This window comes from Pristiophorus japonicus, chromosome 1 (genome assembly GCF_044704955.1).
Source record: "Pristiophorus japonicus isolate sPriJap1 chromosome 1, sPriJap1.hap1, whole genome shotgun sequence".
Taxonomy (NCBI): domain Eukaryota; kingdom Metazoa; phylum Chordata; class Chondrichthyes; family Pristiophoridae; genus Pristiophorus; species Pristiophorus japonicus.
The window spans coordinates 449,895,089-449,964,168 of NC_091977.1; the positions used below are offsets into that span (position 1 = coordinate 449,895,089).

Sequence of the window (69,080 nt, forward strand, 5' to 3'; positions counted from 1 at the left end):
TGAACTTGAAAAGTTAGAAGCGGAAGTTAAAGATCTTACAGGTGAAATTAAAGAATGGAAAAAATCATTAGGTCAAAAGACAGTAATAGGAAAAGGAAAATGTATCAGTCAATTCCCAGGGCACTCATGTTTGGATAAATTAAAAGCACAAACCCGAAGACACGACCAAGGAATAGATACGGATTCTGAGTCCTCTGACGATATAGGGTCGGAAGATGAAGAATTCGGGGTGCATTTTGCCCTGTTTTAAAAAAGACGAGTTGTAGTCAAATCAGAAGAGTGGATGAGGGCAGAAACAAAAAAACAACTGTATGAAAAATATTTAGTTCATGATCCGGCAGACCCAGAGAAAATTGATAAATGGTCCAAGGAGTTGCCCAATCCAAAGAAAGGGGGAGTAAAAACATGGGACCAATTGGACCTCTTAAGAAATATATATCAACTTCATCCCTGGGACGGAGTGCAAATTTTGACCATAATGGTGCCAAAAACACAAGGAAGGAAATTGTACGACAAGATAAAAGGAGCTTTGGGGCGGGATGAGCAAGAATTAGACGCAGGGTGGGATGCGATTAAACATTGGCTGCAAGTCTTCAGTCCAGCTAAGACAGACTGGGAAAAAATTTCAGTCTGCCAACAGAAAGGGACAGAGGAGGTCCTGGAGTATGACGAGCGGTTTAGATACACATGGCTAGAAAATTCGGGTATGAATAATATGGATGAGGAAATGGATGAACAAGAGTTTGGACCCCTGAAAGCAGCTTTCGTGGCAGGTCTAAAGCCAGAACTGTCCAAAATGCTTAAGCTAGTGTTACCGGACTGGGAAGTTAGAGGAACTACCTTTGCAGCGTTGGTGGAGCGATGTGACTAATTAAGCAGGGATATGGGAGCTAAAGTCCGAGCTGTACAGGCTATGGGATGGAAATCCCAGGATTCCGATAAACAGTTATTAGGAAAATTACCCGAAAAATGTCATTATTGTGGGAAAGAAGGTCACTGGGCCAAGACGTGCAGAGCGAAACAGCAAGGTCATGGCCAGGGAAGAGGACGCAGCCAGGGATACAATTCAGCCAACAAACCAGACTCGTCACAAGATAACAATCTCATGGAAGCATTTAAGCAACTGACAATACAACAACAGAAAGAGTTACTTGGGATAGCAAAAAACAATTAGAGCCCGCCCTGGCCCCCCTCCTCACACTAATACAACAGAGGGGAGATGGGCTATATATAACTGTGAGGGTGGGCGATAAGGATGTGGACTGTCTTTTAGACACAGGGGCGGAATTAACATGCCTACCCCTACAATATGGAGACTCTTTGCCGTTGGATGGTAGGGCATGTACAGCCTATGGAGTTGGGGGCCATAAAATGAAAATTAAAAGGACAACACCGGTACTTATAGGGCTGGGTCCACATGAACTAACCACGCCGGTCTGGATAGGCCCAGTAGATCAACCCCTTTGGGAATGGACGTTCTAATCCAAGTAGATTCATCGTTGTATTTCGAGGATGGTCGGGTGACATGGTCAATTAGAACTTTGAAGAAAGAAGAATTGAAGGAACACCCGATATGGGCTAAAGATAAGAACGATTGTGGCCTACTCCAGATGGAGCCTGCGCCATTTACTGGGACCAAGCCTCCATGCACTAAACAGTATTCCATCAGTCCAACTGCCATCACGGGAATCTTACCGGTTATTCAGCAATTGGAGAAACAAGGGGTGCTTATTAAAACGCATAGCTCCTCCAATAGCTCCATGTGGCCGGTACAGAAATCTAATGAGACTTGGCATTTGACCATCGATTATAGGAAAGCTAACCAGTGTTTTGATCAAAAAGCTCCTTTGGTCGCAGATCCCTCCACCATTTTTAATGCCCTCAAACTGGAACATAAATATTTCTCGGTTATAGATATGGCCAACGGATTTTGGTCAGTGCCTCTGGCACCGGAGGTTCGACAGTGGTTTGCTTTCACGGTCCAAGGACAACAGTATACTTGGACCCGGTTACCGCAGGGTTTCCACAACAGCTCTATGGTATTCCATATGGCTTTACAAAGTCATTTGTGAGAATTACCTCCCGTCATCCACAGTCATCCAATATGTAGACGATATCCTGTTAGCTTCAAACACAGAGGAACAGCATGAACAAGATTTACGAGCTCTGCTGGATCACCTTTGGCTGAAAGGACATAAAGCCAGCATCGACAAAGCACAAATATCCCAAGAAGAGGTTGTATACCTGGGACAAAAGATTTCACAAGGAAAGAGAGAACTTATCCAGGATAGAACTGCAGCCATTCGGGCTGCTAAAAAACCCACCACTATTCAGGAACTAAGGTCTTTTTTGGGATTGTGTAACTTTAACAGAAATTGGATTGACTCCTTCACACAGCTTGCTCAGCCACTGAATGATATCTTAAAGGGGAAACGTGCCTCTAAAGAAGCCATCACCCTCGCTAAGGAACAGCAAGAGGCCTTCCTGAGTTTGAAAAAGGCTTTGTGTTCGGCACCGGCTCTGGGAATCCCCGACAGTGGTAAGCCATTTACCCTGTTTGTCCATGAGAAAGAAGGATATATAACAACTGTACTGACACAAGAACATGGGGATCGGCAAAGACCTATTGGCTATTATTCAGCAAAACTGGATGCGGTAGCCCTCGGATGGGGAAGTTGCCTAAGGGCCATGGAAGCTACATGTCGAGCGGTAATGATCACTGCGGGTCTCGTCCTTGACCAAAAGCTGATTGTCAAGTGTCCCCACACCGTGCACACCTTGCTGTCTATGAATGGAATGTCTCAGGTGACGGCAGCTAGATGGACCCGCTGGACAGCAGTTTTGGAAGCTCCTAATCTCCATATCATCCGGGCCAGCCCGATTAATCCCACAACTATGCTCCCGATGTCAGAATCGAGGGAGCAAGAAGGGGGAGAATGTGAAGAGCGTGACTGCGTGGAGATTTTAAAAGAAACGGAAGCAGCCTTAGCAGCAGAGGAGCCTCTGCACAACCCAGACCTCATCCTGTTTACAGATGGTTCCTCCTTTGTTGACAAGGGTACCAGAAAAGCAGGATGGGCAGTTACAACCTTATATGAGGTCATGGCAAAAGGATGTTTACCCTCAGGAATGTCAGCACAACAGGCCGAGTTACGGGCCCTGTCAGAAGCATGTCAAATAGCAGAAATACAGACAGCTAATGTCTACACAGATTTGCGTTATGCTTTTGGAGACGCTCACGACTTTGGTCTGTTATGGCGGAAAAGAGGATTCCTCACTGCTGCTGGTACACCTATCCGAAATGGAAAAGAAGTCAGAGACTTACTAGAGGACATACAATTACCTCAGGAAGTGTCCATCCTGAAATGTAAGGCCCATACCAAGGAAAATACCATGGAAGCACAGGGAAATGCCCTAGCCGACCAGGCAGCTAAAGATGCCGCCTCACAGGGTGCTCCCCCAGAAGAACCAACACAGGTGTGCAGATTGAAAGCACTCAGGACTCTGACACGAGACCTTCAAACAAAGCAAGGCGAGTGCTCCAGAGAGAAAAAACGGATATGGATTGAGGCAGGAAGCAAGCTATGCGAAGATGGTGTCTGGATACAAAGAGTTACCGACAAGCCAGTCGCGCCACAAGCGCTTATGCCTTTTTTAGCCCAACAGATCCACTCGTGGGGACACTTGGCCTCACAACAGATGACGGCACGATTCCAGAAAAGCTGGTGGGGTCAGGGATTTAAAAAACACACTCAGCTGGTAACAGACCGTTGTGTGGTCTTCCAGAAAAATAATTCTGGACCCATCAGGGTAATGCCCCAACTGAGGCCCCTTGCCCCTGTCGGACCATTCCAGCATCTGCAGGTTGATTATATATCTCTCCCTCCATGCCAAGGATACACTAACATTCTTGTCATGATCGACAGATTCTCTAGATGGGTAGAAGCTGTCCCAACTAAAAGAGCCACAGCCAATCACACTGCAAAGGTCTTGTGTAAGGATTACATTCCTCGATGGGGAGTCCAGAGTAGCATTGACTCAGATCAGGAAACACACTTCACAGGTGCTGTCTGCCAAGAAGTCTGTAGGTTACTGAACATTACGTGGGATTTATATCCACAATCATCAGGACAAGTAGAGCGAATGAATCGAACTCTGAAACGGCTTGCCAAATATCACAAGAAGGAACACCATGGCCCCAGGCACTACCAATAGTGCTATATAACATTAGGGTAACCCCAAACAGAACTACAGGTCTAAGCCCATTTGAAATTATAACAGGAAGACCCATGTCGCTGCTAGGAACTATCAATTTACGGAAAGCTGAAGTTCACTTAATGAGTGACACTTTATCATACCGTCAGGACCTAATCAATGCTATTAGTTCTGTTTCCCGACAGGTATCGGCAGCTTGGGGTAACCCACCCGAAGGAGTACACAATATCATCCCGGGAGTCTTGGTATTTGTGAAAAAGTTCCATAAAGAACCTTTGGGTGCCAAGTGGGAGGGACCTTACCAAGTGTTATTGACCACCCAGGCAGCTGTTAAAGTCCAAGGAAAGAAAGCCTGGATCCACGCCTCACACGTTAAACGAGCACCCGTAACTGAAGCTCAAATCTGATAAGGCCAATTACTTTTTGCCAAAATGTATAAATTTACTGTACTCTTGACTGCAGGTATTCTAGGCATTTGCCTACTTCTTACTAGCCGACCCTCTGCACCAAAGGGAAATAGTAGAGTACCCAGGGAATTACATGTAAATACTTTTTTATATATGTCATACATTTATGCCAAACAAGGTAACATTTCTAGTTGTTGGGTGTGTGCGCATATTCCTATTCACTCAAAGGGAGGGATTCCCTTGAGGCCAATTCCCTTGAATATCTCGGAAATGGCTGAGTGGATAATTAATCAAAATATACAGGCAATGCGTTTCAGGATATGGAAGACTGGGCACGTAAATGGAAGTCAGCAGGTTACAATCTGACTACCTTTGAAGGGGGATACCAACCGTGCTATAATAATTACAAACCGCCCCCATTTTTTGTTATCACTAATACAACGGGGGTAGGAAGACCGGGGGAATCAGTCTGTCTGATTAGAAACATCAAAGGAGGCCAAAATATGGGGTATAGTAACTGCTCCCGGAATTATAATATAATCAAGCCATGGAACCGTCCAAACTGGGCCGATGTGGGAGTTCTTAACGTAACAGGGATCCTGAATAAAACAGGTGGAAAAGCCTGGACAGGCCCCGGAGTGTTGCTGACAAAGAAACAGCTAACATTCATTGCCTATAATGCACCTATTGGGTGTGTGACCACAAGGCCTTCCCTTGGCTGCCCCAGAATTGGACGGGATCCTGCTATTTAGCCTATATTGTGCCATATATGTATCATATAAAGTCACTATCGGAACATTTACACTGTCCTAAGAGCTATCACAGAAACAGAGAGGTTCTTTGCCATTCTGATCCCTGGGTATGGGACCACCAAACTGGCAAGGGAATCCATTAACATGGCATCCGTTGTGGAATGGGTAGCCAATGATACCTCAGAGGCCCTAGTTAAAATCAATGCCCTACAGAATAGACTGGCCCTTGACTACATCCTGGCTGAAAAGGGAGGTACTTGCACCCTGCTCGGAACTGAGTGTTGCACATATACCCCAGATAGCTCCAAAGAAATTATCCACTTAGTGGAGCATATCCAAAAGGAGGTAAAAAAAACTTAAGCAATCCCCATCATTCACTTTGTGGAGCAGAGCCACTGAATGGCTAGGTTCAATAGGAACTTCATTGGTGGAAGGTTTAATTCTATTTGTTATAATTGTTTTACTTTTATATTGTTTGTTTATGTTGATTAAATGTTGTTGCGACCAGATGGCTGTATCTGCTGTCCCGCAGGTGAGACACCTTGCAGGTCCCAGCAGACCGTCTGTACGTGGCAGAGGGGTATGTTATGCTTGAGGGAAGGTTGTTTACTGGTTGAATTAAGATATTGATTTGGATTAAATTGGAATGAGGTTAATTAACCTAATTAACCAGACTTCCATTGTGGCCACGATGGAATTTGGGTTGATGTAAATTTGTGTGGAAGCTACTAGTCCGGACATGTGGCGAAACACCAACAAATTTTAGAAGGAAACTCTATTAACACGTATGAAATTATTTTGTAGAATGTTTAACCAGTGATACCTGATGTTTTATGATTCAGTTTGTGAAAGAATCAAAGGGGGGATTGATAGAGAATTCAAACAGACTGCAAAGTTGAGAAAACACAGACCCCTGCCTACGTGAGATTTAGCACATTGCATTGAGCTATAACTCACGCTTAACATTTCAGGACTTTTGGCAGCGAGCCAATTATGGGCTAACAACATATCAATTGAGCCAATAAGGTCAAAGGGGGCAAGGTCACGATTGTAAATTGATCCAGGATAAGTAAAGCCATTTTTTGCCATGTGTTTCAGAAGGACAAAGGACCTGGCATAAAGCCAGCAGTTTGTTGCAGCTGCCAGAATAAAGTTATGTTAAACTATCACCGGAGTTCGTATCTCATTGAAAATTAAGAGATCTAACATAACCTTTGAAAGAAGCTTAAAATGGCAGGAAAGAAGGCAGGACAGGTTCACAGTTCTCTCTCCTCAAGATGCATCCCATCCTCTCCTGGTGCCTTGCAAACAGGTGCAGGTGGAATTAGGGAGAGATCAGTAAAACATTTTAGAGGTAGCTCTAGCATTCCTGGAAGACATAGGCTAGGACGTAGGTAAGTTCTTGCGAGTTTCAAAAAAAATGGCAAGTGCTTCCATGTGGGATGTAAATAATATTACAGTTACACCAGCACAGCAGCTCCTTTTATATTATATGAAGGGTAGAATTTCCACTCGGTTGCACTGGTAATTTCAGCGCAATTCGCCCAAAATCAGATTAGTGCAAATGATCGTGGAACCTTTAGGGAAAGAAATCTGCCATCCTTACCCAGTCTGGCCTATGTGACTCCAGATCCACAGCAATGTGGTTGACTCTTAACTGCCCTCAAATGGCCTAGCATGCCACTCAGTTGTGCTAACCCACTGACAAATTCAGTACTGTGGGAGTACCTTCACTACACAGACTGCAGCAGTTCAAGAAGGTGGCTCACCTTCGATTGCAATTAGAGATGGGCAATAAATGCCGGCCTTGTCAGCGATGCCCACATCCCATGAACGAATAAAAATCAAATCATGCTAGAAAGCAGCCCCGCTCACGAAACTGGCCATGTCCCCAGGATGAATTAATCATATTGAGAGTTTCCGCTAATTGCGCTCGTTTGCAGGCCTTCAAGGAAGCTCTTATAAATTAAACTGGTTCTTTTGGGCACAATGACACGAACAACCTTTATTCCTTCAAATGAGAGCTGGACCAGTTTCTGGTTCAAATGGGCCTCACCTCTTACAAAAGTTAGATACTTCAGAGAATTCATGGCCAGACTGATCTCCTAGACTAGTTTTGATCGCCTAGATGGGTCAGAGAGGAATTTCCCAGATTTTTTTCCCCCAAATTGGCCTGGATTTTTAATGTTTTTTTTTCCACTTCTCCCAGGAAATCACATGGTTTTGGGCAGGGTAAGAGTGTAAGGCATCACAAATATGAGACACAGGCTCGATGGACCAGAGTGTCTTTAGCTGTCTATCATTGTTCGTGTGTTGCGTAAGCAGGTTTTTAAAACTTTTGAATGTATTTTATTAAGAAATTGACTACTGTACCCCAATATAACTAGCAAATGATTCTATGTTTTTTTAAGTCATTTTCAATCATTTAAAATTGGGTTACTCAGTGGTGGACTAGACACTCTGATTAAAACGCTTATGCGATAAACCCATTTTCAGCTATATTAATCAAATTGCAACAAGTTACCACTCAAATATATCATGGTATATTATTTAAAGCTTTTTTAAAAAATTATGTTCTAAAACACTGCCTGATTGCACTGGTTCATGGTAGAATTTGGGTTTGCCGGTATGCAAATGAGCAGACACTTGCGAGAATAAAAAATACTTCTCAAAACGGGAGCAATCGCCGATTGCGCTCAAAGCAGAAACTCTACTCCCATATTACACTTCACATTTAATTTATACACTCATTTCCATTCATTAAATATCAAAACAAGTAAGGAATGTGTGTTTATATACCATAACCATATAGCTACCAACAAAGTGCCCACACAGACCACTGGTAGTAATGGTACAAATCCTGGCTGCATCACTTAAATACATCAACTTCTGATCAGCTTTTGCAGAAGCAGATAATTCTTTTATTGTAAAATATTGGTGAAAGTTATAGTTTTCATCAACACTGCTCATACTACAAGCGCAATATACATCAGCAGTAATGCCAACCTCACCATCTCATAAATCAAGAAATTTGGTATAAAAATCATGCGTTACTATTTTTTTCTCAAACATAAACCAATAGATTGACAGTTGGTTTATAAACCTCATTAGTCGCTTTATTTAATCTCTAACAGGTCACAGCTCTTTACAAAAACTACATTACTGCATCTGAAAATACTTTGCCAAAAACTTTTTTAAAATCCTTCCTGTTATCATTACGTTGCTATGCATCTAAGTTTAGGTTAAGATGACAGTGATTGGGATGACATTTCTACATACCTTTATTACTGCAGTTGTACCCCTTAAAAAAGGCGAGCACATGTAAACTGTTTTTTTTCCTGTTGATAACAGTAAAATAACAGCTATGCTTACGCTCTTACACGAGGTTTGTTCGTCCTTTATTTGATTTAATTAAAAATGTATCTAAAACACAGCGGGGTGGAAATTCGGTTGTCTAGCGCCTCAAGTTAGCGGCAAGGAGGAACGTTATAGTGTGCGTAATAGCTTAGTGACCGGGCGCGCAGCTTTTAGCGACTCGCCAAAAATTCAGTTGAGGGTTAACTGGGGCGTGAAACGCTAGCACCTGGCTGCTGACCATCAGTCGGGTGCAACGAGTGCGCTAGCGCCCGCTCGCTAAATTCCATCCGGCCGCCTCATTTAGCGACCGCCATTAATCACGCCTGAATAAACAGTCGGTACAGCTTTCCACAATCGTTAACTGGTGGCTACTTAAAGGGATGAGGAAGCGCTTCTCTCGGAGGTCAGTCAGTGCAACGTTTATACAGAGCACAATGCGTGAGCCTCCGAGTTTGCAGCGGCAGACAGACATAACAGTAAAGCTGGAAAACAAGTGATTTTGAAAACTTTAATGGGTGCATTACTGTGCCGCGCCTTTAAGACTCGGCTTTTCCCGGGATTTCAAATTGAACTTTAGAGTATGCGCAATGAATTCTAGAATTTAACGCGAGCATTTTCGTTAGTGCCCCACCCCCACGCCAACCAGGTCAAGTGTGCAATGGCTGATTTAACGCCCCCGTCAGCTCTTGGCCCGATTCCAATAAATTTCTCAGCGGGAGGCGCAAACTTTTTCAAGTTGCTATACTTACCACTCCACCTGCATTAACGCCTCAAAATGGGCGGTAACAATTTCCACCCCAGAGACTTTAAACTGAAACACAATATTTACACAAATGAATTTGTTCCCATTAAGTCCAGTCCAGTTCACTTGCGATTTCTTTGATAATTGTAAATGGGTAATCTAGATTAATTATTGATTACCCCAATCGCTGTTGTTTCAAAGAATGAAAATAAAATTATAAATTGGTTGAGGCCAGAGCAATTAAACTTAATTTGAAGTCAGCTGAGTTACAAAATGAATGCTGGTTGCACGCATGCAGTTTTTGTTTGCAGGGTTGCTGTGGTAGCGGCTCTGATGGACACTCGGGCAATGAGCCTGTGTGTAGTATTTTTAACTTGAGACTGGAACTGCCCTTCATTCACCCACATGGTGTGGCATTTCGCACCATTGTTGAAACATCATAGCAGTTAAACTGCGCACATGAGTTCGGTGAAAGCAGCGGCTCCCAGAACCGGTGGACTCACCACTATCCTCCCCCGTGGACAGACCATCTGGTTCTTCCCTGACCTTTGCTCCCAGATAGGAAGTGCATTTGGCTGTCACTAAGCGATTACTGACATCACAAGCGTCCAGCTTTGCGAGGGGAGAAAAAAAAAATCGAGAGATTGACGGTCCCATTGCAAGATCAGGGGTGAGGCTTAATTTTGCTTCGAAATCTCGTCTCTCGCAATAAATTCGCATGAGTTGGCATTTCTGCATCAGATACTGAACTTGACCTGACCATTTCACTATTTTCACTTAATGAGTTCAGATATATTCCCAGTACTTTTGCAAATAAAATAGTGGAAACCTATTTAAACTGGAGTAAATATAATAAACTGTATTGAGAAATACATTTTTTCATTACTCCTGATCATCCCTCTGATAAGGGATTATCTGCACTTCTTGTGCTATTCTCTCTGCAATGGCTCTGCTGCTTGCAGCAATCACTCTGCGTGACATCAGATCAAATGGTCCTCCTAAAAGAAGAAAATAAAATGTTAATGACAAAAGGAGGGATATCAGAGTGTTCTTACAATTAAATGTATTCTAATTTTAAAGGATATTTTGTGTCAACCTTTAAAGACATACAAAAATTATGAATGGAAATAAAAGCTTTAACTTAGTTCTACAGAACCCTGCTGCCCCTATCCTAGCCCACATCAAGTCATGCTCATCCATTGCTCCCGTCCTCGCTGACCTACAATAGTTCCAGGTCTCCCAATGCCTCATTTAAAATTCTCATGTTTAAATCCCTTCATGGATTTGCCCCCGTCTTTCTCTCTAATCTCCTCCAATTCTACACCTCCCCTTCCCTCTCCTGAACTTTCCATTCCTGGTTCTGGAGCCTTGTGCAGCCCCCTTCATTCCTTTGCCCCAGAGTTAGCAGCCATGATATCAGCTGTCTAGGCCCTACCCTCTGCAATTCCCTCAGACAATAGATCTTTTGTCGAATGCATTACACTAGCAACAACTTGCAATTATATAGCACTTTTAACAGAAAAACATCCCGAGGCACTTAATAGAGGCACTGTGAAAAAAGTAGATGCTGAGCCAAACAGTCAGATGTTAGGAGGAATGACCAGAAGTTTGCTCACAGAGATGAGTTTTTAAAAGGCTCTTAAAGGAGAAGGGAGGTAGGAAAGGAGGCAGAGGAGTTTAGGAAGGGAATTGCAGAGGGTGGGACCTAGACAGTTGATATCATGGCTGCCAATTGTGGAGCAAAGGAAACATGAGGATGAGAATTTTAAATCTGAGGCATTGGGAGACCTGGAACTATTGCAGGTCAGCAAGGACAGGAGCAATGAGTGAGCATGACTTGCTGTGGAATAGGATACATGCAGCAGGGTTTTGGATGAGGTAAAGCTTACGGAGGTCGGAGGATAGGAGGCCATCCAGGAAAGCATTGGAATAGACAAGACTGGAGGTGAGAAAGGCATCAATGAAGGTTTTCAGCAGCAAATAGACCAAGATAGGGGCAATGGTGGATGATGTTATGGAAGTTGAAATAGGGTTTCTTTTGTGACCGGGGGGATATGGGTTTCAAACCTCAGCTTGGGGTTGAATAGGAAACAGTGGTTGTGAGTAGTCAGGTTCAGCCTGAGACAGTGGCCAAGGAGGGGGATTGAATTGGCGGCAAGGGTACAGAGTTTGTGGCATGAGCTGCAGATGATGACTACAGTTTTTCCAATATTTAACTGTGGGAAATTGCGGCAAATCCAAGACTGGATGTTTGATGAGCAGGCCGACAACACAGATGCAGCAGAGGTAGTGGTGAGGTAGAGCTGGGTGTCATCAGCATGAGAGCTTGTGATGTCGCCAAGGAGCGACAAGAAGAAGAGGAGCAGGACCCGGATAGTTAATTGGGGGATTGTGGAGGTAATAGTGCAGGGGCAGGAAGAGATGCCATTGTTAGCGATGCTTTTTCTATGATCGTAAACTTAAAAGTGGAATAAAGCAGGAACAGTCCCACTGGGCAATGGAGGAATGTGATTGTGCCAAAAGGCTGCAGGGAGGACGAGGAGGGATAATACACTATGGTTACATCACAGAGATGTCATGTGACTTTGATTAGGTATTGGTATTTTGCGAGGGTCAGAACTTGATGACAGAATTTCAAACTGGGCATCGTAGGAAAGATGGGCATGGATTTTATATGGGACAATACATTCAATGACTTGAGAGGAAAGGGAGATTGGAAACCGCGCGGTAGTTTGCAAAGATAGAGGGGTATATTTTTTTGAGGAGGGACTGATGACTGCAGTTTTGAAAGGGAGGGGAACATGCCACCATTTAATAGCAGTTCAAAGGATTTAGCTTTATGCCTGCCATGTGCAGAATGTACTTTAATGCTAAGGATTGGAAATTAAATGTACATATTGAGAAACCATTTTGTAAATTTTAAGCACTGGTTTGACCAAATCTGGCTGAATAGTATCATCTGAAGATGTGCAAAGAATTTGGTATTTTATCTAAATTTAACAAATGTGTGCATTGCTTTTAAATCTGAAAGTAATCTTTTTTTTAAAATTTGAATCTATTCAAGGAGTTTGCTTTTACCAGAAAAACCATGATCTGAAAATATACTAGAAAATATACAAAACAGCGAATTCATGACTCAAAACTACCTGATATATCCAGCACAACACCACCAGCCTCAGTAACAATGACTGCGGCTGCTGCCATATCCCAGCAGTGAATTCCCATCTCATAGTAGGCGTCTGCACCACCGGTTGCCACCATGCACATGTTTACAGCTGCAGTTCCCAGAGCTCGAATTCTGAAACATATTCACAAAGTATTATTCTCCTCAGTGCAATTTTGATGTTTTCCACATTAAGTGAAGTGATGGAACATCTTCCCTTAATTCTTCAAATACAATTTCTTGACATCTTACAAGTTCAACCAACACTTGCCACCTCCTCCCTTTGATGAACCCACCTTAGTCCTTTTTAATCCAAGGCCATTATTGACCTCAACAACAACTCTGATGTCAAATTGAATTCCTACATCAACTTTTGTTAAACCTGCCTCCGAAAACTTCCAAATCTGTAAAGCCCAAGTCTGTCCAGGATTTGAACACTGTTCCTTTATCAAAGATTCACACCTCAGATACCTTCTGCACACTCCTGAACAGGACACATACAAAAAGTCAGCAGACAGATGATCTTTTGTTTTACCTCTAGTCTCAATCTTCTTCCCCTTTCAACAGCCTCCACCCAGTCATCCCCACTTGCCTCCAAAATTCCAAATATGCCTTCCTCTCCACATGTATCCTCAATGTTGATATCAGATCCCAGACTTTGTTCCTACTCTAGCTCATTCTTGGGACTTTCTTCACCAACTCACGATTCCATTCTCTCTCCCACTCAGTTCTTCATATCAATGACTTTGTTCTCTGCTCCAGCTCAGTTTTCCCCAGAGTCAAAACTATAGACCTTCTAACATCACTCTTACAGCCTGAAGATTTTTAAACGCTAAGTTTGATGTCACCTACTCAATTTTTCCTGAGATACTGATTCTCTCTACCCAATTATTTTTAATCTATGCCTAAAATATTGAATTTGAGACTGCTGAAACACATTCCAAATAGGACTTTTACAGTCAGTAGACAGAGGAGACTTGCACCCCACGAGTCTAGGTCCAAGAAGTGAAACTACTCAGTTCATCCTAGAAGGAATCTTGAGCAAATAAATGTATGCACGTTGACTATTACAGCGACAGCATTATCTGAATGAACAACAGTCCACATACAAAAAAAAGTAAATTTCATATGTCATTTGTGAAAGTTCAGATACTTACCCATGGCTCGGAATAGAAATTAGTTTTTCCATGTTTGAAAGAACCGTCTTTACAATTTCTGGTGTGCGAATAGACCCAAGCTCAGTTACTATAAGAGCTTTGCTTATATCTAGAACATTTAATGGACAAACAATTATTCAACCACATACAATGGCAAGGCAAGGATATCTAACTGCAAATCATGCATCAATCATCATAGGCAATCCCTCGGAATCGAGGAAGACTTGCTTCCACTCTAAAAATGAGTCCTTAGGTGACTGAATAGTCCAATACGAGAACCACAATCCCCGCCACAGGTGGGACAGATAGTCCTTGAGAGAAAGGGTGGGTGGGACTGGTTTGCCGCACGCTCTTTCCGCTGCCTACACTTGATTTCTGCATGCTCTCGGCGATGAGACATCAATACTGGAAAATTGACATACGAAAAGAAGAGTACTTCTTAGATTACAACATATAATACTCTCCAATTCCCTTGTGGATGATTAGATTCTTTACATGTTAGTTTTTTTTGGTGGGGGCTGGGGGTGGGGGGCGGGGGGGAAGAGAGTTTACAAGCAACCAAACCTCCCAAGACTCAAAAATCATGAGTTGACAGGTTTATCAATTTTTGGATGAAGTTCAGTAAATGCTGATGAGAAATTGTAAAATCAGCTCCTCTATTGGCCGAATGGATAAAGACATCATCTAATGAAGCACTAAGCCATACAGGATCCCCATGTCCCTGTTGCATGCTGTGTTGAAGATCTGAAATTGGTCTCAACATCCCTGTGCTAGGGAAAGAAAACTGATTACCAACATCAGGTGACAATCTGACTGGGTTGGGCTGTAATGTTTTCAGTTGTCAAAACAGCTTGCCGACACTCACTGTCTAAGGTTGCACATGAAGACTGGCCACTTGTGCAAGTTACTGGAGAGTTGCCTGTATCCATGGAGTCATACCGCAGCAACAGAAAACTGGAAAAACAAAAGCAATTGCAGGGAGGGGAGAAATTGGGGAAAACTAAAAAAGTGAATATTGCTATTAATTTACTCAAAAGCCACAGCCACTTCATTGCAGTACTGAAGCAGTGCTGCTTTGTTGGAGGGGTTATCTTTCAGATATAATGTAAGGCTCTGGATTAACTGGTCATTTATCATAATACTGTTCGTGGGACCTTGCCATGTGCAAATTGAATGCTGTGCTTGCCTACATAACAGTGACTTCTTTAAAAATAGGTCCTTGAGATGTGGGTGATGCTGACAAAGCCACATCTGTTGCTCATCCCTTGCTGCCCTGAGATGTTGGTGAACTTTCTATTTCAATTGCTACAGTTCTTGTAATGATGGTGTTCCCATAGTGGGGTTGTTAGATAGGGAATTCTAGGATACACTACACTTCAAAAGTAATTAATTGGCTGAGAAATGCTTTGGAACCTCCAGAGAACGTGTAAAGTCCGATATAAATGCAAGGTTTCATTTCTTTCAAACAGAATGGTTTCAGAGGTGGTCCACTTGAAATAAATTTCCATTTGGGATTGAAGGTATGCTCACATAAGTGCTTAGAAATCGAAAACTGTGCTGCAACAACAACTTGTATTTATATAGCACCTTTAATGTAATGAAATGTCCCAAGGCGCTTCACAGGAGCATTACACAAGGTCAACTATTGCCAGAGAAGTTATATTACAGTCATTATGCATTGTGGAGGGAGAACAAGAACATTTATATCTACACAGACGAATTAGTCCAATTCAATAAATGTTCATAAAAGTCTGTAATTAAAAAAAAAAATGAATGTATATCTATGGCAGATTAGACTATGAAAACAATTACATCCATCCCCCACCCTGCCCCAAACATGCCATGTACCATTGTACAGGCAGACAACCATCCTTCCAGTTTTCTGGTCTATGTGGAGATTGAAGATTTTCAAATGAAAAAATGTTTTTTGCATCCCCAAAACGCCACATGAAGAAGCACCTTATCTGACTACAGACTGTTATGTATCAGTTGCCTTTAATGTGATCTAGTAGACAGAGCCCAAAACAAATCTAGGGCACTAATTCAAAATTAGTGCCCTAATTCTAATGAGCATTTTTTTTTTTAAAACAACAAATTAATTGTTGAAAGTACTTTTATTTATCATTTAATTAAAATTATGACGGCTCATACTTTAACTGGATAGTAAAATTTGCTATATGGGCAGAATTTTTGAATTTGCTGAAGATCACTGATCATAACTAACTTATTCACACTCTCTCTTCACCATCTAACTTAACACCACATGTGGATATTTGTATCTCCAGTTTCATTTTTGAAGCCTCCAAAATGAGGGAGCCTCGAACACTTTCTTTGTAAATACTTACCAAAGCCCAAAGATGCCCTGCTAATTTACCATCCTCGCGACCACAAAGCAACTCACCTTCTTGTCCAGATACTTTCAATCGTTGCCCATTGCAAAATGCACCTTGCCCTCTTCGAGCTGTGTACATCTTGTCCTCCACACAGCTATATACAACACCAATTTCACTCTAAATGCAATATAAGAAAATGAGATACTCAGTGCACTAGAAAATACATTAGCTTCATTTGTTACAACTGCCAGTGTTCAACTGAAGAAACAAATATGGAGACACAATTCAACAACAACAACTTGCATTTATATAGTGGTTTTAACATAGTAAAACACCCCAAGGCACTTCACAGGAGTGTAAACATACAAAAATTGACACCGAGCCAAAGAAGGAGACATTAGGGCTGGTGGCCAAACGCTTGGTCAAAGAGGTAGGTTTTAGGCAGCCTCTTAAAATGGTGGAGAGAGGTGGGTAGGCAAAGCGGTATGGGGAGGGAATTCTAGAGCTTAGGGCCTAAATGGCTGAAGGCACGGCCGCCAATGGTGGGGCAAAGGAAGTGGAGGATGCACAAGAGAACAAGAGTTGGAGAAATGCAGAGTTCATGGAGCGTTTTTTTTTAAAAAACATAGGATATACAGCACAGAAACAAGCCATTCGGTCCAACGAGTCCATGCACCACACAAGCCTCCTACCATCTTTCCTCATTTAACTCTATCAGGATAACCCTCTATTCTCTTCTTCCTCATATGATTATCTAGCCTCCCCTTAAATGTATCGATACAGGTACAACGTCCGGAATCCTTGGGACCGAATCCGTTCCGGTTTTTCGTTTTGTCCAGATTTCAGACAAGAAAATCAATAATCTGAAATCCGGAATCTTGACTGAATCCGTGCCAGGTTTTGAGCAGCGAGGTCCGAAATCCGGCGAAACCCGAAATCTGGCATGGATTCGGTCGAGGATTCTGGATTTCAGACTTGATTTTCTTGTCTGAAATCCGGAATTCTTGACCTAATCCGTGCTAGATTGTGAGTTTTGCCTCAAAAATGTCCGGTTTACAGACAATAATTACAGACTCTGGACGACTCTACCAGCTATGTGCAAAATATCTGTTTTTTGGACAATTTCGGCGTTCTGGATTCGGGACGTTGCACCTGTACTATTTGCCTCAACTACACCCTATGGTAGTGAGTTCCACATTCTCACCGCTCTGAGAAAAGAAGTTTCTTCTGAATTCTCTATTTGATTTCTTGTTGACTATCTTATATTGATGGCCTCTAATTATGTTCTTTCCCACAAGTGGAAACACTAGTGGGCTCAATTTTCCCCATTCATTTGCACCGATTTTTTGGCACGAGTTTCTTTTTGCCGTATTTATTTTTTTCAAAGTTTCCCCTTACGATCTGCGCCGGCGTAACTGATTTAGTTACGATTTTTCTAAGCAAGTTTTTTTTCCTCATGTCTGTGCCGGCTTTTTCAATTGTTCGCAGTTTGGCAATTTTCTCTCTCTTAGGTCGGCGTATCTGGCCACTCCCAAAAAATCTTCTGGCGAGTTAAAAAAACCAGCGCACATTCACAAATCTGCGCTGAAAGACGCCATTGTTTTTAAATCGAAAATTTTGGAGAGTCAAGAGCACTGTCAAAATCAATAATAAAGTTCAACTTTTTTTTTTACATGTCAATGTAGAAGTGTAAATTTGTTGGATTTCAGTTCTCTAATTTTATTTTTTTAAACTCACTCACACACCACCGCCGAGCGTCTTGAAGCAGGGCTGGAGGGTCGTAGCTTTGACTGGCAGAATCGGCCCCACACAGGGGCTTGGGGTTCGGCTACAAAACAAGCCGTTTGGGGGGAGGGGGGGGGGGGAGGGAGGGAGGGAGAGCGAGCGAGGTGCCGATCAGAAGGGTTGGAACCCGGGGCGCAAGGTGCCTTCTGCACTGAAGACTGCAATGAGTGGGGGGGGGCAGGGAGAGAGAGAAGGGGAGAAGTCACAAGACTCCAATTCGTAAGGGGGGGGGGAAATAGAGAGAGAGAAAAAGAGAGGATATATCCTTTTTACAATATAGCAACCAGAATTGTACACAGTACTTCAAGTGTGGTCTAACCAAGGTTCGATTCAAGTTTAGCATAGCTTCACTACTTTTCAATTCTAACCCTCTAGAAATAAACTCTTGTGCCTGGTTTGCTTTTTCATGGCCTTGTTAAACTGTGTCGCTACTTTTAGTGATTTGTGTGTTTGTACTCAGAGATCCCTTTGCTCCTCTACCCCTATTGCCAGAGTTACACCCGTTTTTCTAGGCCAGAAATAATTTACCAAAGTTTCCCCGATGTATAATTTGAATTTGGCGCCGCGCAGCATGTTCAGTCACCTCGGGGGTGGGGTGGAGCTTGCTGTCTGCGCCAAAAAACGAAGCCTCCCTCCAATAAATGACCTCCCTATTCTTCCTACCAAAATGTAATACCTCACATTTATCTGTGTTGAATTTCATTTGCCAATTATAGTCCCATTCTGAAAGTTTATTAATATCTTCCTGTCCTCCTCAGTATTAACTATCCTCCTCAATGTCATGTCATCAGCAAATTTAGAAATTGTGCTTTTGATTTCAATGTCTAAATCATTAATATAAATTGTGAACAACAGTGGTCCCAGCACTGATCCTTGTGGAACACCACTACCCACCTACTACCACTGTGAATAGCTACCCTTTACTCCTACTCTCTACTTTCTGTCCTGAAGCCAGCTAGCTATCCATTCTTGTCCCCTGACTCCACGTTCTCTGACCTTATTCATTCGTCTATTATGTGGTACCTTATCAAAGGCCTTTTAAAAATCTGGATAAATTACATCCACTACATTACCCTTGTCTATTCTCTGTTACCGCTTCAAAAAATTTAATGAGGTTGGTCAAGCAAGACTTTTCCTTTTGAAGTCCAGGCTAACTATTCATTATTAGATTTTTTGCTTTTAGATGTTCTTCTATTTAGTAGGGATTGCATTATTTTTCTTACCACTGATATTAAGCTGACTGGTCTATAGTTCCTTGGACATGTTCTATCTCCTTTCTTAAATATAGATGGTATGTTAGCTATCTTTCAAGTCCTCTGGCACTATACCTTTTTCCAATGAATTATTAAAAAAGGTTGCAGGACTGGAGGTATTTAGAGGTTGCGGAGGTAGAATGGAGCGAGGCCATTGAGGAATTTGAAAATGAGGATTAAAATTTTAAATGAGTTGTTGTTGGACCGGGAGCTAATGTAGGTCGGCAGCAGGTAAACCCCAAGAGGAGTAAAATTGAATGTCAGTTCAATATTCTTAAGACTAACATACAACTCCTGCCCAGTAGCACATACTTTACAACATTCTCATTTTTTACAATTCTCACATTGCTTCCTAATGTTAAATTATCTAATGCAAGAAAATATATTCAGAACTAAAAATGTAATTCTGTATGAAATACTTGCATTACCTGTTTATTCACAGAAAAGCCAATAGAAACTGCTACAAAGGGAAACCTATAAAACAAAATTGCCCGAGTTGAATGAACAATATCCACTTCTGTTAATTTCATACCAAGCATCTTGAAGTTTCTTTTAAATATTTAGTTTTAAAACTTTGTTAGTTAGAAATACAGAACAATACTCGGAAGACACTCCGTAAGCTTCAATGTAATAGATCGACACAGCTGATACAGTATACATTTATCCATAAACATGAAGCCTTTTCCAGCCAAAAAGCATACCTGTGGACAAAATTAGTGGTCCCATCAATGGGATCAATTATCCATGTGGGATTGTCTGTTAATACACTTGCTGCTCCATCTGCAACCGACTCTTCACCAATAAAACTGAAATAAATAAGTTACAGTAAGACATTAAAGTTCTTAAGTTAACCATTTTGTAGTTCCTAGAAAAGGAAACCATCACCTCTCGTCATTTAATCTCTCCTGTCTTCCACCCTATCACAGACCTTCCCTTTTGTTCTTCCCTCCCCTGCCTCTGTTCTTGCTTAAAACCTGTTACATCTCTAACCTTTTCCAGTTCTGATAAAAGGTCATCGACCAAAAACATTAAGTTTGTTTTTATATCCACAGATGCTGCCTGACATGCTGAGTATTTCCAGCATTTTCTGTTTTTATTTGAAAACTTGACGAGCACATTTTTGTGTTACATTAATATGGTGCAGCAATGCCCAGAATTACACTTCATACTCAAATGAATACAATAATCCTTTACCTGTGAGAAGGAAATTTTTCCTTTAGGGTGCATAGAATCATTTTTTCTACATTTTGATCAGTCTCGGTCACCAGGTCTACAGGAGAACTTTTAATCTGAACAATCTGTTCTTTTTTCAAAGCTTCACAAATAACCTGCAAAGAAAATTAGTGTTTTTAAATTTACAGAATCCCATGGAGCTGTCGCATACCTTTATCCCCATTATTTCCTAATGGAAACAAGAATTTGCCTTTCAATCTCTTTGAGGATGTAAAATATTGAAATATATTGAGAATAAAAATGTCAACTCCTTCCCTTTCCCCCTCCAATTAATCTTTTAGGTATTTATTGCTTTATATTCATATTTTTGCCTCAGCATTATATTGACTAAAAGTTTGAAAAATTAAAAATTTGGATAAAATAAATAGGAAGAGAGATAAACTAAACCTAGCACAACTTAGCAAAGTCATTCTGAATGAACCAACACTTGTTCAAATGACAGTTTAGATTTTTTTAAATTTCAAATACTCAACTGAATACAATGTTTGTCTTGCTATTCCAAAGAAATAACAGCAAATGGCTAAACAAAATGTAGGTGCACTACTGCCACTATGAGTGATAAATACCGTAATCAACTAATCATCACAGCAATAACTGTGGTATCATATTCCTTGCACATTGTAATCTAGATTACAGAGTCAGGTACTTCTGTAAATTTATATATTTAAAAGTAGATACTTTCATTCAAAGTACATTTCTGAATCCAAGAGAAGACAGGATATGTATGAACCACACTGCATGTAAAGTCTTAAATGCTGTTTAATCAGTGAGTGAGAGGCTGCAACTTAGAAACATAGAAATTTACCGCGCAGAAGGAGGCCATTTCGGCCCATTGTGTCCGCGCCGGCCGACAAAGAGCCAAACGGCCCTTGATCAGCAGCACTAAAGGTTACATATAAACTTATGAACAATGACAAAAAGGCAAAGAGCACCCAGCCCAACCAGTCCGCCTCACACAACTGCAACACCCCTTATACTGATGAAACATTCTACATTCCACCCTAACCGGAGCCATGTGATCTCCTGGGAGAGGCAAAAACCAGATAAAAACCCAGGCCAATTTAGGGAGAAAAAATCTGGGAAAATTCCTCTCCAACCCATCCAGGTGATCGAAATTAGTCCAGATCATCTCCCTGGCCGTATTCTATTCTCTGCAGTACTTAGCATTATATCTGCGCCATCCAACAAAAGGTCATCCAATCTAATCCCAATTACCAGCTCTAGGTCCGTAACCCTGCAGGTTACTGCACTTTAAGTGCCCATCCAATCATCTCTTAAAAGTGGTGAGGGTTTCTGCATCCACCACTCTTCCAGGCAGCAAGTTCCAGATCCCCACAACCCTCTGCGTAAAGAAGCCCCCCCTCAAATCCTTCCACCAACCACCTTGAAACTATGCCCCCTTGTAATAGACCCCAACTTGTGAGCCAGTTATGCAAACCTCCTTCATGTGTAGAAAATTTACAATTTCATATATAATAATGCATGTTCAAATTTTGCATATTACAGTTATAAATTAAAAGGAAACCGGTTTATGAATAGAATTTTTTATGGAGAAAAAATGGCAGAGAGAACGCAAAGGATGTGTTCTGCAGTGCACAGCAGTAACACCCTATAATCAGTGGGACGGATGACTCTTGATTCCTGTGACACTGTTAATTGGTATTGCAGCCCCTGGGAGGACAGTCGCACCAACGTTACCGTCCTCGACCAGGCCAACATCCAACATCGAAGCACTGACCACACTCGATCAGCTCCGTTGGGCGGGCCACACTGTTTGCATGTCTGACACAAGACTCCCAAAGCAAGCGCTCTACTCGGAACTCCTTCACGGCAAACGAGCGCAAGGTGGCCAGAAGAAATGTTTCAAGGACACCCTCAAAGCCTCCTCGATAAAAATGCAACGTCCCCACTGACACCTGGGAGTCCCTGGCCAAAGACTGCCCTAAGTGGAGAAAGTGCATCCGGGAGGGCGCTGAGCACCTCGAGTTCTATCGCTAAGAGCATGCAGAAATCAAGTGCAGGCAGCGGAAGGAGCGTGTGGTAAACCAGTCCCACCCACCCTTTCCTTCAACGACTGTCTGTCCCACCTGTGACTGAGACTGTAATTCCCGTATTGGACTGTTCAGTCACCTAAGAACTCATTTTTAGAGTGGAAGCAATTCTTCCTCGATTCCGAGGGACTGCCTATGATGATGAATGGTATCCACTAATTTTATTTGCCAATGTATTTCGATTAAGTTTACAGACTAGTAATTTTTGGGGCCATCAATCCCTCAGAACCCCCAGTTATAATCATACCAAGAGACATACCAAGGCTATGTGTTAATCAATATACAACGAACGTGCAGCTTGATTTTCAAATTGCCAGTGATTCATGAGAAAGTCATACCCTTTCACAGATGAGATTTTAAATTCTGTATTCCATTTGGTAGGTTTGAGATAAGTAAATTTCACGTGCTGTTTTTGGACCATGTGTGATTTTTCTAGTAATAAGGAAGAGTGAATGCGTTAAGTTTCTAGCACATCAAGCAATGCTACAAGGAAACTTTTCTATTATCTGTGTTCCGCTACCAGAAAGGAAATTTTTTATAACCTTGAGATTGAGAAATCATGTCTCATGGCGCTTGGCTTATAAAACTGAAGATAAAGGCAGCCATTGTGCTGGAAGGAATTATGAGACAGGTAGGCTGACTCTGAACAGGAGTCATTCCTGCCAAAGGGAATGCATAAAGGCGAAATCTCCCTAAGGGAACAATAGTTGAGTTGGAGAAAGCATGGAGGAAGACCAAAATGAAAATGACATTTCCTGGGAAGGAAAGAAAAAAAAAAAAAATCGATCCTCCCTCAGCAAGCATGCAGCCATTTGGGTACAGAGAGGACTGTGCTCACAGAACAAGAAAGTCAATCAATTTTTGATTTTATAAAATGCTTAATCTTCATATTAAAAAATAATGGACATTTTGATGCCATTTATGAGGATTATGTACATGTTTTGAGATAGAAATATGATGAAATAAAGATACTCACAGGTTTAAAATGATTTTAATCGCACTAAATTGTTCAGCTGAACATTTAAAAATAGTCTTTTAGAAGAAAACAAACTGCCCTGGATAGTTTAAAAGTTGTGAGCAAGATCTACTGATCATAGAAAATATGCACAATTCAAATCCTATTATTTACTTACTGCACCAGCTTGTTGGGCAACAGCAACAGCAACTTCCATGCAATCTTGCCATGGATCTGATGCTGCACATTCGTTTGCCATCTTTCAACTGTGAATTCCTGTGTAAAAAAAAAAGTAATAGAAATTTGAAAGAATTGCTATGCACTGTAGATTCAAAACAGCTCAAGAAAAGAGTTATTTATCCTCACTAAGATGAAAGTCATAAATGCAGACTCACATTGGCCTTAAAAGTGGGAGCTGAACCAAGATGTTGCAAAATGTGAACCAGTGCTGCAAGATCCACAGTAAAAAATCTGCACCACAAATGATCAGGCTGTTACATATGCTCCACCTATGGGGAGGTACGATCGGCAGAGGGGGTAGGGAAAGCCAAATCCAATAGCACCCTCCTGACGAAATGCTTAGAACATGGCCTAGTCATAACTAATACCCTGTTCCTTCAGAAGGACAAATATAAAGCTTCATGGCAACACCCTCGCTCCAAGCACTGGCATCTGCTAGACTACTTCATCGTCCGAGCCAGGGCTTGCGCATCACCCGTGCCATGTCAGGAGCGGACGACTGCTGGACGGACTACCGCCTAACTCGCTCTGTCATCACCATCAACATTGCCCCAAAACAGCGACGACAACAGAAATAATGCTGCAGGAAAATCAATGCCAGTGCACTCAAAGATCCTGCTAGGAATGCCCTATTCAGCCAGCGTCTCGCTACCAACCTGACGACTCCCAGTGACCCAGAGTGTCCACAGCGCCTAGTCAACCCTCAAGGCTTCCATAATCAGCACCTATGAAGAGACGCTCGGTCACTTGACCAGGAAACACCAAGATTGGTTCGACAAGAACGACCAGGAGATCCAGGAGCTAATATGCCACAAATGCAAGGCATTCTTGGACTGGAAGCAGCAACACAACTTGAGAGCAAGAAAGCAGCTCTACAGACGTCTGAAGGCCGAGGTCCAACAGAAAACCCGCGACCTAAAGAACAGATGGTGGGTGGAGAAAGCTCAAGAAATCCAGCAGCTAGCCGACAACCACGATGTGTGAGGATTCTTCAGCGCAATTAAGACGACCTACGACCCAAGCACTCAAGGCCCTACCCCGCTACTGACCAAGAATGGAGAGGTGCTCATCAAGGACAGAGAGGCAGTCAGTGTCCGCTGGAAGGAGCACTTCGAGGATCTCCTCAACCGAAATTCTGTCTTCGACGTGAGTGTAGACTCCATCCCACAGCATGCCACCCGCCACCATCTCAGCACAACCCCAGCCTGGCACGAGGTTGTAAAGGCCATCCAACAACTGAAGAACAGGTAGTAATCAGGAGCAGATGGAATCCCCGAAGCACTCAAACATGGCGGAGAAGCACTATTGGCACGGATCCATGACCTCATCTCTCTTGTCTGGAAAGAGCAGATCATGCCAGGAGATCACAGAGACACTGTAATCGTGACCATCTTCAAGAAAGGTGACAAGTCCGACTGCGGTAACTACAGAGGAATCTCCCTGTTGTCGACCACTGGGAAAGTCACCACAAGAATCCTCCTCAATCGCCTTCTCCCTGTGGCTAAAGAACTTCTCCCAGAGTCGCAATGCGGATTCCGCCCACTAAGGGGCACAATTGAACATGATCTTTACCGCACGGCAGATACAAGAGAAATGCAGGGAACAGCACCAACCCCTGTATATGGCCTTCTTCGACTCTGTCAACCTGAGTGATTATGGAGCGTCCTCCTCAGATTCGGCTGTCCTCAAAAGTTTGTCACCATTCTCCGCCTGCTCCATGATGACATGCAAGCCATGATCCTGATCAACGGATCCACCACAGACCCATTCCACGTTCGGACCGGGTCCAAGCAAGGCTGCGCCATCACACCAACGCACTTCTCGATCTTCCTTGCTGCAATGCTCAATCTCACCCTCGACAAGCTTCCCACTGGAGTGGAGCCAAATTAGAGGACAAACGGGAATCTGTTCAACCTCCGCCGCCTCCAGGCCAGATCCAAAGTCATCCATCCTCAGTCATCGAACTACGGTAGGCAGACGACGCCTGCGTCTGCGCACACTCAGAGGCTGAACGCCAAGCCATCATCAACACCTTCACCGAGGCGTACGAGAGCATGGGCCTTACACCAAACACCCGTAAGACAAAGGTGTTCTACCAACCTGTCCCCGCCATACAGCACTGCCCCCCGGTTATCAAAATCCACGACAAAGCCTTGGACAACGTGGACCATTTTCCATACCTCGGGAGCCTACTGTCAACAAGGGCAGATATCGGCGACGAGGTCCAACACTGCCTTCAGTGTGCCAATGCAGCCTTCGGTCGCCGGAGGAAGAGAGTGTTTGAAGACCAGGACCTCAAATCCAGCACCAAGCTCATGGTCTACAGAGCAGTGGTGATACCCGCCCTCCTATATGGCTCAGAGACATGGACTATGTACAGCAGGCACCTCAAAACACTGGACAAATACCACCAACGCTGCCTCCACAAGATCCTGCAAATCCATTGGCAGGATAGGTGCATCAATATCAGTGTCCTCGCTCAGGCCAATATATCCAGCATCAAAGCAATGACTGTGCTCAATCAGCTCCGCTGGACGGGTCACATCGCCCGCATGCCTGACATGAGACTCCCAAAACAAGCGCTCTACTCGGAGCTCCGACATGGCAAGCGAGCTCCAGGTGGGCAGAGGACACGCTTCAAAGGGCACCCTTCAAAGCCTCCTTGAAAAAATTTTACATCCCCACCGACACCTGGGAATCCCTGGCCCAAGACCGCCCATAGTGGAGGAAAATCCTCCGGGAAGGCGCTGAACACCAAGTCTCTTCACCGAGAGCAAGCTGAAGCCAAGCGTCGACAGTGGAAGGAGCGTGTGGCAACAGAGGCATCTCACCCACCTGTTCCTTCAACTATCGTTTGCCCCACATGTGACAGAGACTTTAGGTCCTGCATTAGACTCTTCAGTCACCTGAGAACTCATTTCTAGTGTGGAAGCAAGTCATCCTCGACTCCAAGGGACCGCCTATGATGATGACCTTCCCAGTATTACACAGTACCTACTCCCTTTCCAAGGACTTCTGTAATGAGCTAAGCAGACAATTAAATTAAATGATTGTGGTACACTGTTGTCCTCGTGCATTCCCCTTTTGTATTATTTCTATTGATACAATATTGCACAATATTAAGCATCTTGTGTAACTTTAATATTGATGAATCCAACCACCGTTCCTTCCATTGCAAGCTACTTTAGCAAATCTCTACATTGGCTTTAGTATTGAGTAATAAAGCTTCCTGCACTGCAGGCCTCAACAAAAGTAATCCACTGGCTATGCCTCCATTTCTGTATTTTGAGGGTACACATAATTTAGTCTATAATTATACAAATTAAGTCATTAACTTATTTCACTCTGCATTACCTATTAACCTTATACTTCAGATGGATAAAAGTACACAGACAAGTCAGAAGAGACTTAAATACTAAACTAAAACACAAAAATGGCACACCAATGAACTGCTCTAAATCACTTTATGACCTGCTCACGTTATGATCTCATTCCTAAAGTTTGTTTAGCACTTGTATACAGCTGTTGTGTTGCAGGGAATTTGCTCAGTTGCCCTACCCCATACTTACACGCTTTGTGGAAGAAATGGTATAGTGCAGCACAAATAATATTGCATTAGTATGTATGAATGCAAAGTACAGAGTGTGGTGCACAGCGATATCTGCAAAGACATGATGCAGATACAGTCGATGTTGGTTGCATTACCTGTACAAAAAAAGACATGCTTACAGCTAAAAGTTTGATGTGCAGCTTGCAAGTGTGTCGACTATTCATGTATTTGAGCTGTTGAGATTGTATATAACCCAGAGTTGCCCAGTCAACAGATATGGGAGCAGAGCAAACAATTTTTTTGAAACTGATTCCACTCTCCGCCAATAACAATACATATAACAGGTCACTCAACTCCACACACTGCAGCATCCAAGTTCATAAATGCACTGTACATTCACTGTACACCTATAGGAGCTGTGTAAACTACCTGCTGAGAATTCAGTACTAGACTTTGCACTGGGGTATCTCAAGCAAGTCACAAGTTTACAGTCTGCTGGTTAACCATCAACCACGTTGAAGTGCAACTTGAAGTTTCAGTCAATTCTGCTAAATACAAGGTCAGGGAACCGACCTTTAGTAACTCACTTTTTCTTTCTTTGGAAATAATTAATCTGCATTTTTACATTTCATGCTTAGCTAAATCAATAATCATAATGAAATGTTCAGCTGAAAAAAAGCAGAGGCTTGTCCAGAAAAAAACATAACATGTCTTTCTGTAATAAGTAAATACTTCAGTAGCATCAGATTTGACATGCTTTGTAGCATTTCTTTGCATTTAACAATTTTATTTGCAGAACTCTGGTGAAACAAAACCAGAAAGGGGAAAATTGAGGACCAAAGATTGCCGGGGGGGGGGGGGGGGGGCAGAGGGGGAAAGGTGACTTTCCGAGAGTTGGGACACAAGCATTACAGTTGGGAAATGTTTTCAAATGTAATCCATGTGAATGCATGTCTGTCACTTAGGTGTCAGCCTTGGATCAGTGCTTGCACTCTTAACTCTGAATCAGAAGGCTGTGGGTTCAAGACCTATTGCAGAAACTTGAGCACATACACTAGCTGTTACTTCAGTGCATTATTGAGGGAGTACCATCTTTCAGACAAGATGTTAAACTAAGACTGTCTGGCCTTCCTGGAGGACGTAGATCCCATGACATTATTCTAAGAGGTGTCCTGACTAACATTTACTCCTCAACCAAGATCACTAAAAACAAATCATCTGGTTATTTATACCATAGCTGTTTGTGGAAGCTTGCCATGCACAAACTAACTGTTGTGTTTCCCTAAATTACAACAGTGAGTACATTTCAAAAGTATGTCATTGACTGTAAATCACTTCTGAGGGCATCTTCAGATTGTGAAAGTTGTTATATAAATGCAATGTCTTTTCTTTGGATACAAGATTACGAACTGGAGGTAGCCATCTCAAATTATTTTTACTCGTCTGATTTTAGTGTCCAGAATATTTCAGATTTTTCTCTTGAGAGTCAAGGTCATTCACCTCTCTCAGGAGCAGAGGTAAAATGGTCAGGATGCAAAGTGCATTGGCAGGAATGGGCTGGAAGGGCCTAAAGTTCTCAATCAACCCTTTGACTCCCTCCTCCCCATCCCAGGACAAACAGACGTTTTAAACTAAACAGCAGAGCAGCACTGGGGAGGCTGCGAATGGCCTTCAGTGGAGTCAGTTACAGTTCCGAGAATGCTGCAACCATCAGATCACCCCAACAAGGACCGCAGACACCGGTGACTAAAGGCCCTGCCTTCGTGGACTGAGACCCATTCATCCCCGGGAATCGGACCGGGCCTGTGCGCGCACCGAGAGCCTGTGCTCCGACTCACCTGAAACAAGCCTCTCCTCCCCCACGACAAGCTCTTCCGGAGCTACCCACTGCCCATGCGCAGACCCAAGGGACCGTCTTAAAAACCTGCAGTGGGAGAGGAAAGGAAAACTGGCTCTTGGAACAGAAGCAAAAGCCCAGACAAGCTCTACATCCCGATGACACATTGTGAGAATTAAGCCGCAGGCAAATCTTTATGATTTTTAGAATCATTGAGGCTTACAACACAGGAAGCCTCTCTGTGTGGCTCTTTGCTGGCACAATCCCAAATTTAATCCCACTGTCTTGCTCTCTTCCCACAGACTTGTATTTTCCTCTGTTCAAATATTTAGCAAATTTTCCCTTAAAAGATGCAATGCTTCAACCATCTCTGTGGCAAAGCATTCCATGCTCCAACACTTTCCCCCTAACTCAATGACAATTTAAAATCAACATTAAATTGCATCTGCAACTTGCCTGACCATTCCACTAACCTGTGTTCAGTCCACCTCAGTGGCTAAACATTCGACTTCTGTGTCATCAGCAAACTTTAACATTTTGCTCCCCATGTCTAAGTATAAATCAACTAAATTTAGCAAAATATTTAAACAAAATACAGTAAAATAAATAAAAATTTCAGTACTCTTTTCCCAGTCATTCCTACTAAAACTAAATTCCACACTCACCTGGCCTTTCACCCACCACTGATCTCTTGCAGCTGAATGGCCTCCTTCTGTGCATAGAAATTTATAGCACAGAAGGCGGCCATTCAGCTCATCGTGTCCATGTCGGCTGACAAAGAGCTATCCAGCCTAATCCCACTTTCCAGCTCTTGGTCCGTAGTCTTGTACGTTACGGCACTTCAAGTGCATGTTCAAGTACTTTTTAAGGGTTTCTGCCTCTACCACCCTTTCAGGCAGTGAGTTCCAGACCCCCACCACCCTCTGGGTGAAAACATTACCTCTCAAATCCCCTCTAAACCTCCAACCAATTACTTGAAATCTATGCCCCCGGTTGGTAATGCCTGTGCTAAGGGAAATAGGTCCTTCCTATCCACTCTATCTAGGCCCCTCGTAATTTTATACACCTCAATCAGGTCTCCCCTCAACGTCCTCTGTTCCAAACAAAACAACCCCAGCCTATCCATTCTTTTCTCATAGCTAAAATTTTCCAGTCCAAGCAACATCCTCATAAATCTCCTCTGTACCCTCTCTAGTGCAATCACATCTTTCATTATTCTAACTGTGGCCTAACTAGTGTTTTATACAGTTCAAGCATGACCTCCCTGCTCTTATAATCTATGCCTCGGCTAATAAAGTCAAGTATCTGCAATGTATTTGCTTCATGGGTTCTTTGCTTAAGAATTAAGAGCAACACATTGCGATGAAGAACTAGTTGGTTTATTAGCAAAGGTTTAACAATCACACTACACATTACAGTTCATCCACTAGGCTCACAACCACCTGCTTCGTCGTGGATCCCCTGAACCCAACTGGCTGGGGTTTTATTGAGTCTTGAATGTCACGTGACTGGCTAAGCCACTCCCAACTCAACAGCTCTAATGGATGATGTTTTTTTTTTGAGGTGTTGTTATTTCCCCCTCTCTCCAACTCTCTCTAGCAGTATTAAAGTTGTTGTTTTCTGCTCTCCTCCTCTCCCTCTGGATGGATGGATGTGTAGTAGGCCCCTTCCTCCTCTTCCTGGGGTGTTTCTCAGGGTTCAAGGCCTCAGGCAGGAGCAAAAGCAGAGAGCTCCTTCCCTCACTGCTCTCTGCTCCAAATGAACAGGCCACGCCTCCAACAGCTCTACAACTCTTTTTGGGGGCAAACATAAACATTAAATCAAGTGCCCCCCGATCTGGGGGACACTCCAAACATTCGTCAGGCCCTTTTTTGTGGTTTTTTTGTTGGTTTTTTTTGGGGCACTAAAATCATGATTTTTACAAGTAGCTCCTATAAAAGGGGGGGGGAACACTAAAACCCGGCAATTAAAACAAATTAAACTTTAAAATATATAAAATCAAATTAAGATTTGGTTGACGGGGTTAACGATGCACTCCAGTCCCTCCGGCGCTCACCTCTCCCGGAAGGCCGCGAGCGTACCGGTGGACACCGCGTGCTCCATCTCCAGGGACACCCTGGCCCAGATGTAAGCACGGAAGAGAGGCAGGCAGTCAGGTTGAACGACCCCCTCGACCGCCCGCTGCCTGGACCGGCTGATGGCACCCTTGGCCGTGCCCAGGAGCAGTCCTACAAGGAGGCCTTTGGACCTACCCGCTGCCCTCCGCACAGGGTGCCCAAAGATCAGGAGTGTGGGACTGAAATGCAGCCAGAATTTCAGGAGCAGCCCCTTTAGATAGTTGAACAGGGGCTGCAACCTCAACAGCTCTAATAACCTGTGAGCATACTCACAGGTGCATACATTACAATATCCCGTATGCATCCTTAACCACCTTATCTACCTGGCCTGCTACCTTCAGGGATATGTGGACATGCACTCCAAGGTCCCTCTGTTCCTCTACACTTCTCAGTGACCTACCATTTATTGTGTATTGCCTTGCCTTATTAGCCCTCCCCAAATGCATTACCTCACACTTCTCCAGATTAAATTCCATTTGCCACTGTTCTGCCCACCTGACCAGTTCACTAATATCTTCCTGCAGTCTACAGCTTTCTTCTTCGTTATCAACTACATGGCCAAGGTTTGTATCAGCTGCAAACATTTTAATCATACCCCCTACATGCAGGTCTAAATCATTGATATATACTACAAAAAGCAAGGGGTCTAGTACCAAGCCCTGTGGACCCCCACTGGAAATAGCCTTTCAGTCACAAAAACACCCATCAACCATTACCCTTTGCTTCCTGCCTCTGAGCCAATTTTGGATCCAACTTGCCACTTTGCCTTAGATCCCATGGGCTTTTACTTTCGCCACCAGTCTGCCATGTGGGACCTTATCAAAAGCCTTGCTAAAATCCATATACACTACATCAAACACACTACCCTCATCGACCCTCCTTGTTACCTCCTCAAAAAATACAATCAAGTTAGTCAAACATGACTTTCCCTTAACAAATCCATGCTGACTGTCCTTGATTAATCTGTGTCTTTCTAAATGTAGATTTATTCTGTCCCTTAGAATTTTTTCCAATAATTTTCCCACCACCAAGGTTAGGCTGACTGGCCTGTAAGTACTCGGTTTATCCCTTTCTCCCCTTTTAAAAAACGGTACAATGTTAGCAGTTCTCCAGTCTTCAGGCACCTCACTTGTAGCCAAAGAGGATTTGAAAATAATGGTCAGAGCCTTTGCTATTTCCTCTCTTGCTTTCCTTAACAGCCTGGGATACATTTCATCTGGGCCTGGGGATTTATCCGCTTTCAAAGCTGCTAAACACCTTAATACTTCCTCTCTCACTATGTTTATTTCATCTAATATTTCACACTCCTACTCCCTGATTGCGATGTCTGCATCGCCCCTCTGTTTTGTGAAAACAGACTCAAAGTATTCATTAAGAACCATACCCACGTCTTCCGCCTCCACACACAGATTACCTTTATGGTCCCTAATAAACCTTACTCTTTCTTTAGTTATCCTCTTGCTCTTAATGTATTTATAAAACATCTTTGGCTCTTCTTACTCAGCTGAAACATATACTGTCTTAACCAGCCGATGAGAGAATAGATAAAACACATCACCTATTGAAATAATTAATGAATCTGTTACTGACTCAAGCTATCCCATAGTTAACATACCAAATAGACAAGTTTAAACATCTTCTAGTATGGAACAGCTAAAAATTTAAATGCAATTCAAAATAAGTAAAATTAGTAAATAAAACTTTCAGGTTGATTTCAAGCTGCCGAAATCAGCATAATGGGGCTGTAATGGCCTCAAAATGGGATCAGTAAACACCGCCCATGAGCCCCAACAATAGACACACTGCAACATTCACTGGCCAGCCAAAGCATTTGCCTGTTTCAGGAGGTAGACCCCTTTTAAGATGCAAATTTCTTTGTTTTATTACACTTTTTATGGTTGAGCACCAACAAATCACATCTGAACAGAGTGTGACATCAGGAATGGATGGTGGCTCTCAAAATGTTTAAATAAATAGAAGATAAACAGGTTTCAAGTAAAAGCATATGTGCACAAAAAGTCTAATGTTAAAAAATGTGTAGCACACACAGAAGCTATAAAACATGTATGTTGCAGCCATGTCTGACATGTTTACATGTATTCTATATAGCAAGCATTCAAAAAACAATCACATCCAAAAACCTAGTTGCTTAATTTTGATACTTTAACCATTAGTGAGTGGGTAGATATGTGGCAAATGCAATTAAATGCAGGTAAATGTGAAGTGCTACATTTTGGAAAAAGGAATAGGAAATGGAAATATACGCTAAATCCTCTCCATCACCAAGACTTCCACCTCTGTAACGTCGCCCATCTCTGCTTTACCTTAGCTCAACCCCCGCTGAAACACTCATCCAGGCCTTTGTTACCTCTCGACTCAACTATTTCCATGTTGTCCTGGCCAGCCTCCCACCTTACATCTGCCATAAACTTGAGCTTATCCAAAACTCTGCTGTCTATTTCCTAACTTGCACCAAGTCCCGTTCACCCATCATCCCTGTGGTCGTGACCTACACTGGCTCCTGGTCCGGCAATGTCTCGATTTTAAAATTCTCATCCTTGTTTTCAAATCCTTTATGGCCTCACGCCTCCCTATCTCTATAATTTCTTCCAGCCCTCCAAGATCACTACGCTCCTCCAATTCTGGTCTCCTGCACATCCTCTATTTTCTTCATTCCACCGTTGGTGGCCCTGCATTTAGCTGCCTAGGGCCTAAACCTTGGAATTCACCCTTAAACCTCTGTGCCTCTCTCTACATCTCTCTCCTCCTTTAAGACGTTCTTTCAAACTTACCTCTTTGACAATGTTTTTGGCCATCTGTCCCAATATACAAACACACAAAATTCCTAAAGGGCTTGATGGGGTAAATGAATGGAGGATGTTTCCCCTGCCTGGGGATTCTAGAACCAGAGATCATAGTCTTAAAACAAGAGGTTGGCCATTTATGACTGAGATGAAGAGAAATTTCTTCACTCAGCGGGTTGTGAACCTTTGAAATTCTCTACCCCAGAGGGCTGTGGAAGCTCAGTCTTTGAGTATATTCAACGCAGAGATCAATAGATTTTGGAATATTAAGGGAATCAAGGGATATGAGGATAGTGCAGGCAAGTGGAATTGAGGTAGATCTCATTGAATGGCAGAGCAGGCTCGAGAGGCCTATTTCTTATGTTCTTATGTAATATCTCTTAATGTGGCTCGGTGTCAAATTTTGTTTGATAGTGGCTTATGTGAAGTGCCTTGAGACATTTTACTATGTTAAAGGTGCTATATAAATGCAAGTTTTTGTTGTAAATGGTAAAAATTTACACTGTAGCAAAGGGACAGAGAGATCTAGTGGTGCATGAATCCGTAGATTGAATTCAGAGTCATAAAGATTGGATTAGTAATAGAAGCACAAAAGGCAAATTAGAAGAATTTTTCATGCAAAGAGTTGTTCGGGGTTAAATTCAACTCACAACTCAAAGCAGCTGTGCTTCATCTTAATGTTTCCTTTCCAGTGTAAATTAAATCCTAAGGATTGCAAGATTACATCAATATTAAACATGAAACAGTAACTTGCTTCTTAACATATTCTATTATGAGGCTCACATTGCGTACCATGAATTCCATGTAGAGAGAGATCCTGTGGGAAGGAGTACAGTAGGAGTATGTTTGAGTTTGTGTATATGTATGGCACATGCGGCGGAGCCTGGTCTGCAGTTGTCTTGGACCCCCTTGCCACTGAGGCAAAACCTTGCTCCGTCAAGCCCATGTGGTGGCTGGTGTGCAACGGCCATCCCACGTTAAAATAATTCACGAACAGGCATCTTCCACCATTTAAAATGACTTCATCAGTCACCTGAATACTCATTTTTAGTGTGGAAGCAAGTCATCCTCGACCCCGAGGGACTGCCTATGATGATGATGATTCTATTATACTGAAGTTGGCAGTCAATTCCAAGCAAAAATTAAACAATTAAATCAATTAAAAAAAAGAAAAGGCTTGCATTTCTATAGCGCCTTTCACGACCACTGGATGTCCCAAAGCTCTTTACAGTCAATTAAGTACTTTTTGAAGTGTAGTCACTGTTGTAATGTAGGAAATGTGGCAGCCAATTTGCGTGCAGCAAGCTCCCACAAACAGCATCATCATCATCATCATAGGCAGTCCCTCAAAATCGAGGAAGACTTGCTTCCACTCCAAAAGTGAGTTCTCAGGTGACTGAACAGTCCAATATGGGAATTACAGTCTGTACCAGGTGAAACAGACAGTTGTTGGAGAAAAGGGTGGGTGGGGAATCTGGTTTGTCACACGCTCCTTCCGCTGCCTGCGCTTGTTTTCTGCATGCTCTCAGCGACGAGACTCGAGCTGCTCAGCTCCGTCCCGAATGCTCCTCCTCCACTTAGTGCAGTCTTTGGCCAGGGACTCCCAGGTGTCGGTGGGGTTATTGCACTTTATCAAGGAGGCTTTGAGGGTGTCCTTGAAACGTTTCCTCTGCCCACCTGGGGCTCGCTTGCCATGTAGGAGTCCCGAGTAGAGTGTTTGCTTTGGGAGTCTTGTGTCAGGCATGCGAACAATGTGGCCCACCCAACGGAGCTTGTCGAATGTGGTCAGTGCTTCGATGCTGGGGATGTTGGCCTGATCGAGAACACTAACGTTGGTGCGTCTGTCCTCCCAGAGAATTTGCAAGAACTTGCAGAGACATCGTTGGTGGTATTTCTCCAGCGATTTGAGGTGTCTACTGTATATGGTCCATGTCTCTGAACCATACAGGAGGGCTGGTATCTCTACAGCCCTGTAGACCATAAGTTTCGTGCCAGATTTGAGGACCTGATCTTTGAATACTCTCTTCCTCAGGTGGCCGAAGGCTGCGCTGGCACACTGGAGACGGTGTTGAACCTCGTCGTCGATGTTTGCCCTTGCTGATAATAGACTCCCAAGGTATGGAAAATGGTCCACGTTGTCCAGTGCCGCACCATGAATCTTAATGACTAGGGGGCAGTGTTGTGTGGCGGGGTCAGGTTGATGGAGGACCTTTGTCTTACAGATGTTCAGCATAAGGCCTATGCTTTCGTATGCATCGGTGAAGATGTTGACAATGACTTGGAGTTCAGCCTCTGAATGTGCGCAGACACAAGCGTCATCCATGTACTGTAGCTCGACGACAGAGGATGGGACGGTCTTGGATCTGGCCTGGAGGCGACAAAGGTTGAACAGGTTCCCACTGGTTCTATAATTTATTTCCACTCCAGCGGGGAGCTTGTTGAGTGTGAGGTGGAGCATTGCAGCGAGAAGATCGAGAAGAGGGTTGGCGCAATGATGCAGCCCTGCTTGACCCCAGTCCTGATGTTGATTGGGTCTGTGGTGGATCCGTTGGTCAGGATCATGGCTTGCATGTCGTCGTGGAGTAGGCTGAGGATGGTGACAAACTTTTAGGGGCAGCTGAAATGGAGGAGGACGCTCCATAGTCCCTCGCGTTTGTAAGGTCAATGTGATAATGATCAATAATGCTGGTATAAGTCTTATATAGTGATATGATACTAAACCTTTTAATATTGTACTATTGCCTATTATATGTAGCTGAATATGTTCTTCTGAATCTCATGAGTTGTTTGAATACATCTCCTGAAAAATACTTTGGGAATTTGAGACTAACACTTTGTAATTAGTGACACTTGACGATTTGAAATTCTAACTATAACAAACAGAGCATTTGACATAAAAACTTATAAATGCAAGCTAAGAGTTCCACTTTGGCTGCAAATTGCGCTCCAAATTGTGCTAGTTTGAAGAAGTGTTTTTTTTTGCTCAAACCCTTTTGCATGTCGCCGAACGTAAAATCTGCCATAAACCAGTGCAATCAGGCAGCATTTTAGAACATAATTTTTAATAAAATTGCATTAAAAAATATTCCTTGATATGTTTAACAGTGAACCTGGTGCAGTTTTACTGATACAACAGATAAGCATTTTTAATCAGAGTGTCAAGTTCACCACCTGTGAGTAACCCAATTTTAAATATCTGATGACTAAAAAAAGATATAGAATCATTTACTAGTTATATTAGTGTACAATAGGTAGCTTCTCAGTAAATAAAAAAAATGTAAAAGCTTTTAAAAGGTTCCTATTAGTGTCCCTATGCCTAAAAAAAAGCTTAATTTTAAGAGCCTCCTCAAAGGCCCACAAACGGTTGCAATTAGTGGAAACGTGCAGTGGTGATTAAATCGATCTGGGGGTGTGGGTGGGGCTGGCTTCCAGCTTGGTTTTTTTTAAACCACGCAAAAGATTGCGAAAACTCGATTTGTGCTGGACATAATTTGCGTTTGAAATTCCTCAATCTTTTGCGCTGGTTTGGCTGATTTCGAATATATTGCGCTGATAAAACCAGCGCAACCTTTTTCTGCAGTTGTAAAATATTAACATTAATATCATCTCATAGGCTGCACTCAAAGCTACAACAAAAGGAGCAGTGGAACTTAAATCAGCCTCTGGTTGAGAGAAAGAAAACTGCAACATTGCCAATGCTAGTAATGTATTCTGTACTCCACTTTCTATCGCCACGGTCTTACAAATTGGAAGAGGGAGTTTGTATATGCTGGTAGAAAAGTACCCAGTAACGAGACCAAATGCTGGGACTAGCAATCCAATAAGAAACAATTTTGGGTCAGCACTCTGTAGGAACATGGATCCCATTTTGAAACCAAGATAAAAACCACCTGTGATTATTACTATACTAAACGGCTTTATTATTCTTTCAAAGATTTTGGCTACCTTAGGAATTTTATGTTTGAAGTATATTCCAAGCGACATAGGTACTGCAATAGAAAGGAGTGTGGACCCAATTGTAAAGAATGGAATGTGTAGATCACTTGATATACCCAAAATGACACTGAATACTGACAAAGACACTGGCATCAGAAAAACTGCCAACACTGTAGATGTGAATGTCATGGTAATAGCCAATGTTACATTTCCATCCAATAATAGAGCATAGAGATAGCCGCCACCTCCACCAGGACAAGAGCACGCCATGATAAAGCCCAAAGACAAAGTTTCAGTCAACTGAACCAGCCTTGTTAAAAGAAACCCATAGAGTGGCATTAGTACAAACTGGACTACAGCCCCAATAACAACAGGATGGGGCTGGTTCCAGATATTAACTAAGGTTTCCAAATCAACTTTACACCCAAAAGCACATTTGTTCAATAAAACCAATGGAATAAGCAAGTACATCAGAGGGGTTGCAATGAAACGTTGTGCTGGTTCAGCTAAATTTCCTATGGATATATTTGGAATCACTTGGACTTTGATGCCATTTTTATGCTCAATCAGGATATCACTGCCCTCCAGGGAATCCCAGAGCTGGATTTCCAGACTGCTCGCTCCTAGATTTCCAGGTTTTAAATAAACCTTGTATGTGGCCGGATGTGATCCCCGAGTCACATTAACTTTTGTCCCAATCTCTAGATTCTGCTCTTCTTCTCTGAAAGCACTCTTCACATAAGTAGATGAAGCAATAAATGGACCTTTTGCCTTTTCTAAAAACATTAGTTCCTTGTCAGAATTTAAATGTTGAATTGTCACAGCAGAGTTCTTTGATCGTCCCATTGTTACTAAGAATATCCAAATAAGATAAAACATCTGCCCCATTCCAGTTATAATTTAACTGCAGACGATGTTGCAATCCACTGTTTCGAAAACTTTTTTTCCTGGTTTTCCTAGGTCCTTGTATGATAGACTGGCTGAACTCGCCCACTTATTTCCGTATCTTCACATTGCATTGATTATATTTTCCTTTTCAGAGGAATTACTAGAATTTCTTTTAATTTCGGCACTTACTGGAGTATCTGAAAAGAGAGAAATGAACTTTGCTAGTATTCCTTATCTGTTCCAGTGGCTTTAACAACAAAATGATGAATCACCGTTCCAAAATTGGTCAATGATTAACATAAACGGCTGTATTTTTTACTCAGTGCTTCCCTGTTGGCTCCAAAAAGTTTATTTCATACCTTACTTTGATTTCCAGTACTAAGTTATTAGGAAGTAAAAAGAAACAGTCACATCATTAATCAAATTGCATGTTCTTCACTTGCAATGAAAATTCTAATAGATTTAGGGCTAGAATTTCCAGTGGTTCACCGCCCAGTTTCTCGGCAGTATTGGCCATTTTGGGCGATAACCGGGTTGGTGAGAAATTACCCAGATGAGTTACCTGGCGGTTTTGAAATACCGCCGGCATGCACCGCTCACAGATCGCCATGACGTGATATTTGGCTCAGCGGTATTTAAAAAAAACGCCCACGCGAATCAAAAGAGCTGGGCGGTAGGTGAGTAGCCCTGCAAGAAAAAGGTAAGTAATTGGTTTTTTACAAATTATTTTAAAATTCTGTTGTAGTGATTTTTTATGATTTTTTATGTTATGTTTTTTGAAAAAATATTTTTAGTGTTTTTCTCCTCAGAGGCCCAACCCGCAGCCTCGGGATAGATTTTGAGTAAATTTATTAATTATCGCCCATTTTCTTTAAGAACCACCCAATTGACCCAAAATTCACCTTTTTCGCCGAGAATCGGGGTGCAGCGCCCATTTTTTTCACTGGGCGGATTGTTTTCTTTTTTGGGGGTAAGTTTTCGCTGGCGATAATCTTGGGAATCTTAGCAGTCTTTTGGGCGGCAATCGTACTTGTTAGGAAATTCTAGCCCTTGGTTACATACCAACTCCAACATTATGTACTTCAAAGCCCTCACATTGCCTAGATGGTTAGACAATCATAACAGTGATGTGAGTATGAATTAAACTGCTTGTACAATAATGTGACTCTAATACCAAGCAGGTTATTGGTGAGTACGTGCCACTTGATATCACTGTCGGTGACTCCTTCCATCACTTTGCTGATGATTGAGAGTAAACTGATGGGATGGTAATTGGCTGGATTGGATTTGTCCTGCTTTTTGTGGACAACACATAGCTGGGCAATTTTCCACTTTGTTGGGTAGATGCCAATGTTGTAGCTCTACTGGAACAGCTTGGCTAGAAGCGCAGCTAGTTCTGGAGCACAAGTCTTCAGCACTACAGACCGGATGTTGTCGGAACCCAAACTCTTTGCTGCATCTAGTGTGCTCACCCATTTCTTGATATCACGTGGAGTGAATCGAATTGGCTGAAGACTGGCTTCTGTGATGGTGGGGGCCGAGATGGATCATTCACGTGGCACTTCTGGCTAAAGACGGTTGCGAATGCTTCAGCCTTCATGGGCTCTGCCATCATTGAGGATGAGGATGTGCATGCAACCACCTCCTTTCATTAATTACTTAATTGTCCGCCACCATTCACAAGAATCACTACTGGATGTGCCAGGACTGTAGAGCTTTGATCTGATACGTTGGTTATGGGATTGCTTAGCGCTGTCTATAGCATGCTGCTTCCGCTGGTTAGCATGCATGTAATCCTGTATAGTAGCTTCCCCAGGTTGGCACCTCATTTTCCGGTATGCCTGCTGCTGCTTCTGGCATGTTCTTCTACACTCCTCATTGAACCAGGATTGATCCCCTGGCTTGATGGTAATGATGGACATGCCAGGCCATGAGGTTTCAAATTGTGGTGGAATACAACTCTGCCGCTGCTGATGGCCCAAAGCACCTCATGGATGCCCAGCTTTGAGCTGCTAGAACTGTTCTGACTCTATCCCATTTAGCACAGTGGTAGTGCCACACAACACAATGGATGGTGTCCTCAGTGTGAAAATGGGACTTCATCTCCACAAGGACTCCTCCCAATATTGTCATGGACAGATGCATCTGTGACAGGTAGATTGGTGAGAACGAGGTCAAGTGGGTTTTCCCCTCGTGTTGGTTCTCTCACCACCTGCCGCAAGCCCAGTCTGGCAGTTATGTCATAGAATCCTAGAAATTTACAGCGCGGGAGGAGACCATTTCGGCCCATCATATCTGTGCTGGGCCCTTCAGGACTCAAATCAACTCTGTCAGTAGTGGTGCTACTGAGCCACACTTGCTGAAGGACATTGAAGTCCCCCACCCAGAGTACATTCTCTGCCTTTGCTACTCTCATGGCTTCTTTCGAGTGGTGTTCAACATGGCGGAGTACTGATTCATCAGCTGAGGGAGGGCAGTAGGTGGCAATCATTAGGAGGTTTCCTTGCCCATGTTTGACCTGATGCCATGAAACTTCAATGTTGAGTACTTCCAGGGCTTCTCCCTTCCGATTGTAAACCTTTGTGCCGCCACCTCTGGTGGGTCTGTCCTGCCAGTGGGACAGGACATATCCAAGAATGGCATGGAGAGTCTGGATGTTGGCTGAAAGGTATGATTCTGAGTATGACTATAATACAAAAGCATTATTTTATTCCCGAGTATGACTATGTCAGGTTGTTGCTTGACTAGCCTGTGGAAAAGCTCTCCCAATTTTGGCACAAGACCCTGGATGTTAGTGAGACTCTTCAATCACCTGCAACACCCCATCCCTTCCCTTGCAAGCGAAGGAGATGCAACACCTGCCCTTTTACCTCCTCCCTTCCCACTGTCCAGGGCTCCAAACACTCCTTCCAGGTGAAACAGCGATTTACTTGTACTTCTTGCAATTTAGTGTACTGTATTTGCTGCTCATGATGCATTCTCCTCTAATTGGAGAGACCAAATGCAGATTGGGTGACCACTTTGCGCAACACCTCCGTTCAGTCCATAAGCATGATCCCGAGTTTCCGGTTGCCTGCCATTTTAATTCTCTCTTCCTCTCCCATTCTGATCTCTCTGTCCTCGGCCTCTTACACTGTTCCAACGAAGCTCGAGGAACATCATCTAAACTTTTGATTAGGCACTTTACAGTCTTATGGCCTCAACGTAGAGTTCAACAACGTCAGACCATAACCTATTTTTTCACATGGCAGCTGTTGATTCTACCATTCCCAGATACACCTCTTCTAGACTCATCTTTTGTTTCTTTACTTGTTCCATTACCATCTCCTTTTGCCTTGCACCATCCCTATTTGCCATTTAATCACTCCTGCCTTCCACCCTATCACAGACCTTCCCATTTGTTCTTTACTCCCCTCCCCCACACTTGATTAAATCTGTTCCTTTTTCAAGTTCTGACAAAAGGTCATTGACCTGAAACGTTAACTGTTTCACTCTCCTCGGATGCTGCCTGACCTGCTGAGTATTTCCAGCATTTTCTGTTTTTATTTCAGATTTCCAGCAATTGCAATATTTTGCTTTGTGTTGGTGAGGAGGACTTTGCAGGGTTGACTGGGCTGGGTGTGCCTCTGTCGTGTCTGGATCCGATGCCTAGGTCAATACCGAGTGGTCTTACCAGTTTTTCTCTTGTGCTTTTTTGTAGCAGTTTGATATAACTGAGTCGCTTGCTAGGCCATTTCAGAGGGCAGTTAAGAGTCAACCACATTGCTGTGGGTCTGGAGTCACATGTAGGCCAGACCGGGTAAGAACAGCAGGTTTTCTTCTTTAAAGGGCATTAGTGAAGCAGTTGGGTTTTAACGATGATCCAATATCTTCATGGTCACCATTATTGATACTAGCTTTTTATTCCAGATGTATTTAATTAACTGAATTCAAGTTCATTCAAAGTGGGATTTGAACTCATGTCTGATTATTAGTCCAGGCCTCTATAGTCACTGTTGTACTGTAGGCAAGCACAGCAGCCTATGTGCACACAGCAAGTTCCCACAAACAGCAATGACATAAATGGCCAGATAATGTTTTAGTGGTTTTGGTTAAAAGACAAATGTTGGCCAGATCTACTTTCCTTTCTGCTTTAAATAATATCATGAGATCTTTTACATACACCTGAATAAGCAGATACTACCTCAGTTTAGTATCACATCAGGAAGGCAGCACTTCTGTCAATGCATTGCTTGCTCAGTGCTGCACTGATGTATCGGCCTAGATTATGTTCTCAAATCCTGGAATATGGCTTGAACCCACAACTTTCTGTCTGAGGCAAAAGTGGTACCACTGGGCCAAGCTTGCACTGCATTTATCTATATACTAAAAATCTCACCTCTGCTGCAGTTCCAGTCAAATTTTCCATATATCCACATTTAAATTTTAAACTGTCTATGCAAACTTGTCTCACCACAATTTCCCACCCCCCCGGGCCAAATGGCCTCCCTTCCATGATGTATGATTCTATGAATTACATTTAAATGGGGGCTGAATTATGTCTGTGCATCCTGATCCAATTCAACCACACTCCACCTGAAGCTTCATCTGGTCTTGACTCCAGCAAGTATTGCCACAGAAAGTTGATACTTTTAAAGACCGTATGTATGTATACACTTTCTGATCTGTTGTCATGGTTTTTGGTCAGCTTTTATGTTAACATTGAAACTGCCTAGGTAAATGAGCTCTGCCCAGTAGGTGGCACAGTGGAGTGAGTTTCTAAAGCTCCTCTCCCAACTGTCATCAGTTTATGTATAAAAACTTACATTCAAATTATATTTACTAGAATTCAGTGTTGTTCATGTTTTCTTAGTGTCTTGTTTGCATTAAACTTTTAGTAATTATTATTTCAATGACCTCAACTATATCAGTGAAACCTGTGCAGAGGTACCTATGATATTATTTCCAGCTCTGCGAGTAAAAAGTGTACAGACAAAATGTATCTAAAATTTTTTGTCATATCCCATGATTTTAAGAATGCGCAAAGAGTGTTCAAATGTCTTGTGGGGAAAAATATAGAGTGACACTTTTAAATCATTCACTAGTTTAATTTTTGATAAATTACTAATAATTATTTGAGATCGGTTTGTTATTTCCAAACATAATCAGAGCTAATTAAATTTTCAGTTGACATTAATTACATTCTAGCAACCCTGTATGCCCATACCAGATAAATAGTGATATTTGAAAAGTCCCGTACCATTTAGAAATTTGAAGATTAACTGTAGTTTACTCTGCTTTCAATTCAAAATTCAGATCATGCTGTTCTCAAATATATTAATCCAAGTAGCAGGCCCGATAATGCTACAATAGCAGCATCGCGGAGGAGGTGCGGTGAGTCAGGAAGCCTATAAAAGGCCCAACAGTCACAGTCGGGGAGCTGCAGCGTCGAGGAGGAGGTCAGCTGGTACAGCTGCAGCAGGGAGAGAAGGCAAAAAAGGAAGTAAAAAGAAATCGAAGTGTGACGTCACAGCCAAGGGGGTAAGTGATTGGTGAGTAGTTTTTCTTCGTTTTCTTTTCCTTTATCAGTAGGTAACCTTTATCATTGTTGCCAAATTAAGTTAATTTAAGGGTTAAGTCATGGCAGGAGAGCTCAGACACGTCATGCTCCTCCTGTGCTATGTGGTAACTCGGGGACGCTTCCAGTGTCCCTGAAGACTACATGTGCAGGAATTGTATCCTGCTGCAGCTCCCGACAGACCGCATTGCGGCACTGGAACTGCGCATGGATTCACTCTGGAGCATCCGCGATGCTGAGGATATCGTGAACAGCACGATTAGTGAGTTGGTCACACCACAGGCAAAGGTTACAAAGGCAGAGAGGGAATGGATGACCAGCAGCAAGAGCAGTGGAAGGAAGGTAGTGCAGGGGTCCCCTGTGGTTATCCCCCTGCAAAACAGATACACCGTTTTGGGTACTGTTGAGGGGGATGACTCATCAACGGAGGGCAGCAGCAGCCAGGTTCATGGCAGTATGGTTGGCTCTGCTGCAGAGGAGGGCAGGAAAAAGAGTGAGAGAGCTATAGTGGTAAGGGATTCTATTGTAAGGGGGATAGGCGTTTCTGTGGTCGCAACCGAGACTCCAGGATGGTATGTTGCCTCCCTGGTGCAAGGGTCAAGGATGTCTCTAAGCGTTTCCAGGACAGTTTGGAGGGGGAGAGTGAACGGCCAGTTGTCGTGGTGCATAGAAACATAGAAAATAGGTGTAGGAGTAGGCCATTCAGCCCTTCGAGCCTGCACTACCATTCAATAAGATCATGGCTGATCGTTCACCTCAGTACCGCTTTCCTGTTTTTTTTCCATACCCCTTGATCCCTTCAGCTGTAAGGGCCATATCTAACTCTCTCTTGAATATATCCAATGAACTGGCATCAACAACTCTCTGCAGTAGAGAATTCAACAGGTTAACAACTCTCTGAGTGAAGAAGTTTCTCCTCATCTCAGTCCTAAATGGCTTACCCCTTATCCTTAGACTATGTCCCCTGATTCTGGACTTCCTCAACATCGGGAACATTCTTCCTGCATCTAACCTGTCCAGTCCTGTCAGAATTTTATATGTTTCTACGAGATCCCCTCTCATCCTTCTAAACTCTAGTGAATACAGGCCCAGCCGATCCAATCTCTCCTCATATGTCAGTCCTGCCATCCTGGGAATCAGTCTGGTGAACCTGCGCTGCACTCCCTCAATAGCAAGAACATCCTTCCTCAGATTAGGAGATGAAAACTGAACACAATAATCCAGGTGAGGCCTCACCAAGTACAACTGCAGTAAGACCTCCCTGCTCCTATACTCAAATCCCCTAGCTATGAAGGCCAACATACCATTTGCCCCCTTCACCGCCTGCTGTACCTGCATGCCAACTTTCAATGACTGATGTACCATGACACCCAAGTCTCATTGCACCTCCCCTTTTCCTAATCTTCCGCCATTCAGATAATATTCTGCCTTTGTGTTTTCGCCACCAAAGTGGATAACCTCACATTTATCCACATTATACTGCATCTGCCATGCATTTGTCCACTTGCCTAACCTGTCACCCTGCAGCCTCACAGCTCACACCGTCACCCAGCTTAGTGTCATCTGCAAACTTGGAGATATTACACTCAATTCCTTCATCTAAATCATTAATGTATATTGTAAATAGCTGGGGTCCCAGCACTGAGCCCTGCGGCACCCCACTAGTCACTGCCTGCCATTCTGAAAAGGACCCGTTTATCCCGACTCTCTACTTCCTGTCGGCCAACCAGTTCTCTATCCACGTCAGTACATTACCTCTAATACCATGTGCTTTAATTTTGCACACCAATCTCTTGTGTGGGACCTTGTCAAAAGCCTTTTGAAAGTCCAAATATACCACATCCACTGGTTCTCCCTTATCCACTCTAGTAAGGAAGGACATTAGCTCGGATGATGTGGAATCGGTATGGGTGGAACTATGGAATATCAATGGGTAGAAAACGCTAGTGGGAGTTGTGTACAGACCACCAAACAGTATTAGTGAGGTTGGGGACAGCATCAAACAAGAAATTAGGGATGCGTGCAATAAAGGTACAGCAGTTATCATGGGCGACTTTAATCTACATATAGATGGGGCTAACCAAACTGGTAGCAATGCGATGGAGGAGGATTTCCTGGACTGTATTAGGGATGGTTTTCTGGATCAATATGTCGAGGAACCAACTAGAGGGCTGGCCATCATAGACCGGGTGATGTGTAATGAGAAAGGACTAATGAGCAATCTTGTTGTGCGAAGCCCATTGGGGAAGAGTGACCATAATATGGTAGAACTCTTTTTAAGATGGAGAGTGACACAGTTAATTCAGAGACTAGGGTCTTGAACTTAAAGAAAGGTAACTTCGATGGTATGAGACGTGAATTGGCTAGAATAGACTGGCGAATGATACTTAAAGGGTTGACGGTGGATAGGCAATGGCAAACATTTAAAGATCACATGGATGAACTTCAACAGTTGTACATCCCTGTCTGGAGTAAAAATACAACGGGGAAGGTGGCTGAACCGTGGCTAACAAGGGAAATTAAGGATAGTGTTATCTCCAAGGAAGAGGCATATTAAATTGGCCAGAAAGAGCAACAAACTGGAGGACTGGGAGAATTTTATAATTCAGCAGAGGAAGACAAAGGGTTTAATCCGGAAATACTAGGGGACCGAGGGTCTAGTGAGAAGGAGGAACTGAAGGAAATCCTTATTAGGCGGGAAATTGTGTTAGCGAAATTGATGGGATTGAAGGCCGATAAATCCCCGAGGCCTGATAATCTGCATCCCAGAGTACTTAAGGAAGTGGCCCTAGAAATAGTGGATGCATTGGTGATCATTTTCCAACAGTCTATCGACTCTGGAGCAGTTCTTATGGACTGGAGGGTAGCTAACGTAATGGCACTTTTAAAAAAAAAAAAGAGAGAAAACAGGTAATTATAGACCAGTTAGCTTGACATCAGTAGTGGGAAAATGTTGGAATCAATTATTAAAGATGAAATAGCGGCGCATTTGTAAAACAGTGACATGATCGGTCCAAGTCAGCATGGATTTATGAAAGGGAAATCATGCTTGAGAAATCTTCTAGAATTTTTTGAGGATGTAACTAGTAGAGTGGACGAGAACCAGTGGACGTGGTGTATTTGGACTTACATAAAGCTTTTGACAAGATGCCACACAAGAGATTGTTGTGCAAAATGAAAGCACATGGTATTGGGGGTAATGTATTGATGTGGATAGAGAACTCGTTGGCAGACAGGAAGCAGAGAGTCGGGATAAACGGGTCCTTTTCAGAATGGCATGCAGTAACTAGTGGGGTGCAGCAGGGTTCAGTGTTTGGACCCCAGCTATTTACAATATACATCAATGATTTAGATGAAGGAATTGAGTGTAATATCTCCAAGTTTGCAGATGACACTAAGCTGGATGGCGGTGTGAGCTGTGAGGAGGATGCTAAGAGGCTGCAGGGTGACTTGGACAGGTTAGGTGAGTGGGCAAATGCATGGCAGATGCAGTATAATGTGGATAAATGTGACGTTATCCACTTTGGTGGCAAAAACGTGGAGGCAGAATATTATCTGAATGGCGGCAGATTAGGAAAAGGGGAGGTGCAACGAGGCCTGGGTGTCATGGTACATCAGTCATTGAAAGTTGGCATGCAGGTACAGCAGGCGGTGAAGGCGGCAAATGGCATGTTGGCCTTCATAGCTAGGGGATATGAGTATAGGAGCAGGGGGGTCTTACTGTAGTTGTTCAAGGCCTTGGTGAGGCCTCACCTGGAATAGTGTGTTCAGTTCTGGTCTCCTAATTTGAGGAAGGACATTCTTGCTATTGAGGGAGTGCAGCGAAGGTTCACCAGACTGATTCCCGGGATGGCAGGACTGACATATGAGAGACTTAATCGACTGGGCCTGTATTCACGAGTTTAGAAGAATGAGAGGGGATCTCAGAAACATATAAAATTCTGATGGAACTGGACAGGTTAGATGCAGGAAGAATATTCCCGATATTGGGGAAGTCCAGAACTAGGAGTCACAGTCTAAGGATAAGGGGTAAGCCATTTAGGACCGAGATGAGGAGGAACTTCTTCACTCAAGAGAGTTGTGAACCTGTGGAATTCTCTACCGCAGAGAGTTGTTGATGCCAGTTCATTAGATATATTCAAGAGGGAGTTAGATATGGCCCTAATGGCTAAAGAGGTCAAGGGGTATGGAGAGAAAGCAGGAAAGCGGTACTGAGGTGAATGATCAGCCATGATCTTATTGAATGGTGGTGCAGGCTCGAAGGGCCGAATGGCTTACTCCTGCACCTATTTTCTATGTTTCTATAACAAATTAATATATTTCGCAACAGATTTCTTACATTTTGCTATTTTTTGATTATTTGACAACGGTTGAACTTGCACTTATATAGCACACTGTCACATTCTCAGGATGTCTGAAGCATTTCAGCATCAATGAGTTACTGTTAAAGAGCATTTGTTGCTATGTAGCTAAACATGGCCACCAATTTGTGCAATTATGTCCCACAAATAGTAAATGAGATAAATGACGAATCAATTTTTGGTGGGTGTTGGTTAAGCAAAGCTTGTCAGAACACATGAAGAACCCTTTGCTTTTTGGGTAGACTTTCCCCAAAGCTCTCACCGCCCAGAAAATACCACTAAGCTTCATCAGTTAACACCTGCGAAAGTTTCCATTAATTAAAACCGCCCGGCGAGAAAATTGTTCTTATACCAAGAATCTTGGTGGTTTCTGGGCGGTTACAGCCGAAAGTAGCGAGAATGGGTGGTTCTTAAAAATGTTTTTAAAATTTACTCCGAGGCTGCAGTTGGGCCTAGGGAGGGGGGAAAACTTTAAAAAAAATTTCACTAAAAAAAAGTTAAACATTCCCTAGATAGGTTTACAGTTTTTATAATTAAAAAAAAAGAACCTTTAACTTACCTTTCTTTTCAGAATATTCACCTACCGCCCTGTTTCAGGCTGCTTCTACAGGGCGGTTCCCCTTGGCGATCTGGACAGGCTTCCATTGAGGCCAAACTTACGCCCTGGCGGTTTTCTTGGCGGTGCACGTCGGCGGTCGTTTCGAGATGTGGACAGTTTAATTTAAAAAGAGGGAAACTTTCGCCGGGCGGTTTCTCTCTCAAAAACAGCTGTACCGCTGAGAAAACCACCGAAAATGAAGGTGAAAGTCTCCCCCCATAGTCTGATGTCCACCTGAACTAGAGGCACAGGCAGCTGGAAGTTTGGGTTAATATCTTGCCTGAAAGTTCACATCTTTGACAATGCAGAATTCTCTTCAGTATTGCACTGAAGTGTACTCAAGTCATGGAACATGCTTGAACTCACAAGCTTCTAACTCAAGGTGAGAATGCTACCAATTGAGCCTAGCTGACATTGTTTATAGTAATCTGAATCTACAGTAAGTCAAAGAAAAGTTAATTATTTGTACAATTAAGAAATCTTTGGTGGTCAGAAAATTTGAGATCTACATGGAGTGATTATTAACACAGTCAAGCAATCTAGTTTAAATAGTGTCTGGTGGAATAGAGAGCACCAAATTAACAGATACAGGTAATAGAATTAGTATAGCATTGAAATATAGGGCATTTTTTCCAACATACCCTTTTTATACACTCTCATGTTTATTGGTGGCTGGCTCAGATGTTTAGCTACTCAGCTCATGATGAAAAACTTTTTAAAAAGTGTTCTTGGAATGTGCGAAAGGCAGTACTTATTTATTATAGTACCCCCAATAACAACTTGTATTTATATAGTGCCTTTAATGTAGTAAAACGTCCCAAGGCGCTTCACAGGAACGTTAACAAACAAAATTTGACACTGAGCCACATAAGGAGAAATTAGGGCAGATGAGTAGTAGGTTTTAACGAGCATTTTAAAAAGGAGGAAAGAGAGGTAAAGAGGCAGAGAGAGGTTTAGGGAGGGAATTCCAGAGCCTAGGGCCTCGACAGCTGAAGGCATGGCCACCAATGATTGAGCGATTAAAATCAGGGATGTTCAAAAGGCCAGAATTAGAGGAGCGCAGATATCTTGGGAGGGTTGTGGGACTGGAGGAGATTAGAGATAGGGAGGGGTGAGGCCATGGAGGGATTTGAAAACAAGGATAAGAATTTTTAAATCGAGGCATTGTTTAACGGGGAGCCAATGTAGATCAGCAAGCATTGGGGTAACAGGTGAATGGGACTTGGTGCGAGTTAGGACATGGGCAGCAGAGTTTTGGATGATCAAGTTTACGTAGGGTAGAATGTGGGAGGCCAGCCAGCAGTGTGTTGGAATAGTTAAGTCTAGAGGTAACAATGGCATAGATGAGGGGTTTCAGCAGCGGATGAGCTGAGGCAGGGACAGAGTCAGAGGTGGTTATGGGAGATGGAAATAGGCAATCTTTGTCATGCTGATATGTGGTCAGAAGCTCATTTCAGGTCAACCACAGTGTGGGACTAGAATCACATGCAGGTCAGAGCAGGTAGGGTGCAGGTTTGCCAGAGCAGGTAGGGTGCAGGTTTGCTTCCCTGAAGAAAATTTGTAAAAACCAATTAAGATTCACTAATATCCATTAGCTTTCATGGTCATTTTCCTGGTGCCAGACCACAAATTACCAGATTTATTGATATCAGTTTCAGAACTTGGTAGGATTTAAAGTCAAGACCTCTGGGTTGCTTGTACAATCACTAGTTTACTATACCCCATAGCACAGGAGGCAATCTAAAACTAAAGCTTTAAAAAAATAGACTAAAGTAAAGGCAAAAAGAACAGAGACAGAAGAGATTGCCCAACTCTAAATATGGTCAGTTCAACTTCAGCTAAATAGTCATCTTTAAAGTAGGTAACAATGGCATTGGACAGATTTTTTTTTTTAAGGTTTCCAAATTAAATTTTAATTAAAAGACAAACTTTGGCAATATTACAAGGATACACTATTTACACAGCATTTTCTGACATGGTTATAATACATCAAATGTACACTTCAACAGAACAAATTTTCTTCAGCGTATTTTCCTATTCAAATAAAAGTGATTAGGTTTTGTTCATTTTAGTAACTATCATTCCATGTATGAGTTTGTACTTTCTAACGTTACACAATCATTGTCTAAATATTCAAGGATAATCGTTCCTCCGTTGTTCAGTGGGCAGTCGGTACTTGTTATCCACAATTCCAAAGTATGGCCCATGGGCAATACACTTCCTGATTCACTGTGACACAGTCTCAGTTTCTGGGGAATAAAAGAAAAGGAGCATTCAGAGGTAGTGATGCAAAAAAGTAATTCATCCCACTGAAGCTTGTCCCTACAGTCCGTCTCATAGGGCTCAAGTTTCGGCCTGAGTTGCTGCTATTTTTTTGGAGCAACTAGTTTAGAATGGAACATCTTAGAAATTGCAATTCTCGGCATTTAGTTTGCTCCAGTTCTAGTCAGTTAGAATAGTTTCAGTTTAGAAGATTTTTTTTTCCAAAAGGGAGCGTGTCCAGCCACTTACACCTGTTTTGCAATTTTAGGCAGCGAAAACTTACTCCATTCTAAGTTAGTTTGGAGTAAGTGTAGATTTTTGTATACTCAGAAAAACCTTGCCTACACTTATAAATCAGGCGTAGGGAACGAAAGATGGGGGGGGGGCGGGGGAGTGGTTTACAAACATTAAACACTTCACTTTTACAAATAAAGAGCCATCATCAATAATAAATGATAAATAAATCAATAAATCAATCCAAAAAAAATAAAATATAAAAAAAAAAATCAATAAAAAATTATTTCTACTCACCTACTGCGGCGCCGGGAGCCCTCCAATAGCCTGCCCCCTTTCTCTCTCTCTCCCCCCCCCGCCCTCCACTCCCTCACAGTGTCTCCCTCTCTTGTCTCTGTCTTTCTGACAGCGAGAGAGAGAAAAGAGAGAGAGAGAGAGAGAGGGGGGGGGGGGGGGGGGGGGAAGAGAGAGAGAGAGAGAGAGAGAGAGAGAGAGAGAGAGAGAGAGAGAAAGAGAAGAGAGGGGTGGGCGGGGAAGAGAGGGGTGGGCGGGGAAGAGAGGGGTGGGCGGGGAAGAGAGGGGTGGGCGGGGAAGAGAGGGGTGGGCGGGGAAGAGAGGGGTGGGCGGGGAAGAGAGGGGTGGGCGGGGAAGAGAGGGGTGGGCGGGGAAGAGAGGGGTGGGCGGGGAAGAGAGGGGTGGGCGGGGAAGAGAGGGGTGGGCGGGGAAGAGAGGGGTGGGCGGGGAAGAGAGGGGTGGGCGGGGAAGAGAGGGGTGGGCGGGGAAGAGAGGGGTGGGCGGGGAAGAGAGGGGTGGGCGGGGAAGAGAGGGGTGGGCGGGGAAGAGAGGGGTGGGCGGGGAAGAGAGGGGTGGGCGGGGAAGAGAGGGGTGGGCGGGGAAGAGAGGGGTGGGCGGGGAAGAGAGGGGTGGGCGGGGAAGAGAGGGGTGGGCGGGGAAGAGAGGGGTGGGCGGGGAAGAGAGGGGTGGGCGGGGAAGAGAGGGGTGGGCGGGGAAGAGAGGGGTGGGCGGGGAAGAGAGGGGTGGGCGGGGAAGAGAGGGGTGGGCGGGGAAGAGAGGGGTGGGCGGGGAAGAGAGGGGTGGGCGGGGAAGAGAGGGGTGGGCGGGGAAGAGAGGGGTGGGCGGGGAAGAGAGGGGTGGGCGGGGAAGAGAGGGGTGGGCGGGGAAGAGAGGGGTGGGCGGGGAAGAGAGGGGTGGGCGGGGAAGAGAGGGGTGGGCGGGGAAGAGAGGGGTGGGCGGGGAAGAGAGGGGTGGGCGGGGAAGAGAGGGGTGGGCGGGGAAGAGAGGGGTGGGCGGGGAAGAGAGGGGTGGGCGGGGAAGAGAGGGGTGGGCGGGGAAGAGAGGGGTGGGCGGGGAAGAGAGGGGTGGGCGGGGAAGAGAGGGGTGGGCGGGGAAGAGAGGGGTGGGCGGGGAAGAGAGGGGTGGGCGGGGAAGAGAGGGGTGGGCGGGGAAGAGAGGGGTGGGCGGGGAAGAGAGGGGTGGGCGGGGAAGAGAGGGGTGGGCGGGGAAGAGAGGGGTGGGCGGGGAAGAGAGGGGTGGGCGGGGAAGAGAGGGGGGGGCGGGGAAGAGAGGGGGGGGGCGGGGAAGAGAGGGGGGGGGCGGGGAAGAGAGGGGGGGGCGGGGAAGAGAGGGGGGGGCGGGGAAGAGAGGGGGGGGCGGGGAAGAGAGGGGGGGGCGGGGAAGAGAGGGGGGGGCGGGAAGAGAGGGGGGGGCGGGAAGAGAGGGGGGGGCGGGAAGAGAGGGGGGGGCGGGAAGAGAGGGGGGGGCGGGAAGAGAGGGGGGGGCGGGAAGAGAGGGGGGGGCGGGAAGAGAGGGGGGGGCGGGAAGAGAGGGGGGGGCGGGAAGAGAGGGGGGGGCGGGAAGAGGAGGGGGGGGCGGGAAGAGAGGGGGGGGCGGGAAGAGAGGGGGGGGCGGGAAGAGAGGGGGGGGCGGGAAGAGAGGGGGGGGCGGGAAGAGAGGGGGGGGCGGGAAGAGAGGGGGGGGCGGGAAGAGAGGGGGGGGCGGGAAGAGAGGGGGGGGCGGGAAGAGAGGGGGGGGCGGGAAGAGAGGGGGGGGCGGGAAGAGAGGGGGGGGCGGGAAGAGAGGGGGGGCGGGAAGAGAGGGGGGGGCGGGAAGAGAGGGGGGGGCGGGAAGAGAGGGGGGGGCGGGAAGAGAGGGGGGGGCGGGAAGAGAGGGGGGGGCGGGAAGAGAGGGGGGGGCGGGAAGAGAGGGGGGGGCGGGAAGAGAGGGGGGGGCGGGAAGAGAGGGGGGGCGGGAAGAGAGGGGGGGGCGGGAAGAGAGGGGGGGGCGGGAAGAGAGGGGGGGGCGGGAAGAGAGGGGGGGGCGGGAAGAGAGGGGGGGGCGGGAAGAGAGGGGGGGGCGGGAAGAGAGGGGGGGGCGGGAAGAGAGGGGGGGGCGGGAAGAGAGGGGGGGGCGGGAAGAGAGGGGGGGGCGGGAAGAGAGGGGGGGGCGGGAAGAGAGGGGGGGGCGGGAAGAGAGGGGGGGGCGGGAAGAGAGGGGGGGGCGGGAAGAGAGGGGGGGGCGGGAAGAGAGGGGGGGGCGGGAAGAGAGGGGGGGGCGGGAAGAGAGGGGGGGGCGGGAAGAGAGGGGGGGGCGGGAAGAGAGGGGGGGGCGGGAAGAGAGGGGGGGCGGGAAGAGAGGGGGGGGCGGGAAGAGAGGGGGGGGCGGGAAGAGAGGGGGGGGCGGGAAGAGAGGGGGGGGCGGGAAGAGAGGGGGGGGCGGGAAGAGAGGGGGGGGCGGGAAGAGAGGGGGGGGCGGGAAGAGAGGGGGGGGCGGGAAGAGAGGGGGGGGCGGGAAGAGAGGGGGGGGCGGGAAGAGAGGGGGGGGCGGGAAGAGAGGGGGGGGCGGGAAGAGAGGGGGGGGCGGGAAGAGAGGGGGGGGCGGGAAGAGAGGGGGGGGCGGGAAGAGAGGGGGGGGCGGGAAGAGAGGGGGGGGCGGGAAGAGGGGGGGGGCGGGAAGAGAGGGGGGGGCGGGAAGAGAGGGGGGGGCGGGAAGAGAGGGGGGGGCGGGAAGAGAGGGGGGGGCGGGAAGAGAGGGGGGGGCGGGAAGAGAGGGGGGGGCGGGAAGAGAGGGGGGGGCGGGAAGAGAGGGGGGCGAGGAAGAGAGGGGGGTTATCTTGATAGCTGTTGTAAATGTACTTTTCACTAATTTCCATTATATCCTCCAATCCTACTTTCTTGGTGTACTTTGAAGTAATCTGTTTACCTTATATACACTAATATTTTATACATTTGAGTGTTCCCCCTTAAACAACAACTTTCTAAACTACAGCGCTTTTGTTTCATTAATCTATCCGCTTAGCTCAACTCCTTGGCACCTGGGATCAGTCTTGTTGCTCTTATCTGCACTCTTTCAACTGCAAACATTTATTTTTTTGTAAAGCCATAGCATAACTTCTGTAGACTTGTATTCTACTGTTTTGTAATCCTTTGTCACAACATGGAAAGTGGTGTCTTATATGGTTTAGGTCTCTTCCTAACTCTCAATGTACTAATTCAATCCATTCATTATATACCCTTGTCCCATCTTTTTAAAACAATCTATGAATAATTTATATTTATAAGTTTCATTTACAATTTATCTGCTCAACGGCATAACTGTTCTAAATCTTTTTGCAGGATCCACTTGCTCCACTGTTCATCCTGTTTTTGACTTTAAAACAACAGTAACATTTCCTTTTCCCCTCTATTGGTGGTCGTGCCTTCAGTTGCCAAGGCCGTAACTCCGGAATTCCCTTTCTGAACCTCTCCTCCATTTCGATGCTCCTTAAAACTTACTTGTTTGACCAAGCTTTTGGTCACCTGTCCTAATAGCTCCTTCCGTGGCTCGGTGTCAAAGTTTGACTCCTGTGAAGTACCATACAACATTTTACTACATTAAAGGTGCTATATAAATGCAAGTTGTTGGTGTTGAGCCCAGCAGGACAGGAGACTGTCCATACTCCATCATTCTGCAACACTATGGGCTGGAATTTGATGAGCAATTCCGCCGGGTTTTATGGCAGTATTCTTCGTTTTTGGCGGAAAACCACCCGGCGGGAATTTAATTGAAGTGTTCCGCCGGCGGTTTCGAAATACCGCTGGGGAGCGGATCGCTGGCGTGCACCACCGAAAAAAATGCTACCTCCCAAGTTTGGTCACAGCAATGACCCATAGGTGAGTAGAAAAAAAACATCTATGAGAAACCAGCCGGAGCTGGGTGGTCGGTATGAAGCCCTGCAAAAAAGGCAAGTTAAAAAAAATGTTTAAATTCTTTTGCAGTGATTAAGTGGAAAAGGGTCCGGAGAATGTTTTCCAATTTTTTATTTTATTGAAAAAAATTGTGTATGTTTTTTTCCCCTCTCTTGGCCCAACTTGCAGTCTCGGTCTAAATTTGATGAGGCTCGCGTTTTTTGCTGAGAATCCACGTACAACAGCGATTTTTCCCGCCGGGTGGATTTTTTCCCGTTTTTTGATTCATTTTCTGCCGGCCTTAATTTAATAATCTAAGCGTTTTTTGGGGCGGTATATTGATGGTGGCAGTTTTTCACCAAATTCTAGCCCTATATCTGTACTCCAGCCACTACACCATCTTTTAAATTGTAGTTTTCTATTTGAAACTGAAGATAAACCCGATTTTCCAACACTAACAGATTAACATATCACATGTAGGCTAAATAATGGAAAGCCACATATGAAGGCAACAATGGTACTTGTATGCAGAAGATAAATGCAAACTTTCATATTTTATCAAGTATTACCTTAGATGCCAAAATATTGTTGTCATTCCTAAGGTTCAACAGTGAAGCTGCATTATCCACCATTTTTCCAATACTCCATTTGGAACAGAAGAACATCGATCTGCTTTTCTCTTTGTTTCCTTTTGGCAAATAAACTTGAAAGTATACTCGCTCGTTCTGCAAATAACAACTTCAATTTAGTGCTGATTTATGACATTTGCTGGCCTAGCCAGCAACGCCCACATTCTATGAACGAATAAAAAAAAAGTGCTGTTCGGGAGAGTTTTCCAGGATTTTGACCCAGTGACAATGAAGGAATGCCGATATATTTCCAAGTCAGGATGTAGAACGGAATGAGACAAGCTAGATGGACTAGCAGGTCTTTTTCGTATGTTCAAATCCATGATGGCACACAATGCACACACACCATGAATGTTCCCTGCATTATCATCCCTCTGTATCTAACTTAAAGATGTAGATTGTGTTAGCCTGCATGACCACAAACTGGCAAGAATCATACTCTACTTACTCACGTCACACACACATTAAATTATACAAAAAGAAAACTTCTGTCCAACCGACTTGAAGACTAAGCTCTATCTATGGCTGAACTCTGGCCTCTTGCAACTCAAGACTGATCTCTTGCTACTCAGCTCAAATTTATACTGTCTTAACTTACACAATAGCCCAACTGTCATAGGAAACACAGTTAATTAGAGAGCAGCTAATCACACCTCTTCAATAACCAATTACCTGTTGCCAGCTGAAACCTGTCCACAGTTAAGACATTAAGGAAACAAGTTTAAACAGTTTCTAGTATTAAATAGGTAAATCAAAATAAATAAACACAATATCATAAAATAAATAAATGAAATGAAAATTTCAGTTTTAGTGTCCCAATCATTTCCACGGACGCTAAAGTCCAAGGGCTCAGGTTTCGGCTCGAGTTGCTCCTATTTTTTTGGAGCAACTAGTTTAGAATGGAGTATCTCAGAAATTGCAATTCTCGGCATTTAGTTTGCTCCAATTCTAGTGAGTTAGAATAGTTTCATTTAGGACAGTTTTTTTTCCCCAAAAGGAGGCGTTACCAGCCACTTACGCCTGTTTTGCAAGTTTAGGCAGCAAAAACGTACTCCATTCTAAGTTAGTTTGGAGTAAGTGTAGATTTTTGTATGCTCAGAAAAACCTTGCCTACACTTTATAAATTAGGGAACGAGAGATTTGGGGGGAGGGGGGGGGGGGGAGGGAAGTTTACAAGCATTAAACACTTCACTTTTACAAATAAAGAGCCATCATCAATAATAAATGATAAATAAATCAACCAATAAATCAAACAAAATAAAAAAATAAAAAATAAATAAATAAAACATTAAAAGTTTCTACTCACCGACTGCAGCACCAGAAGCCCTCCAACAGCCTGCTGGGATGGGGCCCCCCCGGGAGATGCCTGTCGGGTGAGCCCGCCACCGCCGCCGAGGACTTCGGGCGGGCCCCACCGAGGACGGTGAGGACTTCGGGCGGGGCCCGCCCCCAGCAGATGCCGGACCGCCGCTGAGGACTTTGGACGGGGCCCACCCCCAGCGAAATGCCGGGCGGGCGGGCGGGCCTCGCCGTTGACTAGAAGGAGTTCAGCGGGGCCTGCGCCCAGGAGATGCTGGGCGGGTCGCCCAGGATAGGGGCGACGTTCCTTCGGCTAGGGATAGGGTCGTCGCCCAGAGACAGGACGCACTGGGAGGGCCAGGAGCTACTGCGCACACGCGCAGCTGCCGGCACTGTTTTTGGCGCAGGGCTGTAGCGCTGTCCTCAGCTCCTGCTGTGCCGCGCCGAGCTGGAAACGGGCCTACAGATATCGGAGAATCACAAGGTAAGTATTCGGCGCAATTTCTGTTCTACAAATTAGGCAGGCCTCTCCGTCGTGCACCGCTCTAGCGGGGTCCGAAACTTGAGCCCTATTCTCCTGGCCTTACATGTTCCACTGTCCTCTCAGCTCAAAATTGGTACAATGTACAATTCCCTGGACTTTGGGAAAATATGTAACTTGGGCAAATCCATAGCCCTCTTGCTGGTTCTGGCTATCCATTAAGGAAGTGATGAAACTTTGTACTCTGGTGCACAATATACAAGTCATCTGCTTTATCCTTATATGAACTACAGATTGGTTGATGTTATCAATGTCTCCAGTAGCAACCTAGAAGGAGCCCTAAGCCAAAAGATTCTGGGCTACAGTGGCCTTTAGAGCAAACAGGTAGTACAATCCCTGCCATGCAGGTTATCTGCAGGTCATTTTGCAGCATGCAATATAACTGTTACTCTTTCCTTAGCGAAACACTGCTTTCACATGCATTGCACCTCTGACAAGTGCGTTTGCCTGTATGCTCAGTTGGGAGCACAAGAGTGTGTCCATGCATGATATTGCTTATAATCCTCAAATTCCTACATGGACACTGTCATGTATTTAACCTTCTTGTAACTGTAACCTTCATAACAACACTGCATACTGTATACACCTAAGAAATGCACACCTTGACCACAGGGGGTGAACTTGTGGGAGACACTCCTCACCTGGTCATCCAGATATATAATTTGAGGTCCCACGCAGGGTCATCACTTCTTGGTCCTGTGAATAAAGGTTCAGGTCACAGAGTGACCTTGTCTGCAGAATGTGCCTCATGTGAATTTATAGTAGTGTGTAAGGACATTACATTTGGCGACGAGAAACGGGAATCAATGACTCACGAGAATGGCCACCGGTAGCACAGAGGAACGGTACTGTGTTGGTGAGGACTGGGACGATTTCGTTGAGAGGCTCCAGCAGAGCTTTGTCACGAAGGACTGGCTGGGAGATGCAGCGGCTGACAAGCGAAGGGCGCATCTACTGACCAGCTGTGGACCTAAGACATACGCGCTGATGAAAGACCTGCTCGCACCCGAGAAGCCGGCGGACAAAACCTTTGAAGAACTCAGCAAACTGATCGGCGAGCACCTCAAACCGGCGAGCAGTATACATATGGCCCGACACCGATTCTATACACACTGACGTCGGGAAGGACTGAGCATACCGGACTTCGTTGCGGACCTCCGGCGCTTGGCCAGCCTCTAAGTTCACAGATGCCTGCAGAGGGGAGATGTTAAGGAATTTCTTTATTGAGGGCATTGGTCATGCCGGGATTTTCAGAAAGCTAATTGAGACCAAGGACTTGACCTTGGAAGCGGCGGCGTTGATGGCTCAGACCTTCATGGCGGGGGAGGAGGAAACCAAGATAATATACGCGCGCAACTCTGCTTCCAACGCGGCGATCGATCAGGGAGTTAACATTGTAAACGTGACTCAGAACCCCACAGGCAGGCAAGGGCAATTCGACACCACCCAGGCAGCAACAGACTCTAGAGTGGGTCCTCAACAGAGACAATGGCAGGTTGAACGGACATTTACACCATCACAGTGGATAATGCGTCCCGGGATGAGGCCATTGACACCCATTAACAGAGTGCTCAAGAGTAATCAAAGAGACAATCAGAGAGGAATGCCTGGTTACAGCCCTTTTGTTCACAACGATCTCAGCTCATGCTGGAGGTGCGGGGGCAGACGTGTTGCAATAACCTGTAGGTTTCAACAATTTATCTGTAGAAATTGTAACTTCAGTGGACATTTAGCCAGAATGTGCAGGAAGCTTGCAGCGAGGCTAATTTACGAGGCAGATGAACCAGAAGAGGGGTCTGCAAAGCAGGTTGATGCTTGGGACAAAGCAATGGATGCTGAAGTTCAGCGGGTTCATGTGGCAAACATCCACAGCTCATATACCACAACGCCACCTATGATGATGAAAGTCCTATTAAACGGCATCCCGGTACGCATGGAGCTGGACACAGGGGCCAGCCAGTCACTTCTGAGTGTCCAACAATTCAAGAAACTATGGCCACTCAGAGCTAGCAGACCCAAACTAGAACGCACTGACACGCAATTACGGACATACACCAAATAGATCATCCCAGTGCTAGGCAGTGCAATGTTTGTGGTCAGACATAATGGATCAGAGAACCGGCTGCCACTCTGGATTGTCCCGGGAAATGGTCCCGCGCTTTTGGGGAGGAGCTGGCTAGCCGAGATGAACTGAAAATGGGGGGGGATGTGCACGCCATTTAATCTGTGGAGCGAAGTTCATGCTCACAGATCCTGCAGAAATTTGAGTCACTATTTCAACCTGGTGTCGGGACTTTCAAAGGTACCAAAGTAGTGTTACGCATCACCCCGAACGCCAGACCAGTGTACCACAAAGCCAGAGCTGTGCCGTATGTGATGCGGGAGAAAATTGAGCGCGAGTTGGACAGGTTGCTAAGAGAGGGCATAATTTCGCCCGTTGAATTCAGTGACTGGACAAGCCCCATCGTCCCTGTCCTAAAAACGGATGGCTCGGTCAGGATCTATGGCGACTACAAGGCCACTATCAACCGAGTGTCACTACAAGACCAATACCCGCTTCCGAGAGCGGAGGATCTTTTTGCCACGCTGGCAGGCGGCAAGATGTTCACCAAGTTGGACCTCACTTCAGCCTACATGACCCAGGATCTGGCCGAAGAATCCAAGCTACTGACCACCATCACCACGCACAAGGAGCTGTTTGTCTACAACAGGTGTCCGTTTGGCATTCGATCAGCGGCCGCTATCTTTCAAAGGAACATGGAAAGCCTGTTCAAATCCATCCCTGGAACAATCGTATTTCAGGACGACATCCTTATCACGGGTCGAGACACTGAGGAGCACCTCCACAACCTGGAGGAGGTGCTACGCCGACTGGACTGGGTAGGCCTGCGACTAAAGAAGTCCCAGTGTGTGTTTTTGGCCCCAGAGGTCGAGTTTTTGGGCAGGAGGGTTGCCGCAGACGGGATCCGGCCTTCCGAATCCAAAACGGAGGCGGTTCATTGTGCGCCCAGGCCCGGCAACACGTCGGAGTTGCATTCATTTCTGGGATTATTGAACTATTTCAGGAACTTTCTGCCGAACTTAAGCACAGTGTTGGAGCCGTTACACGTGATCCTGCATAAGGGTTGCGATTGGTTTTGGGGGGACTGTCAGGAACGGGTTTTCAATCGGGCGCGGAACCTGCTTTGTTCTAATAAGCTGTTGACTATGTACAACCCCTGTAAGAAATTGGTTTTGACATGTGATGCATCAGCCTATGGGGTTGGGTGCGTGTTGCAGCACAGTAATGATGAGGGCCAGCTCCAACCTGTGGCTTATGCCTCCAGGTCGCTCTCCAAAGCAGAACAGGGATATGGGATGGTTGAAAAGGAAGCACTTGCATGTGTCTACGGGGTGAAAAAGATACACCAGTACCTTTTTGGCAGAAGGTTCGAGTTAGAAACGGACCACAAGCCGTTAACATCCCTGTTGTCAGACAGCAAAGCTGTCAATGCCGATGCTTCAGCTCGCATACAGCGATGGGCTCTCATGCTGGCTGTGTATGACTACACCATATGGCACCAGTCAGGCGCCGAAAATTGCACTGACGCGCTCAGCAGACTTCCACTGACCACCACTGAGGGGGCAGCGGAGTAAAGCGCTGAGATGGTCATGGCCGTTGAAGCCTTTAACAGCGCAGGCTCCCCCATCACAGCCCGCCAGATCAAAATCTGGACCAACAGAGATCCCCTCCTATACTTTATTAAGAAATGTGTCCTGACTGGGGATTGGGCGCCCGCACACGGAGCATGCCCCGAGGTGGTCAGACCGTTTCATAGACGGATGGATGAGCTCTCCATCCAAGCCGATTGCCTACTATGGGGCAGCCGGGTAGTCATGCCCCAGAAGGGAAGGGAAGCATTCATCAGGGAACACCACAGCGAGCACCCAGGCATCGTGCTAATGAAGGCCATTGCCCGGTCACATGTATGGTGGCCAGGAATTGACTCAGACCTGGAACACTGTTCACAGGTGCATGACATGTGCTCAGCTGGCAATGTTCCCAGGGAGGGCCCCACTCAGCCCGTGGCCCTGGCCCACTAGGCCATGGTCACGTATTCACGTAGACTATGCGAGCCCATTCATGGGAAAAATGTTCCTCATTGTTGTTGATGCGTACTCGAAATGGATCGAGTGCATCATATTGAATTGTGGAGAGTCTGCGTGCGGTCTTTGCGACCCAAGGCTTGCCGGACATCCTGGTTAGCGACAATGGCCAGTGTTTCACTAGCTATGAATTCCGGGAGTTCATGTCGGGTAATGGCATCAAACATGTCAGGACGGCATCGTTCAAGCCGGCTTCCAATGGCCAGGCGGAACGTGCGGTCCAAATCATAGAACAGGGCATGCTCCGGATTCAAGGACCCTCCCTTCAATGCCGCCTATCGCGCCTCCTGCTGGCCTATAGGTCCCGACCGCATTTGCTCACGGGAGTCCCGCCCGCGGAACTACTCAGGAATCGTACACTTAAAACTCGGCTGTCCCTCATTCATCCTGTCCTGTCAGACATTGTTGAGGGCAAGCACCAGTCCCAAAATGAGTGCCATGACCGTAACTCAAAGGGGAGATGTATAGAAATCGATGACCCTGTATTTGTTCTTAATCACGCTTTGGGGCCCAAGTGGCTTGAGGGTACTATAATTGGCAAAGAGGGGAATAGGTTCATAGTGGTCAGACTTAACAATGGACAGATATGCCGCAAGCATCTGGACCAAGTAAAAAAAAAAAGGTTCAGCATGGACACTGAGGAAGATCATGAGATGTTGCCCACACCACCGCCACTGAACGAGCAACAAAAACATTCAGCAGCATGCATAGTCCCTGCGGTCAGCCCAGACAAGCCGGAATCACCACAGGTGACAAAGAAGCATGCCAAGGCTCAACAATCAGAGCCCCAACTGCGGCGCTCCACAAAAGAGCGTCGACTGCCTGAAAGACTTAATCTTTGACCCCATAAGACGTTTGGGGGGGGGGGGGGAAGGGAAGAGAGAATGTCATGTATGTAACCTTCATGTAACTGTAACCTTCATAACAACACTGTATACTGTATACATCTAAGAAATGCACATCTTGACCACGGAGTGAACTTGTGGGAGACACTCCTCACCTGGTCATCCAGGTATATAAAGGGAGGTCTCACGCAGGGTCATCATTTCTTGGTCCTGTGAATAAAGGTTCAGGTCACAGAGTGACCTTGTCTGCAGAATGTGCCTCGTGTGAATTTATAGTCATGTGTAAGGACATTACAGACACCTATCATCCAACAGTTCAGGAATTTTTCAAAACCAACATCCCTCCTACAAACCCCTTTCGAATACAGCATGGAGAATCGTAATAGAAATTTACTTTGAATACGGGTTAATAACAAATTCAGAGCGCACGTATTGCCCCTTTATTGGTTTGATACTGAAATAGTATCATCTTGGATGCTGAAGTTATATGGGCATGATGATAAACAAGTGTAATCATGTTGTACACTATGCTAAATCACAATATCTAAATGATACCACTTCCCTGCTCATTTAAATATAATGAAACTGACACCTATTTTTGGCAGGAACTTCTGCTACCTGCCCAACCCACACAAGAATGCGATCAGCATGCAAAAAGATCAGAAACCTACTGGGACTGATTTCTGCCCATTTTTACACCCTGTACCTGCTTTGAGGGCATAAGAAAGACTAAAAATCAGCCCAGCGACATCATTTAAAAAATAGGAAACCTATCCCAATCTGCATCATCCCCGTCAGGGAAACTTCAATGAAGATTTCACCTTAAAAAAATGACACTAACCTGTGGTATGGACTTGTCTCCAACAGCATGTAGCTTCAGTTTCATAAGTGCCACTTTTGCAGCAGTTGCATTATTCTTTGCTCCTTTTCTTCCTTTCTTCAGCGGGACTGCATTAGTGGCTTTTGATTTAAAAAAACAATTTAATTAAAGACAAAAAGCAACATCAACAATGGCTGAGTTAATAATTTTCCTGCCCATTCAAAACCAGTAAGATTATGCTTGAGCAGATGCAACTGTCACTTATCCCTACAACAAATATATCACATCCATACTGTGCAATTTAATAATAGCTGCAAAGAGAAGAATCAAATAGGCTATATAGGTGCTGATGTTTTGTGCTACTGAGTATTACATGAAAGATTATCCTCGACTATCCATGCAGTGAGTTAAGGATTACAGCCAGGACAGATGAAGTGTTCATCCAAAATGGTAGGAAAGTGTTAAACTGCATTTATGTCATGAACTTGATCTGATGTCAGAAACCTACCAGTAGCTGATTCAGTTGCTTTAGAAAAAGGAACAAACAAAAAGGGTGTATCTGGCCTCACCCTTTGACCAAGGATCGGCACATACGAAAACAATATCCACAAAATTCTAATCACTTCCTGCTCTACTACAAGGAATGTACAATTTGTTATTGCATTTTTAGTTGGAACTAAGCCAACGTATGCTTTTGGATTAGTCGCTAAAGATAGAAAGGTTATGCTGTTTATGAAAGTTAATGCAGTACTTGCCAACAGTCTCTTTAACTACTTGCTGAGTGACAACCAAACGTGATTTAGGCACCTCTTGCTTTTCACAGTCGTGATCTGACTGGTGTCGATGCCTGAAACAGAAATGTCAACATACTGAAGTGCAAATCTTAACCAAGACCAGTATCAGAATTCACCTTACACAACTACTCACCCCAGACAAAAGTGTTTCTCACAGTACGAGCAAATTACTGGCACGAGTTCTTTTGTCTTACAGCTTTTGTATGTACATTTGTAAGATGAGGTTCCTTCAGATTTCACTGGTTCTTTTCTTAAACATACCTGAAATTTGAATTTCAGACTTTAACTATTTAGCTTCCTTGCTTTGTAGCACTCTAAATGTTACCACATACTAGCAGATCTGCCACTGTGTTGCTCAGTGAATAGGCATATTTACAACATGTAGAGGATAACATTGTGACCACTGATTTACAGTGACAGTATAACTTATATTTCATTTTTATTAAATTATATTCTGGGACTTTTCCTAGTGCAATGCAATTCAATTCCACAATTCTGTCCATTATTCTATGGAAACCATAATTAAATGGTCCTTATTTTACTGCAGTGCATCCGTAGATGGTTATACACAAATATTATAAAGAGTTTTTTCTATTTCAGTTTTTCAAATTCAAATTGATAGCAAGATAAATTGAGATGTTTACAAGGATAGCGATACTTCTGTTGCTGTCACTATTATAGCTGCTATTTTTTTGCCATATAAGTGACAGGAATTTTAAATATTCCATTAACATACCATAAGAAATAGGAGCAGGAGGCGGCCATTTGGCCCCTTGAGCCTGTTCCGCCATTCAATAAGATTATGGCTGATCTGATCTTAGCCTCAACTCCACTGCCCCATAACCCTCGACTCCCTTATCGTTCAGAAATCTGTCTACCTCTATCTTAAATATATTCAATGACCCAACCTTCACAGCTCTCTGGGGGTAGAGAATTCCAAAAATTCACGACCTTCAGGAGAAGAAATTCTTCATCATTTCCATTTTAAATAGGCAACCCCTTATTCTGAAACTATGCCCCCTAGTTCTAGATTCCCCCACGAGAGGAAACATCCTCTCTGCATCTAACCGGTCAAGCCCCCCTCAGAATCTTATATGATTCAATAAGATCACATCTCATTCTTCTAAACTCCAATGACTATAGGTCCAACCTGCTCAACCTTTCTTCATAAAGACAACCCCTTCTTCTCAGGAATCAACCTCGTGAACCTTCTCTGAACTGCCTCCAATGCAAATATTTCTCCCTTGAAAAGGGAACCAAAACTGTATGCAGTACTCCAGGTGTGGTCTCACTAATGCCCTGTACAGTGTAGCAGGACTTCCCTACTTTTATACTCCATCCCCTTTGCAATAAAGAGCGACATTCCATTTGCTTTCCTAATTATTTGCTGTACCTGCATGCTAACTTTTTGTGTTTCATGTACAAGGACCCCCAGATTTCTCTGTACTGCAGCATTTTGTAATCTCTCCCCATTTAAATAATAATTTGTTTTTTTATTTTTCCTACCAAAGTGCATAACCTCGCATTTTCCCACATTATACTCCATCTGCCAAATATTTGCCCACTCACGTAGCCTATCTATATCCCTTTGTAGATTCTTTATGTCCTCCTCCCAACTTACTTTCCCATCGAACTTTGTATCAACAACAAATTTGACTACATTACACTCAGTCCCTTCATCCAAGTCATTAATATAAATTGTAAATAGTTGAGGCCCCAGCACTGATCCCTGTGGCACCCCACTAGTTACATTTACTTTGAGGATGTAACAAGCAGGGTGGATAAATGGGAACACAGTGGATGTGGTGTATTTGGATTTCAAGAAGGCATTCGATAATGTGCCACATAAGAGGTTACTGCACAAGATAAAAGCTCTCGTGGTTGGGGGTAATATAGTCGCATGGATAGAGGATTGGCTAACTAACAGAAAACAGAGAGTCGGGATAAATGGGTCATTTCCGCAGGGTCCTCAACTATTTACAATCTATATTAATGACTTGGAGAAGGGACCAAGTGTAATGTAGACAAGTTTGCTGATGATACCCAAAGATGGGCGGGAAAGCAAATTGTGAGGAGGACACAAAAAATCTGCAAAGGAATATAGACAGGCTAAGTGAGTGGGCAAAAATTTGGCAAATGAAATATAATGTGGGAAAATGTGAGGTTATCCATTTTGGCAGAAATAATAGAAAAGCAAATTATAATTTAAATGAAGAAAAATTGCAAAGTGCTGCAGTAGAGAGAGATCTGGGGGTCCTTTTGCATGAAACACAACAAGTTAGTATACAGGTACAGCAAGTAATCAGGAAGGCAAATGGAATGTTGGCCTTTATTGCAAGGGGATAGAGTATAAAAGCAGAGATGTCCTGCTACAACTGTACACAGTATTGGTGAGGCTACACCTGGAGTACTGCCTACAGTTTTGGTCTCCGTATTTAAGGAAGGATATACTTGCATTGGAGGCAGTTCAGAGAAGGTTCTCTAGGTTGATTCCGGAGATGAGGGGTTTGACTTATGAGGATAGGTTGCGTAGGTTAGGTCCATACACACTGGAGTTCAGAGGAGGTGATCTTATTGATATAGGGGCCAAGTTTCGGCCTGAGTTGCTCCTGTTATTTTGGAACAACTGGTTTAGAGTGGAGTATCTTAGAAATTGCAATTCTCGGCAATTAGTTTGCTCCAGTTCTAGTCAGTTAGAACAGTTTCAGTTTGGAACAGATTTTTTCCCCAAAAGGGGGCGTGTCCGGCCACTTACGCCCGTTTTGAAAGTTTAGGCAGTGAAAACTTACTCCAAAATAACTTAGAATGGAGTAAGTGTAGATTTTTGTACGCTCAGAAAAACACTTAGAAAATCAGGCGTAGGTTTCAAATCAGGTGTAGGGAATGGGGGAGGGGGGGTTTAAAGGGAAGTTTACAAACATTAAACACTTCAGTTTTACAAATAAAGAGCCATCATCAATAATAAATTATAAATACATCAATAAATCAACCAATAAATCAATCAAAAAAAAAATTTTTTTTTAATTAAAAAAATCAATAAATAAAAAAAATTCTACTCACTGACTGCAGCACCGGGAGTCCTCTAACAGCATGCTGGGACGGGATCCCCCCAGTGTGTGTGTGTCTCCCTATCTCTGTCCGTCAGTGTCTACGAGGGAGGTTGGTTGGAGAGGGAGGGAGGGAGGTTGGTTGGAGGAGAGGGAGGGAGGGAGGGAGGGAGGGAGGGAGGTTGGGGGAGAGGGAGGGAGGGAGGTTGGTTGGAGGAGAGGGAGGGAGGGATGGAGAGAGGTTGGAGGAGAGGGAGGGAAGGAGGTTGGTTGGTTGGAGGGGAGGGAGGGAGGTTGGTTGGAGGAGAGGGAGGGAGGGAGGGAGGGAGGGAGGTTGGTTGGAGGAGAGGGAGGGGGAGAGGGAGGAGGGAGGTAGGTTAGTTGGAGGAGAGGGAGGGAGGGAGGTTGGTTGGAGGGGAGGGAGGGAGGGAGGTTGGTTGGAGGGGAGGGAGGGAGGAGGTTGGTTGGAGGGGAGGGAGGAGAGGGAGGTTGGTTGGAGGAGAGGGAGGAGAGGGAGGGAGGGAGGGAGGGAGGTTGGTTGGAGGAAAGGGAGGAGAAGGAGGGAGGGAGGGAGGTTGGTTGGAGGAGAGGGAGGGAGGGAGGGAGGTTGGTTGGAGAGAGGGAGGAGGGAGGAGTGGAGGAGAGGGAGGGAGGAGGTTGGAGGAGAGGGAGGGAGGGAGGTTGGTTGGAGGAGAGGGAGGGAGGAGAGGGAGGGAGGGAGGGAGGGAGGAGGGAGGGAGGGAGGGAGGGAGGGAGGGAGGAGGGAGGGAGGAGGAGAGAGGGAGGGAGGGAGAGGAGGTGAGGGAGGGGAGGGAGTTGGTTGGAGGAGAGGGAGGTGGGTGGAGGAGGAGGGGAGGGAGGGAGGTGGGAGGAGGGAGGGAGGGAGGGAGGGAGGTTGGTTGGAGGAGAGGGAGGGAGGAGGAGGTTGGTGGAGGAGAGGGAGGGAGGAAGGTTGGTTGGTTGGTTGGAGAGGGAGGGAGGTTGGAGG

At 44.7% G+C, this 69,080-nt stretch overlaps 3 protein-coding genes across 4 annotated transcripts in view; all 3 read right to left on the reverse strand.

Moving 5' to 3' along the window:
- Positions 1-8,151: 8,151 nt before the first annotated feature.
- Positions 8,152-29,089, reverse strand: impa1 (inositol monophosphatase 1). Of its 2 annotated transcripts, none has more exons than XM_070893265.1 (9): positions 29,032-29,089; positions 23,582-23,679; positions 20,359-20,492; positions 19,866-19,970; positions 19,593-19,638; positions 16,195-16,303; positions 13,794-13,902; positions 12,620-12,771; positions 8,152-10,471 (listed from the first exon to the last, which is right to left on the reverse strand). In XM_070893265.1, the coding sequence occupies exons 2-9, from the start codon at positions 23,660-23,662 to the stop codon at positions 10,356-10,358; spliced, it is 852 nt and encodes a 283-aa protein (XP_070749366.1). In that variant the 5' UTR covers positions 23,663-23,679; positions 29,032-29,089; the 3' UTR covers positions 8,152-10,355. The 2 variants fall into 2 exon arrangements, with proteins under 2 accessions (XP_070749366.1, XP_070749375.1); XM_070893274.1 differs by lacking the exon at positions 29,032-29,089 and adding an exon at positions 28,953-28,975.
- An 8,369-nt stretch (positions 29,090-37,458) lies between these two features.
- LOC139268304 (sodium/bile acid cotransporter 5-like) lies at positions 37,459-38,733 on the reverse strand. Its single transcript, XM_070886404.1, has one exon. It carries the CDS (start codon positions 38,731-38,733, stop codon positions 37,459-37,461), a length of 1,275 nt encoding a protein of 424 aa, XP_070742505.1.
- Positions 38,734-51,207: 12,474 nt separating this feature from the next.
- The window catches only part of zfand1 (zinc finger, AN1-type domain 1), a 27,097-nt gene continuing 9,224 nt past the window's right edge, over positions 51,208-69,080 (reverse strand). Inside the window, exons 4-8 of the mRNA XM_070893287.1 lie at positions 65,179-65,306; positions 65,007-65,098; positions 64,273-64,391; positions 56,541-56,696; positions 51,208-51,540 (exon numbers count right to left, since the gene is read on the reverse strand). Coding sequence (XP_070749388.1) covers positions 51,370-51,540; positions 56,541-56,696; positions 64,273-64,391; positions 65,007-65,098; positions 65,179-65,306 — 666 coding nt within the window. The 3' untranslated portion in view covers positions 51,208-51,369. The remainder of the gene's footprint in view (positions 51,541-56,540; positions 56,697-64,272; positions 64,392-65,006; positions 65,099-65,178; positions 65,307-69,080) is intronic.

Coding starts and splice junctions, on each gene's coding strand:
- impa1 (XM_070893265.1), bottom strand. CDS start 23,662: ATGGCAAACGAATGTGCAGCATCAGATCCATGGCAAGATTGCATGGAA. Junction 20,493..23,581: donor TTGCCCAACAAGCTGGTGCA/GTAAGTAAATAA, acceptor TTTTCTTTGCAG/GTTATTTGTGAAGCTTTGAA. Junction 19,971..20,358: donor GAAAAATTTCCTTCTCACAG/GTAAAGGATTAT, acceptor TATTTATTTCAG/TTTTATTGGTGAAGAGTCGG.
- LOC139268304 (XM_070886404.1), bottom strand. CDS start 38,733: ATGGGACGATCAAAGAACTCTGCTGTGACAATTCAACATTTAAATTCT.